General features: G+C 36.2%; 1 protein-coding gene across 1 annotated transcript; it reads left to right on the forward strand.

Annotated features, from left to right (window-relative positions):
• The first annotated feature begins 5,481 nt into the window (after positions 1-5,481).
• Positions 5,482-39,058, forward strand: LOC149196773 (uncharacterized). Its single transcript, XM_089403787.1, has 6 exons — positions 5,482-5,879; positions 5,976-6,556; positions 8,851-9,037; positions 9,118-9,182; positions 38,215-38,425; positions 38,507-39,058. Exons 1-6 carry the CDS (start codon positions 5,766-5,768, stop codon positions 38,867-38,869), a joined length of 1,521 nt encoding a protein of 506 aa, XP_089259913.1. The 5' UTR covers positions 5,482-5,765; the 3' UTR covers positions 38,870-39,058.
• Positions 39,059-72,089: the final 33,031 nt, after the last annotated feature.

Below are 72,089 nucleotides of genomic sequence, written 5' to 3' on the forward strand. Positions count from 1 at the left end.
CCCCGAAGTCTAAAACGAGGCATCAAAGGTGATATAGTTACCAATTGCATTCCCAATTTGCTTGAAGATATCCTCCGTCCATAAGTGAAAGGGAAGGCCCGGGAGACGTACCCAAATAGGTCTCGCATCCACCCTTTCAAGCTCAGAGTCGAAAATTGGCGTCCACCTCCTAAGAAGAACAGGGGCTTGGTCGATGTGCTAAACAGTTGACAGTACCCAGTTACTGTGAGCCAAGCAACTGAATCGCAACCAAACCAACCTTTAACAAAAGTTTGAACCCTAGGGGGGTCCTTTAGATTATGGCCCCAAACCTCCACCGTCCATTTCTGAAGCCGCTCCACACTAAAGTGTCTGCCGCAAACCCGACCAACAAGAACTTTCTCTGCAGATTCCATTGACTCCAATAACTATGTGTCCTCTGTGAGTTTGAGGAATACCTCGCAATTTCGGATCTTTAGGCACCATTTTCTCTTAGACCCCCTGCTGAAGCTGGTGGCCGAGCCTTCAGGTACCTCGAATATATGTGCAGCTACCGGGTAAGTTGATACCCTAGTTGCAACTGTTGGAATGGAGGCGAAAAATCCTAGAATGGAGCCAATGCCTGTGAAATTATCTTGCGGAGGAGCGATCGAGGAAAATAGGGTAGATGAGACAGACGCCTGAGAAATAGATGCCAAATGGTGGTAGGTCGAGGGTTTTCAGATTCCAAACGATGAGGGATTCGAACCAGAAACCACCCCTAGGGTTTGTTCACCCTGGATATTTAGAGGCTCAACAAATGCCAGGGTATTCGATGAAAGCGGCTGAGTGATGTAGTCAAGATTTGCTGGGGCATCTTCAGGCAGCAAGATAGACATAATGCGAGAGCTAGTAATGGAGGGTAGGCCATCTATTTCTTCAGAGAGCTCATTGTCGAAGGTGTAAAATCCCTCTAGAGTGGTCCTGGGTTTCGTCCAAGTGGGCACTCCCTCCAAAGGGTCTGCATAATAGTCTAGGCAGTCTTCCATAACTGTCGAAACCGCCAACTGACAGCTACCTGTAGGTTCGATGAAAAACAGGGAAACGAGAAGTCGGTGGGAAGGTCCAAACCGCCCAAGTAAATCGCCTAACCGGTAACAACTAAGGTAAAGGTAAATGGGAAGTGGCAGGGAGGGTAACAGCTATGGCGCTAGTCGGTGGATGTAGACTGTAAACCCTGTACTTTGCGAACAAAGGTTATGAAGGAATCCTAACCCCAACCCCATCTCTGCCCCCTTTTCTAACAATATTCACCTACATAACAATCTTTTTTATATTATTTTTATATTCATGAATTATAATTTTTTCACAATATATTTATTATTATATTAAAAAACATATTTTAATCAATCTAATTATAGACAATTGTATATATTAATAAAAATAAAAAACACACACATATAGATATATGTATTATAATATAAACAATATTAATTAATCATATTTCTTAATTTTTGGTGATGGCATTCAACAATATAATATTTTATTAGTTGTTTTATTTTTGTGATTTGTCTTTGTTATTTTTTTTGTTTCCTTAAGCTATATTTAAGCTAAGCTTCAGGTACTACTATGTAGCCCTTGTTGATTAATAGTGTTTTTCAATATTATTTAGAATAAGAAAGTGGATTTATTTTATTTTATTTGTATTTTAATTAATTCACCACGTCAAGGCTATAATGTTAATTAATTGGTAATTTTCACCTCAAAAATAAAATAAACCTATACAAATTTTAAAAACACTTAATTACCAAGAATTTAAAAACAAAAAATAGAAAGACATTGTTAAGTTTTAGCATTTTATGTAGTCATAATATTTAGATTTTACAAGTCGGTGTTGTTGTATCACCACATTTACATTTCAACATGTTTTTTTGTGTATTTTGTAGTCATGATATTTTTTCTTTAATGTAATGATTAAAAGTGTGAATTTTAACCAAAAAAAGATGGTGATGCTACGTTACCACTTTTGCACTTCAACATGATTTTTCATGTCTTTTGTAATCATGATATTTGAATTTTAATGGCATGAATAAAAAAATGTTGAAATTTTCACCCATAAATTAAAAAAGGTGATGCTACATCACCACTTTTCAAAATCAACATGAAAATAATGATTTAATGTGACCTCCAAAAAATGAGAACTTGGTAAACTTCTCATTAAGTTGTTAACATTGTTATGACTTTAGGCTGATCTTTTCATCCACTTTGATATCATCTTAATTTTTATTGCAATATCCTTTTTCCATCTTTAGTTTGGGCTCATTTTCATATTTATCTCCTTTAACTACAAAACATGACATGTGAGCTAGCATTTGTTCATTATTCCATTATAGTAACCATGATAATAATATTTTGGTTAAGCCTCAACATGTTAATGGTTTATGAGATGCATTGAAATACCTCCAAGCCATAATAGTGTCTAGATCTAATAGTTCAATTTAATTATGACCATATTCTGCTCTCCCATAGCTAAATCTCGTGGATAATTTTCTAGAATGAGAAAGTGGGTTATTTTATTTTGTTTTATTTTAATTGATTCCCCCAGCCCTCCGGGCTATGAAAATGAAGTGTTATGTGTGAGGGGATTCAATATTCAAATCCCCTTGATTCACCTATGCTTGTGGAATGAGAATACATAGGCACCTAGAGGTTCCCAACTAACCTAGTAGTTGATTCCTCTATATACCAAAAAAAAAGATTCTCCTTGAGAAATAAAATATTTACTATTTTTTTCTTAATTTTTCTCAATATAAATTATTAAAATAAATAAATAAAATTATGTAATACCACTTTTAGATTCACATTCGATTTTATGTTTTCTTATTTTTAATGGTACCAATGGTCAAGGCTATAATGTTAATTAATTGGTAATTTTCACCTAGAAATAAAATAAAGCTATACAAAATTAAAAAACACTTAATTACCAAGAATTTAGAAAGAAAAAAATAGAAAGACATAGTTGACTTTTGGCATTTTTTGTAGTCAATATTTAGATTTTAATGTCATGGTTGAAAAATGTTTGAATTTTAACCCTAAAAAAAGGGGTGATGTTGCACCACTACTTTTACAGTTGAACATGATTTTTCATGTATTTTGTAGTCATGATATCTTGTCATTAATATCATTATTAAAAAATCTGAATTCTAACCCTGAAAAGAAATTCTGATGCTACATTACCACTTTTTCTCATCATCGTGATTTTTCATGTCTTTTGTAATCATGATATTTTAAATTTAATGCCATGAATAAAACATATTGAAATTTTCAACAATAAATAAAACAGAGTGATTCTACATCATCACTTTTCAAAATCAACATTAAAATCATGATTTGATGCGACCTCCAAAAAAATGAAACTTGCTAAAATTCTCATTAAGTTGGTAACATTGTTATGACTTTAGGTTGATCTTTTCATCCACTTTGATACATGCTTAATTTTTATTGCAATATCATTTTTCCATCTTTAATTTTGGATCATTTTCATATTTATCTCCTTTAACTTCAAAACATGACATGTGAGCTAGCCTTTGTTCATTATTCCATTGCAGTAGCCATGAAAGACCTCATTGCGGTAACATGAGATGCATTGAAAGACCTCCAAGCCATAATAGTGTCTAGATTTAATATAGTAATTTAACACATGTCTCACCATATTCTTAATCCTCTGCCATACCTAAAACTTGAGGCTAGTTTTTGTTCCCTTTTCTCCAATATTGGGGTCCTCTATAATCAATTGTTCACCTCATAGTAACTTCATTAGTTTTGAAACAATTCAACTCAAAATGATGTATTCCAACCTTTATGCAAGACAACTCTGATATTGATATGCATTTCACTGAACAATCCAATGGATATTCAAGTAACTTTTAAATTATTATTTAATACAATTAATAATTTAATACAATTTAGTAAGCAGGATTATTTTATCTATTTGCAAGATAAGTAATAACAAAAATGAAAAACACATTCAGCCACACACATTTAACGAGAAATCCATTTCAAGAAAAATGTAGAAATGGAATGGATTTAATTGTATTTTATTGGATCTTTTAAAAAAATAGATTTACATATTATAATAAATTGAATGACAAAATAATATTTTGTAAGGGATGCAGACAATTATAACATTTTGTTCCTATATCTCAATTTGAAATCTTCACCCCATAATGAGAATTAGCTATCAAACTTAGAGTTAGTTCCATTCCAATGATGGACTATTTATAAGTTCATTCATAGTTATTCAAAGTTCCCACTATGAACCTTTAAATTCCAATTAGCTTTCTTTATTTTTCCTATTTGATTCACAACAATAATTGTTTGTATACCTATTTTATGGTACTTTTCAAATGAAGCATCTTATAAATGAATTACAATGTCCATTCCCATAATGTGAAAGCAAGGATATTCAATTACTCAAATCACATCATTCTTAATATGGAGATCCAGATTTTCCACTTGAATGATCAAGCTTGTGTGGCTTCATCCATATCTTTTCAACCTCATTCGTTTCAACCTCATTCATTTAAACATTTGTGATCAACCATTAATAGTTTTCAGTTAAACCACAATGACTTGCTTGATTCCAAACACCACAATATCCATATTCTAGGACATCATGAGCCCATTTTGATTAATATTTATGATATTCCTTCATGCCATACCTTACACAACTTGTCTTGATTACTACCATCATGACCTAACCTTACACTACTTACCCTGATGTTGACCCATCAAATGACAATTTACGACTTTCCCACCATCTTAATGATTAGATCATCCTATTTAAACTAATAACTTAACCTTATATCAAGGACAATATCAACCTTGACTCAAAATACTACAATCACTTTATTTGGAATATTGTAACTGGTTTTCAATTGCAAAACTATAATTGTTGAATGGTGTTAAACTTCCTTACTCCACATCTATCAACTTGTAAGTAGAGTTGTCAATCTACCAACAAAAAGCCTCAGTTAAATAAAATTAAAATAAAATATGATCTTATATTTTGATTCATCCTTTTGGAAAAAACACACTTCCTTCAAAACTTAAAAATACTTATATTTAATAATGACATTCCTCATGACTTATTAGGATAAACAAATACATAAATTTTTAACCTTTAAAATTGAAATAAAATCTGGCTATTGAAATGACCCTGGCTCTCTGAACTTTTATAAATATAATGGGATTAGAATCCTTAATAAATTATCCACTGACATTAATATCTGGGTATTGAAATGAGAACTTTTATAAATACAATGCAATTAAAATCCTTTCCCTTCATAATAACAAAACCAACTATTAAAATAACCTTTTGACCCACTATTAAAATAACCTTTTGACTATCTCCACTTTTATTTTATATAGTAACTTTTTCACTATGCCTACTTTTATTTTATATATAATGCGATTAGAATCCTTTCCATTGACAATAACGTTAAAGACCGACCCTGTGATTATCGCAGCTTTATGATTGAGAGTTTCCTCTGCTTTAGGTGTGACATAATACAGAATTAAATTATGTGTTTGACATCCGCTCACCATTTGGATGGTAGAACAACCGAAAAACTGGGGCCGTTGCATTATTTGTGGTCAATCTATCACATTTGTACTTGAAGTATGCCCTCTTTCCTACGGATCGATTTCTCCCAGGGAAGGAGAGTCCGCTCGCCTGGTCTGTCCTTGCATGTGCAACTAATGATGTTGTGAGCGAAAGGATTCCTGGGCGAAACGATCCAACAAAAATGGCAGAAAGCATCCGAGATAAAATGAGAGGCAGATTAATTACGGTTGGATTTAGATCCGCACTGCTGTTTTTGCTGATTGTAGCCCTGCCCATGTTCCTTCTCAAGCGATGGGTATGATTAACTTCGATCTGAGATTTTTCACTTTATCAGAAGACTTTTCTATATGAAAATTCTATTATAACCATGAATTGAACTTTGATCTAACAGTCCGATAACCTATGGGAAGAACGAGCGATGGTGGAAAATAATATGTTCCGGCGATTTCCGAGCCAAAACGAGACAATGAATGGCCCCATCTGGCAGAGAATAGCGAAGACCCATGAATTGCTGAAGTGTTCGCCCAGCGCCATGTGTTCGCCGTCGTGGCTTCAAGTTCTGAGGAACCCCAGTTATGTCCATGAGGCCACCTCGTGCCCCTTTTATTTCAAGTGGATTCGCCGGGACATGAAGCCCTGGGCGAAGACTGGAATTACGTCGGATATGGTGGAAGCTGCAAAGAAATTTGCACATTTCAGGCTGACTATTGTTAATGGCAGGATGTATGTGGAATCGTATCGAAAGTCTTATCAAACCAGAGATCTGTTTACAATATGGGGAATTGCACAGTTGCTGAAATTCTATCCCCAAATGGTTCCCGACTTGGACTTGATGTTCAATTGTCGAGACAGGCCCACTTTCCGACGAGCCGATTATAAAAATCCGGCCAATCCTCCTTCCCCGCTGTTTCGTTTTTGCGGGACCGAAGATTCTTTTGATATTGCGTTTCCAGATTGGTCTTACTGGGGATGGTAAGTTTGAAAACCCAGTTGAGTTTTAGCACAGTACTGTATATAGAGTCATGGCTGTGTGGCCAGCCGGATGTAAATTTGATGGTCTTATCTTATCCTTCACATATTCCTTTTTCAATGAATCTTATCATTTAAATAATGTTTTTTTGACGGTTTGAAAAAAAATTGTGAGGTTTTATTTATTTATTTATTGATTGATGTGCGTTATAAATTTTTTGGGAAGTGTCAAATAGCTCAGGGTCTGGGGCTTGATTGGGCTCTCCATGGTCTGTGGCTCTCCAAGTTAGATCTGGGGCTCTCCATCATTAGAACGTGCAAGAAGAGATTTGTACAAGTCTGTGGTTTTTCTCACAGGTCTGTCAATTCATTCTGCAGTTAGATCTGTGGCTTGATTGGGCCTTCTGTGGTTAGATCTGCGGGGTATGATTTAATAGGTCTGCCGATTCCTCTGCGGGTCTTAAGTTTTATATTTCTCTAGGTCTGCGGCTCTATTGAGAAATAGAGCGGCTTTCCAAGTTGTAGATTTGCCAATTCTGTAGTTTTTTTTCGGCAATCTTCTATACTTAGTAGAAGAGCATTCTTGAGCCATTGCGAAAATAACTGCTGGCTCAGTTCCGTCCGCCTCTAGGGGGCAAGCTCCTGCCCATATCGTCAGTGAAGCCCCAGCTCCCACTGTCCAGGTGGTCCAGGCTTCACTCGATTAGGCTTTGAAGTTCTCTGAAAGTGCCATAATCTACCGATTCAATGGTTTTTGGCCGCGGCTGACAGCGCTCCACAGTTGGATTTTGGAGGTATGGAAGCCTCTAATTCCTGATGCAATTAATATCTACCCTTGTGCTAGGGGTTTCTTTATAGTAGATTTTGAAAACCCTGAAATCAAACAACGTATTCTAGATTCCGACCCTTGGTTTTTGGGAAAATCAGGCCTATTCATGAGGCCATCGAACCCATCATTCGATCCCTCAATAATAGTAATAACCTCAGCACTAGTTTGAGTGAGATTGCCAAACCTACCCTTGCATCTCTGAAATTTCTCTTTGCTAAAAGCCATTGGAAATACAATTGGGAAATTTTACTGCAGGTGCCCAGAAATAGAGAATATGCCCGAACCACCTATGCAGGCATCTGTGTGGAAATGGATTTCAGCGTTAGATTCTTAGCTGAAATACACCTAACAAGTAAAGACTATGTGTGGAATCAGAAACTCAATTATGAAAGTGTGCTCTTCAGATGTCGATCCTGCTTTGAGATAGGCCACCTAATCAAAAATTGCCCAAAAGCTTCCTAGAAAAATTCTGCTAGAAAAAATCACCACATATCTACATGGTGGGAAGGAGCACAAAAGGAACACTACACTGTCATCTAAGAAGAATACTCTTGAGAAAACTTTGAATCACGATAAATTGAGCAAGAAAGAAACAATTCTCAAGACAAGCAGGGGGAAAGCCCCGCCCAACAACAAAAGAGTGAACTCGACAACCCCTCAAGTTATGAGGGTTCGAATACCGCACAAAATAAATCTCCATTTAACAGCAAAGCAGATCTCCTAGACCAAACTTCTTCTCCAACTATCTTCAAAAGGACGAACACAATAGATCGCGAAGCTAAGACACCAATGTCTCAGAAGAGATGAAGGAGATGCAAGATAAAGAAAGTTGGAAGACCGTAGAGAAAAAAAGGAAAACTACAACACCAATCTTGCCAAGAAAGAGGAGGAGCCAGATGATTAGGAAATAAGAAAGATTATAGGTCTTATAGACCAATTTGGTCTCAATGGACACGGTAACCACCACCCCCATCATCACTAATGGGTATTTGGAAAAAGTCAATTTATTTATTAGTTAGATGGTATCAAATTGTATATATTTTTTTACATATTATTATTATTTAATAATAAAGTTATGGTCAAAGTCAGACACCAAATTAGTGTATAAGATTTTTTGTTTGTAAGATCACGGATACAATTTCTCTACCTATAATTATTATTATTATTATTATTATTATTATTTAATTTTGGTGTATAAGACATTTTGCTTGTAACACAAAGAATACAATTTCTCTATATATAATAATAATAATAGTAATAATTATTTAATTTGAAGGTCATGGCAAGACAGATATCAAATTGGTGTATAAGACCCTTTGCTTGTGAAACAAAAGATCCACCCCGCATTGGTTTCACTATTAAGTCTATCAAAACATATTTATTTTCTGATACTAGAAATTGTTTTCAATTTCTAGCCTTTTAGAAACTTGTGATGTGGAATTTGAAAGCAATTTTTACTTTCTTGCAGGGCTGAAATACGAACACCAACCTGGGAAACATTAGTGAAAGAGATTGTGAACGGGAGCAGAGAAATAAAGTGGGAGGACAGACATCCAACGGCCTACTGGAAAGGGAATCCCACCGTGGCTGCTGTGAGGGGTGATCTTATGAAGTGCAAGAAGAAACCCAAATGGAACGGTCGTCTTTATGCTCAGGTAGAGCATATAACTGTCTGAAATCCCATCAGGTTCTGTATGGAATTTCAATATGTGATGTCTGTGATTATTGTATGTAGCACTGGGGTAAGGAGATGCGAGAAGGGTTTGCAGCCTCGAGATTGTCAAAGCAGTGTCATCATAGGTAATTATCTGGAAACCAGTGTCATCATAGCTAATTACTTTATCAAAATAAATTTAGTATTAATTGAATTGGACAATTTTTTTTTATTTTATTTGTAAATCAGAAATTTATATATTTTTAATTTAAAAAATGGGAAAATGATTTTCAAATATTTTATGTTTTTTTAAATAAGAGGCAAGATATTTTTATTTTTTCTTAAAAAAATGAGAAAATGATTTTTAAATTTTATTTTTTAAATCAAGAAACAAAATAATTTTAACCTTTTCCATGAGAAAATAATTTATAAATTTTTTCCCCTTGAAGTATTTTATATAAATTTAGTAAATCACTTAGTCAAGTATTTTATATAAATTTAGTAAATCACTTAGTCAAGTAGGTACTGCTATATACCTTTCTCTTGTAATAACGGGAAAAACCTTCTTACCCTTACTTTCTCACAACATTGACCCTAGTAAATGGAGTGCTACCCAACTCATTGATGAAGCAGGGAATACTAAATAGAGTAGGACCTGCCATGAACTTTCTTTTTTCCAACTATTATAAATATATAAATTCTTTTACCTTGAAATATGTTATATAAATTTATATTTATATTTATATTTTTCATATTTTTGATTTCCCAAATTAAAGTTAATTAACTTTCTATAATATTTTGATTTTCTTTTGTATGAAGGTTTATTTTTAATTTTAAATATATTATTATTATTATTATTATTATTATTAATGTTAATGGTTTGTCAAAGCATTTTTCTGCAGTTACCGCTTGAGTTAAAAATAATTTTGTCATTCCGGCTTGAATTACAAATGGTTTTGCTTAGAATTTAAAGGGATATTCCAAAATCTCTCTTTCATCTGTTACAACCAAGCTCTATATAGTCTTGTTTTCTCAAACACAACAATGCACTGAATAGTATATAGGATAAAATATTTAAGCTAGTTTTAATTTTCAAATTATAAAACATAAAATTATTGTGGATATGTTTTATTTTTCTCTATCACTTTTAAAAGATATCCAAGGGCAAATTTCACATCCATGTCAAATAATAAGAATAATTAAAATATTGAAAACAAACTTTTTATTTTGTATATTAAAAATTTAATTATTTTCAAATCCATAATTAACCGTCTTCATTTATCTTATTCTCAATATTATAATTCCTTTTAAACTTTTAATAAATCCTAAATATAAACTACTATCATCCATCTATAAAATAATAATATAAATACAAAATACTCTAGTCAATCCATGAACAATATTATAAAATAGTATACAAAATTTAAAATTTATTATTAAATTTATAATAACACTCCTCACTTTTTATAGGAATTTCTTATTTTCATAAATTTTTTAATTTAGTGCTTATACAATTTAGATATAATGGCTACAAAATTATATGGCTTTTTCTGATTTAGTAAATTTTCCATTTAAACTTTTAATAAATCCTAAATATAAACTACTATCATCAATTTATAAACAATAATATAAAACATAAAATACTCTCATCAATCCATAAAATATGATAAAATAATATACAACATTTTAAATTTATTATTAAATTTATAATGTTTACTAACCACATTTATCACTTTTATATGAATTTCTAATTTCCATAGATTTTGAATTTTATAATTTTCATGGATTTTGAATTTTATAATTTTCATAGATTTTGAATTTAGTGCATATGCAATTTAGATATAATTGACTATAAAATCTTATGGATTTTTTTTTATTTAGTAAATTTAGTTACTGAAAGTGTTTAAAATGAAAATAGAAATTTCAAAAAGTTAGCTATTTTTTTAAATGTATTTCTAATATATATTTTAATGAAATGAATTAATACATTAAAAACTAAAATATATTTTAATGAAATAAGTTAATAAAAAAAATCAATTATTTATTTATTAATTTTTTCCACATTTAATAATAATTACTAAAAATTACAATTTTATTGAATTATAAAATAATTATAATATTTTATTTTTATAATTTTAAATTTATTAAAAAATAATAATTTAGATATTAAAAAATATATATTAATTAAACCATTGTATTGCTATTATACGTATATTTGAATTTGTTCATACTTATAAGTTTTACTATCTCTAAAAAAAAACGTATATTTGAATTTGTTCATACTTATAAGTTTTACTCTCTTAAAAAAAATCTAAAAGCTAGATAAGTGGTAACAGAGCTATTTAAATGGTAACACAAAACCTAATTATAATCTAAATAAGTTTATTTTAACCTAATTATAATCTAAATAAGTTTATTTTTTCTACATATATAATAGGAAGAAGATTTTAATAAAATATCTAAGAGCTAGATAGGTGGTAACATAGCTATATAAGTGGTAACGGAAAGCCTAATTTTAATCTAAATATTTTAGAGTTGATTTTTTCTATATATATAATAAGAAGAAAAATTTAATATATATTTTAATAAAATGAATTAATAATTAATTAATTAAAATATATATTTTAATGAAATAAATTAATAAAAAAATCAATTATCTATTTATTAATTTGTTTTTATGATTATCAAATTTAAAAAGGACACTTGCGCTAATTTTACGTATGACAATAATAAATTGGAGGAAGTGTATTCTTACAAGTACCTAGGAATTGATATCCATCACAAGCTCAACTGGAACCATAGCATTGAGAAAAGGATCAATGGGGGATGGAAAGCTTATTTTGGTCTTGAAAATAATTGTAAAACAACAAACCTTGTAACGTGGGATAAAAAGAAGTTCCTCTTTGAAACTTTAGTCACTCCTGTTATCTTATATGGCTGTGAAGTTTGGGGCTGCAGCATCTCCAGAGAATCATGGAGGAAGATTGAGCAAATCCAGAAGCGCTTTATAACTTATAACCTGAAAATTAAAAGTAATACACCCTATCCTATTCTCCTTATAGAAGCGGGTCTTTCTTCTATTGAGAGCCTAGCTATGCTCAGGTTTCTGATGTACAAGCACAAGCTCAATAACATAGACAATCATAGACTTCCTAAGCTAGCTTTAAATTCCAGCCAAAATCACCTAAGGCTTAACCGAGGATGGCATAAGGACACAAGGGCCTGGTTAAACTATTGGGAGATCAATGAGAATGATGCTTTGCAAAACATAAATAACATTAAAGATATTGTTACTTCTAAGTTCAAAGAAAAATTGTGGTGTGAGAAAGATTTAGCGTCTAAAAGAAAATTAAGTTATTATAAGAAGGTCATCAACCCCACCCTTGAAGATCAAAAGTATCTCTCTATTCTAACTAGCTCAAAAAAGAAAATTAATATAGCAAAGATTAGAACGAATTCTCATGAGCTCCATAGTGAGACTGGCCGCTGGGTAGTTCCTAAAACGCCATGGATGGAAAGGATCTGCCATATTTGTGAGAATAAGAGCATCGAGGATGAAAGCCACTTCCTCTTAGAGTGCCCTGCATACAACCACATTAGATCTCAATTTCACAACCTTTGTTACAATACTGACCTTTCTAGTCTTTTACAATGCCAAAATTATAGTGAACTCGGGAGGCTTCTCTCCAAGCTTTTTGAGCATCGGAATAACATCTTAAATCAAAATAAATAATTTGTCTTTTTAGGTCCGATAGATCATTATTTGGTCTCAGTGGACGTTAACAATCATCATCATCATCATCAATAATTATTAAAAATTACAGTTTTATTGAATTATAAAATAATTATAATGTTTCATTTTTATAATTTTTAATTAATTTAAATGTTAAAAATATATATTAATTAAAGCATTGTATTACTATTATACATATATTTGAATTCGTTCATATTTATAAGTTTTACTAAAAAAAATATATTTTAAAAGTTAAATAAGTGGTAATAGAAAACTTAATTATAATCTAAATATTTTAAGGAGTTGATTTTTTCTAAATATATAATAGGAAGAAGAAAAACCTATCTTTCTTATTTGAAATTTAAAAATAATTACTCTAAATTAATGTAATTTATATATATTTATAAGTAGAACTTCGGGGTGAATCACATAAAGAGAGAAATTTGTCGACGCGTTTCGAACCAACCAGTGTGGCTCATCGTCAAATAGATCCAGCTATGCATGCTAAATAGTCTGAGCAGAGCCTCCAACTGCTATCTTAACCAACGGCTAATTTTGACTTAGGGACTGCAGTCAAAAAGTCAAAATGATAATTAATGGGAGTTATTTAGATTAAATAAAAGAAATAATTATATATATTGATTATGTTATTAGTTTAATAAGAATAGTGACTTATATGGGAATTAGTTAGATTAAGGACCTGACTTATATATATATATATATGGTAGTTAGTTATAATAACTATATATAAATATATATATATATAAAAAATAACAAAAGTTAGTTGAAAAGTAAAATTAAGGGGGAAAGGTCAAAATATAAATAACTAGAAACTTTTTAAAAAATAATTTTATATGGTGATAACTTATTGGTTGGTTAAAATTTTATATAAATTTAAAGGAAATTAGTTAGATAAAGGACCTTACTTTCATAAATATATTTATAAGGTAATTTAAGGTGATAGATGGTTATAGTAATTATATAGTCCTAATATGCTAAAATAAGATGGATAGCTAACTAAAACTAAAACTGAATAAAACTAATTAAGAACGAGAATATATATATATATATATATATATATATATAGTAATTAAATTAATTAATTAATTAATAATAATATATAATAGTTACGATCATATTAATATATAATAGTTACGATCATACTAATATATAATAGTTACGATCATATTTATATAATAGTTATGATCAAATTAATATCTATCAGGAAGAAGAAAAAAGCAAGAGCGCCTAACATAAAAAGAAGGAGAAGGACTGGAAAAGGCCTAAAACAATAAGGACAAACCCTAACGAAAGCAAAGAAGATGAAAAAGGAGGGAGGAAGAGAAAGACTAGGAAGAAAGGGCGGGGATCCAACATCTACTGATCTTCCAGCCATCATCTCTATTGAGATTGATTGGCCTTCTTTCAATCTCAATAGCTTCCCTGAATTTACGATGATGGAACTGAGCAACTTTGGCGACAACCTTGGCCTCCTCTATACACACCTGATGCTTGGTCTTTTCAACATGCTCTGCCAATGCTGAAGACTTGGATCTCCCATGTCTTAGGTCGGCTGCATGTTCGCTGATCCTCTGATGGATGGAGCGCCCTGTTTCCCCAATATAGGGGGTCCCACAAGAACAAGGGATCAAGTAGACACCCTTCATGTCCTTAGGGTTAATGGGATCTTTCACCGATCGGAGGGAATTGCGGATGGTGTTGAGGGGCCTAAAGGTTGAGGGAATCTCATACCTCTTAAGGATCCGAGCAATCTTGTCCGTGGTTCCTTGGACATAGGGAAGATGTACACCTAGACGGCGCTCTTTAGGCTCTTTCTTAATTAATGCATTTTCAGAGGCTTTACGGAAAGCCTTCCGACCTAGGTGCCTACTATATCCATTTTCCACAAAGACATCAAGGAGATGGGATCTCTCCTTATCAAAGCTCTCACTATCAGAAATCCTAAGGGCACGAGTAGCGAGGGTGTTAAGAACACCCATCTTCTGAGCAAGGAAATGATGGGAATCTGCATGAAGATACTGCTCAGTATGTGTTTTCTTTCGGAACACAGAGTGGGAGAGATAGCCATCCTTATTCTTGGATATAAGAATATCCAGGAAAGGGAGGCAACCATTGACCTCTTTTTCCATGGTGAACTTAATGGCAGAGGACTCGCTGTTAAGGTGATTAAAGAAGTGTTCTAGCTCCTCTGGGCCATGGGGCTAGATGACATTAGTGTCATCTACATACCTTTTCCAAAGCTTGGGAAGGAGACGAGCCGAGGCTAAAGCTTTGGCTTCGAAATCTTCCATAAAAAGATTTGCAACAATAGGGGAAAGAGGGGAATCCATGGCAACACCACAAGTCTATTCAAAAAACTCACCCTCGAAACAGAAGAAAGTGGAAGAGAGACAAATCTCCACCAGATGCGTAGTATCGGGATCTGTTAGGCGAAAGATCACCTCCAAGGCCTCCTTTATAGGGATGCAAGTATAAAGGGAGACCACATCAAAGCTGACGAGAATGTCCTCAGGGTTAAGCTTAATATCCTTAAGCTCCTTAACGAAGGATGCAGAGTCTTTCACGAAGGAATCAGTGCGGCCAACCAGGGGCTTAAGTTTGAGGGCAAGGAACTTAGCCAGAAGATAGGTTGGACCACCAATGGTGTTGACGATAGGCCTCAGAGGAGCCCCTTCCTTGTGAATCTTCGGTAACCCATAGATCCTAGGAGCAATGGGATTGCTTTCAATGAGCTTGTGGCACAAGGAACTCACTGAGTTATTCGATTTGATGGTGAGAGCCACTATCCTAGAAATCTTCTTCAGAGGGTTCTTGGGCAGTTTTTTATAACTGCCACTGTTGTGAAGATGATCTAACATCTTCCTACGGTAATCATCCTTGTTAAGGATGACCGTAGCTCCTCCTTTGTCTGCCTTCAAAACTACAATATCTTTGTTCTGATTCAAGGATTTTAGGGCAGAGAATTCCTCATTGCTAAGATTCTTCTGAGGGGGCTTAGCCTTTCTAAGGACGACAGCACAATCCTGCCTAATAGTATCCTTGATCTTATCCGAAAGATCTCTAATCCCATACTCCACGTCGCAAATAATGTCATCCACTAGGATATTTCTAGGGGCAAGGGCAAAGTTTAAACCCTTGCTTAAAAGGCTAAAAATAGAAGGGGAGAAAGAGAAGCTAGATAGGTTAATAACTTTATTATTCCTGGAAGAAGGGGGAAAAGTAATAGGATTCACACCAAAAACCTTATTGTTTTTGATGCCAGAATCATGGTTGTTAATGCTAAGAAATTCCTTGTCATCATGGGGTAAATTATTATTATTATCATATAAATTGATATTATTATAGTTATTATTATTAGAACAAAAATTATCTACAATGCTATTATTATTATTCTTATTATATAAATTATTAATCTTATTATTATTATAAGAATTATTAATATCATTACTATGGTTATTAATACTATTATAATTGTTATTATTACTCATGGAACAATTATTATCCATACCATCATTACTATTCTCTTGGGTAATATTACATTTATATAAATGATTATTAATAATATTATAACTATTATTATTAACCTTATGCGAATTATTATTATTGATAATACAATCAATTTTATTATTATAATGGCTATTATAAAAAGTCAAGGGGCTCAGACCGTTCACGCTAGACCAATCTTTGCTGACTGACTGCCATTGGCACGCAGATAATTGAGGTAGATCAGGCTCAAAAGAAGCCGAGATCGAACCTCCTACCCGGTCAGAAACAACACAAGTCCGGTCCTGAAGTAAACAATGAACCTGCGAACCATCATCCTTCTGATCCACCGCGCCATTAGTCAGGTCAAACGAGTCAAGCAGATCACACTGATGTAAAATAGAACTATTTCCCTGATCAACAGCATCACTACATCGGTTGCTCGAGCAGCTGCGCGTAGGATGAACCGGGGAAAAACGTGCAGAGTTCTGTAATATATCTTGACCGCGTGAGGGAGTGACAGAACCATGACTCCGGTCCGAAGTCTCACCACTGTGTCTAAGTTCAATAGGAGAGCCTGACGGAGCCACGAACTCAGGAACCAAAGCGCCGACTAACATGTTAGATGTCAACGAAACCTGAGCAGTCGAACGATGAAGCTCAAACGTGTCAGATCTCTGGATGACAGGCTGATCAGCAGAATCAAGGGGATAAGCCACGAGAGAACCACCAGAAACTTCTGCACAAACCAGAACCACTAGAAACTTCGTCCTTAGAAAGGCTAAGCCCCCTCGGAAGAATCTTAGCAATGAGGAATTCGCTGCCCTAAAATCCTTGAATCAGAACAAAGATATTGTAGTTCTGAAGGCAGATTAAGGAGGAGCTACGGTCATCCTTAACAAGGATGATTACCGTAGGAAGATGTTAGATCATCTTCACAATAGTGGTAGTTATAAAAAACTGCCCAAGAACCCTCTGAAGAATATTTCTAGGACAGTGGCTCTCGCCATCAAATCGAATAACTCGGTGAGTTCCTTGTGCCACAAGCTCATTGAAAGCAATCCCATTGCTCCTATGATCTATGGGTTACCGAAGATTCAAAAGGAAGGGGCTCCTCTGAGGCCTATCATCAACACCATTGGTGGTCCAACCTATCTTCTGGCTAAGTTCCTTGCCCTCAAACTTAAGCCCCTAGTTGGCTGCACTGATTCCTTCGTGAAAGACTCTGCATCGTTCGTTAAGGAGCTTAAGGATATTAAGCTTAACCCTGAGGACATTCTTGTCAGCTTTGATGTGGTCTCCCTTTATACTTGCATCCCTATAAAGGAGGCCTTGGAGGTGATCTTTCGCCTAACAGATCTCGATACTGCGCATCTAGTGGAGATCTGTCTCACTTCCACTTTCTTCTATTTCAAGGGTGAGTTCTTTGAACAGACTTGTGGTGTTGCCATGGGTTCCCCTCTTTCCCCTATTGTTGCAAATCCTTTTATGGAAGATTTCGAAGCCGAAGCTTTAGCCTCAGCTCGTCTTCTTCCCAAGCTTTGGAAAAGGTATGTAGATGACACTAATGTCATCTGGCCCCATGGCCCAGAGGAGCTGGAACACTTCTTTAATCACCTCAACAGCCAGTCCTCTGCCATTAAGTTCACCATGGAAAAAGAGGTCAATGGTTGCCTCCCTTTCCTGGATATTTTTATATCCAAGAATAAGGATGGCTATCTCTCCCAGTCTGTGTTCCGAAAGAAAATGCATACTGAGAAGTATCTCCATGCAGATTCCCATCATTTGCCTGCTCAGAAGATGGGTGTTCTTAACACCCTCGCTACTCGTGCCCTTAGGATTTCTGATAGTGAGAGCTTTGATAAGGAGAGATCCCATCTCCTTGATGTCTTTGTGGAAAATGGATATAGTAGGCACCTAGGTCGGAAGGCTTTCCGTAAAGCCTCTGAAAATGCGTTAATTAAGAAAGAGCCTAAAGAGCACCGTCTAGGTGTACATCTTCCCAATGTCCAAGTTCCATCATCGTAAATTCAGGGAAGCTATTGAGATTGAAAGAAGGCCAATCAATCTCAATAGAGATGACGGCTGGAAGATCAGTAGATATTGGATCCCCACCCTTTCTTCCTAGTATTTCTCTTCCTCCCTCCTTTTTCATCTTCTTTGCTTTCATTAGGGTTTGTCCTTATTGTTTTAGGCCTTTTCCGGTCCTTCTCCTTCTTTTTATGTTAGGCGCTCTTGCTTTTTTCTTCTTCCTGATAGATATTAATTTGATCATAACTATTATATAAATATGATCGTAACTATTATATATTATTATTAATTAATTAATTAATTTTTTTTATTATATATATATATATATATATATATATATATATATATATATATATATTTTTTTTTTTTTTTTTCTCGTTCTTAATTAGTTTTATTCAGTTTTAGTTTTAGTTAGCTATCCATCTTATTTTAGCATATTAGGACTATATAATTACTATAACCATCTATCACCTTAAATTACCTTATAAATATATTTATGAAAGTAAGGTCCTTTATCTAACTAATTTCCTTTAAATTTATATAAAATTTTAACCAACCAATAAGTTATCACCATATAAAATTATTTTTTAAAAAATTTCTAGTTATTTATATTTTGATTCGAAACGCATCGACAAATATCTCTTAGACTATTTAGCATGCATAGCTGGATCTGTTTCTTCAACTTGTCCTGACGATGAGCCACACTGGTTGATTCGAAACGCATCGACAAATATCTCTCTTTATGTGATTTACGCCGAAATTCTACTTATAAATAATATAGATCACAGAAGCCTCATTTCAACAAAATATATATATATATATATATATATATATATATATATTTAATGAGTTAATAATATTGAAATAAGTTAAACTAAAATTAAAATTAAATCTTCTAAACTAACATTTCCCTCTATTCAAATCAATAATGGGTTTAAAAGAAAACAAACCATTGCAATGACATCACACTTAAAAAAATCTATGAATCTGTTTTAGAAAAAACAACAAAAACAGACTCATCTAATCTTAAAATTTAAACCGGCCCAAACCTAGATTCCATGGGATTCTAGTTCCTGAGAATATAGTACACCCATTATTACAAAGCAAATTACCCATTTCATAGGCCTGTGTCTGTCCACGAGCTATCGTTGTGACCGTTGTGGCACTCACTTTACTTGATATTTGGAGTCTAACCAAAATCCGCCGAACGGATGTTAACTTGGCCTAAATGTCCGGCAACTTGTAACAATTATAGTTTTGACCATTCGTTTTGAAGGTATTGCATTGAAAGAGAAGTTATCGGACAGAATATGGCAAAAATTAGTAATCTGATATTAAGATTGATATTTAGAGGCTGACAAAAATCCGCTCAGCTGGCATTGTGACCGTTGTGGCACTCACTTCACTTGAGATTTGGAATCTGGCCGGAATCTGCTAAGCTGATTCGCTATTTGGAGTCTAACCAAAATCCGCCGAAGGGATGTTAACTTGGCCTAAATGTTCGGCAACTTGTAACAATTATAGTTTTGATCATTCATTTTGAAGATATTGCATTGAAAGAGAAGTTATTGGATAGATTATGGCAAAAATTAGCAAGCTGATATTAAGTTTGATATTTAGAGGCTGACAAAAATCTGTTCAGCTGACATTGTGACCGTTGTGGCACTCACTTCGCTTGACATTTGGAATCTGGCCGGAATCTGCTAAGCTGATTCGCTATTTGGAGTCTAACCAAAATCCGCCGAACGGATCTTAACTTGGCCTAAATGTTTGGCAACTTGTAACAATTATAGTTTTGATCATTCATTTTGAAGATGTTGCATTGAAAGAGAAGTTACTGGACAGATTATGGCAAAAATTAGTAAGCTGATATTAAGTTTGATATTTAGAGGCTGACAAAAATCCGCTCAGCTGACATTAACATTTAATTCATCTAGTAAGAAATATACGGTTGACAATGAGTCTTCTAGATCTAGTAAGAAATATACGGTTGACAATGAGTCTTCTAGATCTAGCATAGAGATTACGGTAAGAACTATACTTTTGAATGTAGAATTAATATATATATATATACTTTTGAATGTAGAATATATATATATATATATATATATATATTTTATATATATATATTTTTTTGTTTCATATAGTATTAAGGATTTTTAATATTTTTTGTCGTATATGGTATTGAGTAGTTTTGAGGATGTGGTTTAATGGTTAGGTGGAGAGGTTTGGTCTTATAGGTCATGTAATTCAATCTTACATGCAGGACTATGTATGCATAAGAGATGCTCTAGGCACAATTTCTTTAACTGAACAAATACCAGCATAGATCTATCTTAAGTAGGGATCTAACATGAGCCCAAATAGATCAAATTTCTTCAAGTGAAAAATTCTTAAGAGTGTGTAAAATACATTGTTTTTTTTTATTATTTAAATTGTATTTTTGAATGCTAAGAGTATATTTAGGACCAAATAAACATTTTAACCATAAAATCTTAAACTAGTTAAGATAGATCTTCAAATAGCTTATTTAAATCTCTTTGAAAAGTATAATATTTAAACACACATTTTTTTTTACTTTTAATTACTTTACATTATATTTATTTTTTTAATTATAGCCGACATTATTTTTCTATTTAGAACATAATTTTTTTTTGAGGGTGCACTAGTGACATGGTTACATATCCCCTCATACTGGATTTTGTAAAATGAGCCTGCTAAAAAATACAATATTATGTTTAAAAATTTACAAGGAGCAGAGGAGAGGTGTCTCCCACAGCTCAAATCTCCAGTTCTCGCAAGAAAATCGAAAAGGGGCTTAATTAACACAGAAATTTAACCGACAAAAAACAGAGTAAAGTAAATTACTTACATATGGAGGCTAGGTTTCCTTCATCCTTCACAAGTAAAATAAAAGTTTATTGTGATTTACACTTCACCAAGGGTTGTGAAGTAACACTCACAGTGATTGTTGTTTTCACTCGCCCACCAATATTTTCTCCACTATTTTCTCTCTTTTTCCTCTAAGTTACACCCTCTCAACTCCTCAACTATGCAAAAAAACCTTTTACATCCATATTTTTCAAAAACATACATTTTTGACACATTAGTGCATCACTGAACAAAACATTAAGACACAGGATGAGTGTTTGTTCATATCTATCTATGTTGCAGAGTATATATTTCACTTGCGCAGTAAACATTTTATCATACTTAATTACCAACCCTACATTAAATTCACATTTGTTCTTAAATGCTTGACCTGTGTTGTCGAATGGTCTCATGTGTTCTCAAATGGGGAACTCCTACTCCTACTAAGAAATTCTCTCCTTAAACAAATCTGTAACCTTCAAAAATCCATCTGACAAGTATGACTATTGTAAGTGTGTTTAACACAGTGGTTGGGATTAATTTTCCAACACTCCCCCTTAATCACAACTGCTTCCATTTTGAATTCCCAAACAATCTCTGAGATGAACAAAATTTTCGTGCCTTGTGAAAATATCAACAAACTGTTCTTGTGACCTGCAGTGCTGCAACACAATTTCACTATTGTTAATTAACTCTCTAATAAAATGATATTTAGCATCAATGTTCTTGGTCCTCTTGTGAAAAATAGAGTTCTTTGATAGTGAAATTGTGGAAGTGTTGTCATAGAAGATAGTTGTTGTCCCCTCTTGGTCATGGCATAGATCCTTCAACATCTTTCTCATCCAAACTGCCTGAAACGCTGTTGTTGTTGTTGTGACATATTGTTGACAATAACATTGTTGGCTGCTTCTTGGAGGCCCATGAAATGGCTCCAAAACCCAAATGAAAAATGTATCCTGATGTGCTCTTTCTGTCATCGACACTTCCTAACCAATCACTATCAGTGTAACCAACCAACCTAAAATCATTTGTTTCGGTGTACAAAATACCATACTCTTTTGTCCCATTGACATACCTTAGAATCATTTTTGTTGCTTGCCAATGCATCTCCCTAGGTGTCTCCATGAACCTCGCCACAAAACTCACTGCTTACATTATATTTGGCCTAGTGGTGGTCAAATACATCAAGATGCCCACATACTTTTGTATAATGTCAGATTGAAATTATTGTTGCAATCTTCTTTGCTCAACTTCAACCCCATGACACTTGGAGTTGGTGCGAGCTTGTTGTTCTGCATATTAAACCTCCCCAAAATGTTTGCTACATACTTTGCCTGAGAAATAAAAATGTAATTTTCTATTTGCTTCACTTCTATGCCCAAAAAATATCTTAACAACCCCAAGTGAGTCATTTCAAATTCTCTTTTCATGACTTCTTTGAAATCAACAATGAGGAAATCATCACTGCCTATAAAAATTAAATCATCTACATATAATACAACAATAATAATCTTACCATCATTCTCTTTGATGTAGAGAATAGGCTCTCCATCACATTTGTCGAAGCCATTGTCCAACAAGTAAGAATCTATCCTACTATACCATGCACGTGGTGCTTTCTTCAGCCCATAAAGAGGTTTTCTCAACCTATACACCTTGTTTTCTAGGCCTTATACCTCATAAATAGGTGGTTGCGCAACATATACTTCCTCTTTCAACACTCCATTCAAGAATGTTGATTTTATGTCCATTTGATACACTTTTGATTTATGTTGCGTGACAATCGACACCACTGTACACACTGTCTGCATCCTCGTGACTCATGTAAATGTCTATGCATAGTCTTTTCTATGTTGTTTCTTGTATCCTTTGACAACTAACCTCGCTTTATGCCTTTCAATATTCCCCTTAGAATTGCTCTTGGTCTTATAGACCCACTTCACTCCAATGACTTATTTTCCTTGTGGAAGGTTCACTAACTCCCACGTGTCATTCTTTTCTACTGCTTTTATTTCTTCCTCCATTGCCACAACCCATTTTTCTTCTTTGAATGCATCTTCAAAATGGATTGGGTCATCTACATGACAAAATAATGCAAATAAGGAATTCATACTAGTGCTACTATCAACTTCATCTTGTTAATAAATTTCATTTAAATTTCAGAATTTTGGTCTTCTTATGCTTGTAGAAGATGGGCTTGACATGTCACTTACAATTGCACTTGAAGTAGATGACGTTGTGGGTCTTTGTGGCGTGCTTGGACAAACACTTGATTGACTGTGCGATGTTGTCATATTATTTGTTGATGGTGTTACTTGATGTCTATTTTGTTGTGCTTGAATGGTGTTGAAGAAAGTGTAACTAGGTTCAGTCTTCATAAATTTACTTTTGGTATTTGTATTTATTCAAGAAAAGAAATATTATTTTTGTTATATTTATCAACGAGTTCTTTCTCATTGAAATAGGTCTAACACATGTTAAAGTGCTATAGGTGATTCAAAGAGTCAAAAGAAAATGTTGAATACCTTAAGGGCATGTTACACCATGTACATATTTGTATAAGAGTCAAAGAATATCTCTCCAAGCAAAGTTAAGTCCTCTCCATATAACGACATCACCGAATAAGCAATTCTGATGAAAAAGAAGTGAAGTCAGCCTAAAGGAGGGACAATCCTCCATATATATGATCTAGGTGGATATTGATGACCATCCACCTATTCCACTTGGACCCTCACCTTGTTTCTTTTAGTTTTTCAATTTCCTTAATTGTAGCACTATTCAAAATTTTTGGTAGCCTTTCGGGTCTTAAACTTCTGGAGTCGTTTTGAGGCCTTCAACGTCGATATTTATTTATTTATTTTTATTTTTTTTTATATATATATATATATATATATATTTTTTTTTAAGACAAAATTCGTTTGGTGATTACACATGTAATCACATCAACAGTGGTAGTCCTTGGAGAGATCTTTCCAACGAGGTATCATACATGTAAAACGGAGATAATATGACCAAGTTACAACCCGGAGAAATTGGCTGCCCAACTAACCAAAATCGGGGCCCATAAACTCTTGTCATTACATCTCCTCGGGTTAGGGTTTTGGTTGTTTAGGGTTTTCTCTAATTGTTAAATAATAAAGATGCCTTTGAGCCTCATTGTAACTCAGTGCAAAGGCATGTATCGGCCACATCTCTTCTCAGAGATAAGCTATCATCTCCCGAGCTATCTTATTTCCATTCTGTTTGTTAGCATAGTTCAATATTTTTCTATTAATGAAATGAAGTGTTTTTCTGCTGCAACTCTATGTTTATGAGTGTATATGTTAGTTGTTGCACTCCTGTTTAAGTTCAGATTAGTGGTATCAGAGCAATCTTCTCTTTCTCTGTTTTTCTTTGCATGTCCCCAACGAGGTCAGTGGATAAGGAGTTAAGGCTTGATCTGGATGAAAAATTACAGGATCAGCCTCGCAAAACTCGGTGACCTCCCATGGTAGAAGAAAAGAAAGATGAGGGGGCAGGAGATCCTTTCAAAATGTTGCTCGAAGAAGCCCTCGAGTGACAAAGGGACGCAATGATGGATAACTTTGCCCAGGTCCTTTGATAGCTACCCACAGGCGATGCATCTTCATCCAGCAGCCACTTTGGAGGCGTCACTCCTTTTAAGGTTCAAGTTAACTTTGATATTCCCATATTAGAAGGCCTCATAGATGCAAATGCCGTAGATAAATGGTTAAATCTATTAGAAGGATATTTTTCAGTTCATGAATTTTCCAATCGGGAAAAGATTACGTTTTCACTTCTCAAAGCCGTCCCACATGTCAAGGACTGGTGGGAAACCTACTATGAACAAAAGGACGAGAGCGAACCCTCACTGTTTTCAGCTGCACCCACTTGGAATTGTTTCTGAGACGCCATTAAGGAACAATACTACCCTGTTGAGAGCTATGCAGATAAACACATAAAGTGGACAATGCTACAACAAGGGAGGGATCAAAATGTGTTGCAGTTCACAAATACTTTCCATACCCTTTGCATGAAGCTGGGTATTAAGGATACTAAGCGACATTTGGTGCTTAAGTATTGCGCCTGTCTACACAAGTACATCCAAGACGAGATGGAGTTCGTAGGAATTTCCTCACTTGGCACAATGTATTGGGATGCTGTAAAGATTAAGCAGAAGTTTAAATAGAAGAAGTGAGACTTTGGATCTATGAATCCAAAGCAAGGAAAGGGTTCCCCCAAACCACAAAACAAGGGACCAAGTCAAGGCAAAGCTACCCAGGACAACCTGCCGAAGCCACAAGCAAGGAACAAACCACGAAGATGAAGAAGGATACAAAAAAATGGTGTGAGTTCCATAAGAACTCCACTCACAATACAAGTGAGTGTCAAGCCAAGCACTCACTAGTGGCTGAGCTAAAGGCTTCCGAATTAGACGCAGGTTTTGACTCTGAATCAGAACCTGATAAGGGTACTGACAAAGGGAAGCAAATCATTGATGCGGAGCCCAGTGCCACCGTGGCCACCACAAAGATCCAAAAAATTGAGCTTGAAGCTTCATAGGAGAGGGAACGCCTCTTCCACTCATAGATGTGGATGAAGGGTTCTATGCTTCAGATCATTATTGATAGTAGGAGCTAAAACAACCTCATTTCAATAGAAGTCGTGAAGTTGTTGGGCCTAAAGACTACAACACATCTATAGTCGTAGACCATCGGGTGGCTTCACCAAGGATGATATCTTCGCGTTAGCCAGCATTGTCGCCTTCCCTATAACATGAAGCCCTTCACAGATGAGGTATTGTGTGACGTTGCTCCTCTTAAAGTTTCTGATGTATTGTTAGGACAACCATACTTGTGGAAGAGACATGCTGTATATGAGTATAGAGCTCACTCTGTGATTATTACTTTTGCTAATAAGTTGTATAGGACACCGGAGGTAGCAATGCCTACTGCCATCTCTTTTATCATTGTAAAGCAATGTAGTAAGATCATTTTCGAGACTAGGAAATTCATTTTCCTTATGATTCGCCCCCAAGGCAAGAAGAAGGTTGTGGCCACAGCTTCTAGGCAGGGCTCCTCTCCACAACATCAACATATGGACAAGGTCATGGAGGAGTACAAGGACATTTTTGCCTAACCCTCAAGGGTACCTCTACACTGTCAGGTCAAGCACTCCATCGATCTGACCTTGGGCACGACACTACCCAATGGATTGATCTATCGACACTCTATTCTAGAGAATGATGAGATCAAGAGGTAGATTCAAGAAATACTATAGAAAGGGCACATCAGGCCAAGCTCATCACCCTGCTGGAGCCCGCTTTTATTGGTACAAAAAAAGGATGGGACCTGGAGGCTCTATATTGACTATCGGGTGTTGAACAAGATCACTGTCTAGAATAGGTACCCAATCCCATAGATTGATGACCTTCTGGACCATCTCAAGGGGACCAAATATTTCAACAAGATTGAATTGAAATCAGGTTATCACTAGGTGCCTATCGAACCCTCCAATGTGTGGAAGACTGCTTCAAATCCAAGGAGGGCCTTTTTGAATGGTTGGTCATGCCATTCGGATTGACGAACGCCCCTGCAACCTTCATGAGACTGATGGATGACATCTTTCTGCCCTTCACCAATGCATTCGTGGTGGTGTATTTAGATGACATATTGATCTTCAACCAGAGTTGGGAAGAGCACCTCCACCATATTCAACAAGTCATACAAACCATTCAACAACACAAGCTATGTGCTAACTTGGAGAAATGTACCTTTGGCTTGACCCAGGTTCAATATCTGGGGTACATCATTGATGATCAAGGTGTACATGTGGACCCATCCAAGATACAAGTCATTCAGGATTGGCCAGCTCCAACCACTCTAATAGATCTCCGCAACTTTTTGGGTCATGCCAATTTCTACCGTAGGTTCGTGTTGGGGTTCTCTCATATCGCTTGGCCTTTAAGTCAAGTCACCAAGGGCGAAGTGAAATCAAAATTCTTTTGGTCGGAAACCCAGCAGTGGGAATTCTCCGAGTTGAAGAATCGCCTCTATTCTGCACCAGTACTCACATTACTATACCTGTAACAACCATTTGAAATTGAGACAGATGCCTCCGACTATGGTATTGGTGCAGTTCTTACTCAACATGGGCATACAGTGGCTTACCACAATGAGACACTTTTAGACAAAGTACAAAAGTACCCCACTTACGAAAAAGAAATGTATTCCATTGTGCAGGTCTGTCGTTAATGAAAGCATTACATTGTGGGACAAGAAATAATCATCCACATAGACCACCGACCTCTAAAGTTCATACAAACACAAGGGAAGTTGCAGAACGATCATCATCAGAAATGGTCCACCTATCTGTAATAGTTCCATTTGAACATTAAGTATAAGAAGGGCAACACCAATAATGTCACTGCTTGCCTCAGCTGACCACTGGTCATGGTGCTAATCACTGTGCTCGACTCCTGTGGGCATGAGACTTTGGGGTGGCCATATCTTTAAAAAAGTGATTTAGAATTTAGCAGCATATACTAGAAACTCCTCAAAGAGAAGAAAGTTTCAAATTTTAACCTTTAGGATGCACTATTATGCCACTTGGGACACATACGTGTTCCTTCAAGTGAGCATGCCAATATGATTTGGGAGGCACACTACAATTGGATTGGTGGACATTTCAAAGTAGAGAAAACCATGGCGGTATTACAGAAGCATTTTTATTGGCTAAAACTTCATCATGATGTTGGGAAGTAAATTAGATCCTGCATCGCTTGCGCCATTGCCAAACCAACCATCAAGAAGCAAGCCCTTTATACTCTTCTACCTACTCCTAGTTAGCCTTGGGAATCTGTCTCCATGGAGAAGCAAGGCCTGTATACTCTTCTACCTACTAAGCACAACAACAATTGTGTTTTTGTGGTCGTCGATAGATTATCTAAGATGGCAATCATGGCAACCTTCAAGAAGAGTATCACAACAGAGGCCACTGCTAAGCTCTTCTTTGAGTGAGTGTGGGTACACTTTGGGATCCCACAGTCCATTATCTCAAATCGAGACAACAGATTCTTGAGTTCATTTTGGTCAGGTCTCTGGTCGATGCTAGATACAAAAATCACTAAGTCCACAACTTTCCATCCCCAAACTGAGGACCAAACACAGGTTGTCAACATGATGATTGTACACATTCTGCTCATGTACAACTCAAAGCATCCATACACATGGGATGAAAGTCTCCCCTATGTCCAACACAACTACAACAACGCTCTCCACAGCTCAGTGGGCCACAGCCCCTTCCAGGTAGAGTTTGGATTTCAACCATTATGCCTCATTGAGGTGGCCATACCATTTGCGGCCACTTAGGTAGATTTGGCTCACGTGCAATCCGAAGCTGAAAGGGCTAACAACTTCATTGAGTGCATTCGACACATTTGCCAACAGGTCCTTGATATATTGGATAGATCCAATGATAAGTAAAAGCACTGCCATGATCAACATCAAGTGCAGAACAAATTCCAGGTGGGCAACAAAGTTTGGCTACATTTGCAGAAGGATCGCCTTGCTGAACCCCACTGCAAGATTTGTACGCTCCAATATGGTCCATACACCATCATTAAGGCCATTGGGGACAATTCCTTCGATCTTAGCATCCCATTGTTCCTTCTTTTGCACCCAATGTTCAATGTAGATCACTTTTGGCCATACTTTCCACCATTGTTGGACACATCTGACATTGTAGAACAACTCACACCAACAGAGCTCAACCTAGACTGCATGGAACATACCACAACTGATCAAATCATGGTCACACAGATTAAGAACACTTGAAAAATGAGGATAAACTATATCAAGTTGTCAAAGTAGGCCAACTCCTTCACCAAGGCAAATGGCTCACCAGGGAACAAGTTTAGTAGAATTTTCCTCATTTCATGCAGGAACTCAACGCAATGGGGACTATTGCTTTGTAAGGGGGGAGGACTAATCCAAGTGGATATTGGTGGCCACTTGCCTATTCCACTTGGACCCTCACCATTGTTTCTTTCAGTTTTTTGGTTTTCTTAATTGTAGCACAATTTACTATTTTTGGCAGTTTTTCGGGTCCTAAACTTCCAGAGCCATTTTGAGGCCCTAAATGACTTTTTTTTTGTGGTCAAAATTCCTCCAAAAGTTATGCATGTAATCATGTTGACAGTTGTAGTCCTCAGGGATATCTTTCCAAAGAGGTATCATACGCATCAAACGAAGATAATATGACCAAGTTACGACCTTGGGAAGTTGGCTTCCCAACTAACCCCAACAGGGCCCATAAACTCTTAGTGTTACATCCCCTCGAGTTAAGGTTTTGGTTGTTTATGGTTTTCTCTTCTTGTTCAATAGTAAAAAGGCCCTTGAGTCTCATTGTAACTCAATGCAGAGGCATGTAGCTGCCACATCTCTTCTCAGAGATAAACTACCATCACCCAAGCTATCTTATTTCCATTATGTTTGTAAGCATAGTTTAATATTTTTCTATTAATGAAATGAAGTGTTTTTATGCTGCATCTCTGTGTTTATGAGTATATCTGTAAGTTGTTGCGCTCCTATTTAAGTTCGGATCAATATAGAAGTTTTCCAGTCCTCCAATGAAAAGCACTGATACCTTTGAAGTTAGCGAGCAAGAGAAGCCAAGAAAAGATGGAAGAAGTCGAGAAAATGAGCCTCTAGTGTAGTGAAGAAAGAAGAGACAAAATTGAGTGATAAAGGGTCTTTCTAAGTGTGAATTACAGTCACACATGTGAGAAAATGAAGGGTAATTTGCGGTCATTAAAATAGCCACATCACAATTACATATCTCTCTTGTTTGGGCTAGAAAATTAGGACTATAAGGCCTCCTACTCAAGCAAATAAGAGACACTTACAAGTGAAAGAGAAAGGAGTTAAAACATAAGAGAATCCTCCCACACTTGCGAGAAACTAGGGCTAAAATGTTGTCACATCAAGTCTACAACTACTGATTAAGAAGAAGCTCAACTGGAAAAGAGAAGGAAGGTGTCTTCATAGGTGAAGGATCTCACTAGTTATCAAATATTAGTATCTCTTCTAGAGCTCACATAAACAAGGTCTATCACTTGTTGTCGAAGGAAGGAGGAGGATGAAGTGTCAAGGAATGAAGTGCCAGAAGAAGAAGAACGAAGTGATGGAATACAAAGTGTAGGAAGGAGGAAGGATTTGGCTTGTGCTTGGAGGATATTATTGTCAGTGGTCTAGGGTTTGGCATTTATCAATAAGAAGCTTCAATAAGAGAAATTTATTAAAGGGTTTTCCTCTCTAAGAGAGAGAGGTTTTACCCTGGCAGAGAGTCAACATATTGTGTTCTTGTTCTTATGTTTTTGGTAGCAGTTTGATGAAGTAAACACACATTCATTAATAAGAAGAGAAGAATATTAATCTAACAAGATAAATTGGTAAAAGAGCTTCACAAATTGTTATCAAGCCTAGAAGAATCCTACTATATCTAATTTCCCTAGATTCTTCAACATGGTTTCAGAGCTTAGGTGACACATCAAGAAAAAGGAATCTCAAGAACACTGATCAGGAAAGGACTACAAGAAGACTATAAAGCAAAAGGAGAAGCCTTTTGTGTAAAGGAACCTATAAGAAGAGAAAATCAAGGAGGGACCTACATCAAGCCACACCAAATTGAAAAGGAAAAGCATTACAAGCCAAGTCATCAAGCAATCAATCAACTACATTTGAAGAAAGCAACTTGAAGAACATCAAGATCCAAGGAAGGCAAGCCATCAAGTCTTCAAGAATAAAGAAAGCCCACTACATCTCAAACTCTATCGAGTAAGAGTATGCCCCCTTCTAATTATACATCAATGTCTTTTTGCAAGGAAATAAATAAATTGGTTGGGACCACTAACTTCCTTGCATGGAAGAAGAGGACTGATCTATTTCTCAAGGAGAATGAACTTCTAGAACACATCAAAGGTAATATGACTATCCCTGCTAAGGAACAAACTCAAGCGTTAGCCAAGTACAATAAGGATGAGACAAGAACTCAAAGGTTTCTAATAGAATCTATCAAATACTCTCTCATTCCTTATGTCTCCAAACTTGAAAAATCAAAAGAAATCTAAGACAAGCTAATAGAGCTATTTCGGTAAGCACAATTGGAGAAGTGATATCTCTTCGAAATGATTTTTACAAGATGAAGATATCAAAGGAAGGAATAGCTCCATATTTCATGAAGATCTATGAGATGAGGGATGAGGGATGAACTTCAAGACCTGGGAGAAGTCATGTGTGACAGAGAAATGACAATTGTAGTACTCAATGCTCTACCTGAGGATTTGGGCAACTTCACATCAAGCATATATGCCAAGAAGGAAGCTATCCCACTAAGTGAATTATGGTCCCTATGTAAGATAGAGGAAGCTAGACTCAAAGCAAAAGAGGATGTAGGATCAAAGGAGCAATCATTTACAACCATGGCCAAGAAAATGGGAAAATTTGGAAAATTTGGCCCACGAAGAATAAACAATAGAGATATGTACAAAATCAGATGCTTTGGATGCCAAGAATATGGACACTACAAAGTAATTGTCCAAAACTTAAGAAGGAAAACAACAAAAAAATAAAAAGGGAAGAAGCTCACATGACTCAAGAGGTGAAAGAAGAAGACAATAAGTAAAAGAAGGAAGATCCTCTGGATCTCTACTATGATTAAGTCTACTTCTTTACTTAAATTCTTCTTTCAAAGTTTTGAGTAGTATAGAAGCATGTAGGAATAGAATAAAATGCATGGCTAGTAACATCTTCTAGAATGTAGAAGTATGATGTACATAGAGTTCAAAATACTCATGTAGAAGGAGCATTTAGAAATAGAACAAAATGCATGGTTAGAAATATCTTCTAGAATATATGAGAATAGTGTACATATAGCTCAAGTTATTCATCAAGAAGGAGCATACCTATTATAATACCTAATCCATGATAAAACAATAAGTGATCATGATTGTAAATCCTAGAAGGCCACCATCATCGAAAGAAATATACATTTGCAGGATGAGGATCTACAAGATCCTATGACAAGAATCTTCAAAAGAATGTTAATAAATAAGAGCAGATGTGACAACAAGAATTTCATTCATGGAATACAAGGAAGAATGATGTGCAGGGAAGAATGGATGAAGCAAAGAAGGGCTACATCAATCAAGAAGGACCATCAAATGAAGTCGAGATGATCAAAGAAGAATCAAGATGAGGAATGTATGCACTAAAAGGTAAATTCATGTCATTTTATACATTATTAAAGTCATGGGAATAGATCTAAGACATGATCAAGCACAAAAAGATCTCCTTCACCGAAGACATACTCAAGAGCATGTACAAGTCAACAAGAGAAGTGCTTACATAAGGAGCATAAGGTTTTTGACTACTCTATAAAGAAACTGAAGAAGAAAATACTCTCCTAAGGAGTACACGATTTCTAACTAAAAGACATGTGAAGAAGAAATGCTGACTAGTTCAAGTAAGAAGGAAAAGAAGGAAGTGAATCTCTCATGGGGAAGTATAAGGATGTTATCTAAAAAACTAAAGAAGAAGAAAATGAAGAAAGAGATCAAGCATGTGAAGAACACCATGGTCATAAGAAATCACTATCTGACAAGATCCATTAAAGACATGTCCCGAAAGAAACCATGAAAACTCTAACAAAGAAAGAAAAACATCAAAGGACCCTTGACACCTATGAAGGCCTTGGAGATAATAAGGTGTAGATAGCTGATTCAACTCCATGAAGATGTCATGATGAAGAGGCCATCTAGCAAAAGCACTATCTAATGTTGAAGCAAGTCAGGATGAAGTCATTAGTCTCGAAAACATTGTGCTCTGATCTTATGAGAGAAAGAGTTGTTAGTCAAGGCCTTGCTATGAAAAATGTTGGTTACTATGATGCTATAACAAATGCATTGCCAAAATGGTTTCTCTTATGTGAATTATTCAAGATGAAAAATAGCCAAACACCCTGTAATGATTTATGAATACCTCCCTAATTAAGAGGGAGTGTGGAAGAAAGTGTAACTAGGTTCAGTCTTCATAAATGTACTTTTGATATTTGTATTCATTCATTCAAGAAATATTATTTTTGTTATATTTATCAATGAGTTTCTTGCTCGTTGAAATAGGTCTAACACATGTTAAAGTGTTATAGGTGAGTCAAAGAGTCAAAATAAAATGTTGAAGACTTGAAGGGCATGTTACACCATGTATAAGAATCAAAGAATATCTCTCCAAGAAAAGTCAAAGTCCTCTCCATATAATGACATCATGAAAGAAGAAATTCTGATGCAAAAGAAGTGAGGTTAGCCCAATTTCCTCAAGTGGGCCTCAAGTCAGCCTAAAGGAGGGAAATTCCTCTGTATATAGAGGTTGTCCACTCCTCTAAAGACAATAACTCATACCTTTGAAATTAGCAAAAAGAGAAGTCGAGAAAAGGTGGAAGAATTCGAGAAGAGGAGCCTCTAGTGTAGCTAAGAAAGGAGAGACAAAACAAAGTTATAAAGGGTTGTTCTAAGTGTGAATTACAGTCACATGTGTGATAAAATGAAGGGTAATATGTGGTCATTACAACAACCACATCATAGTTACATATCTCTCTTGTTTGCGATAGAAACTTAGACCTACAATGCTTCCTACTCAAGCGAAGAAAAGAATCTCACAAGCAAAGGATAAAGGAGTCAAAACATAAGGGAAACATCCCACACATGCGAGAAACTAGGGCTGTAGTGCCATCACATCAAGTCTGCAACTATTCATCAAGAAGAAGCTCGATTCCTACAAGAGAAGGAAGGTGTCTTCATAGGTGAAGTATATCACTAAGTATCAAGGATAAGTATCTCTTCTAGATCTCACATAAATAAGTTTTATCACCAATTGTCGAAGGAAGAAAGAGGACGAAGTGCCAAGGAATGAAGTGCTGGAAAAGAAATGCAGGAAAGCGGAAGGATTTGACTTGTGCTTGGAGGATATTCTTGTCAAGGGTCTAGGTTTTTTCATTGATCAATAAGAAGATTCAATAAGAGAAATTTATGAAATTGTTTTCCTCTCTAAGAGAGAGAGGTTTTTCCCTTACAGAGAGCCAACATCTTGTGTTCTTGTTCTTATGTTTTTGGTAGCAGTTTGATGAAGTAAACACACATGCATTAGTAAGAAGAGAAGAATATTAAGCTAACAAGATAAATTGATAAAAGAGATTCACAAATTATTATCAAGTCTAGAAGAATCCTACTATATCTAATTTCCCTAGATTCTTCAACAAATAGGAGTAGAGGGAGTCACTATTGAGGAATTACTTGATCTAGTGAATTCCTCTTTGTCTTCATGTGGTATACATGTTTTCACATTGATTGTCTTCTCTAAACTTCCATTCCATTCTTCCTCTTCTATGAACTGCACATCTCTGTTGATTATGACCTTCTTGGTTGATGGATTCTAGAGCTTGTATTCCTTCGATTTATAACTATATCAAACAAATACGTATTTTCCCCCCTTGCTGTCTAACTTCTTCCTCAACTCATCCGGAACATGTGCATATGCCACACATCCAAAAACTCTCGTGTGAGTGACACCATGCTTTCTTCCACTCCATGCCTCTTTAGGAACTACAGTCCTGACACTTTTGGTTGGACACCTATTCATGATATATGCTGCACACGCGACAACTTCAACCCAATAATCATTTGGAAAATGTTTTTCCTTCAACATACTCCTTGCTATTTCCATAATGGTCCTATTCTTCCTTTCCGCGACACCATTTTGCTAAGGTGTATACCTTGTTGTAAATTTCTTGTGAATTCCATGCTCTCTGTAAAAATGAAGGAATTCATTTAAGATGTATTCTCCACATTTATCAGTCCTCAAAACTTTGATGTAGTGTCCACATTGCTTCTCAAAAAGAGATTTGTATTGGCGATAGTGTTCAAACACTTCACTTTTCTGTTTTAGAAAGTAGACTCATGTCTTCCTTGTGTAGTCATTTATGAAGGTTAAGAAATAGTAACTACTACCGATTGATGGTGTCTGCATTGGTCCACACAAATCTAAATGGAACATCTCCAAATGTGCCTTTGCCCTTATTGACTTTCTTGCTGGAAATGTCTCTCTATGTTGTTTGCCCAAGATGAATATTTCACATAGGTTTTCTGGTTTTTCTATGAGTGGAAATCCCTTCACCATGCATTTCCTATGCAACAAATTCAAACCTCCAAAGTTGAGATGAACAAATCTCAAATGCCATGACTAATTTTCATCTTTGACCTCTGCTTGAAACATTACTTGTGTGAGAGCTGCAACTTTTCTTTCATCCTCTTCTGAGTTCATTGATATTTATGCTTGTGCACCTTCTTCCTTCAAGTCCGATTTTATCTTTAGGGGAAACATACTATTGCTTCTCATCTGAAATTTTGCAATTAGCTACTTGCTTGGAGGCTTATCCAAATTTGTGCACTCATCAATTTTGAAAAAGACATTGTAGCTCATTTGCATGCACTATCCAATTCTTACGAGGTTGTGCTTCAAACCAGAGACAAAATAAACATTTGAAATATACTTCTTCTCCCCCTTCTTTGTTAGAATATTGACTCTACCTCTTCCCATGACAAAGATTTTTCTATTAGTCCCTAATGTCATTTCAGATTTCACACTTTAATCTAGATTGGAAAACATTTCTATGTTCCATGTCATGTGGTTGCTACAACCAAACTCTAGAAACAATACATCACTTTGTTTTTCTTGTGCTATGTTACAAACTAAAATCATGCCATCATGGTTATGATTTTCCTTGTGAAATTTACACTTGGTTTGTTACTTATGTCATAGTGCTTCTTTCTACATTCACTTGCATAATGACCATATTTCTTGCAGTAATGACATTGAACTTGAGATTTATCATACCTCTGACCTTGTGCTTGATTCTAGCTTGGGCCTTGACTTGAATTTTGATTTCTACCCCTTCCACTTGAGCTTGAAGGGTTGCCTCTTCCAGCTCTATGTGGGTTCTTCCTCTTCCTCTAGAATTTGATCTTCCTTTGTCTCTACCTTGACCAAAAGAGACTTGTGTCTTGAAGGCATGCTCCAATGAGGAGCTTGTTGCTCTATTCTGTTTATCTTCAAGAGAAACCAGTGATGCATGAAGCTCATCCACTGAAAACTGTGAGAGATACTTTGTCTCTTCTATGGCCACAATAATGGCATCAAATCTTGCTGGCAGGCTTCTTAAAACTTTCTCAACTATTCTCCTTTCCTCAAGTGTCTCACCATGAGACCTGATTTGAGTAACTAGTCCAATTACATGTATAAAAAATGAGTCTACATTTTTAGACTCTTTCATACAAATTGTCTCAAAGTCTCTCCTTAGCTTTTGTAGCTTTCATGTCTTCACTTTTGCCATGCCTTGGTAGGTTGTCTAAAGGGTGTCCCATGCTTGCTTGGACTTTGTTGTTGCTGCAATCCTTGGAAAAATACTTTCATGAACTGCTTGAAAGATGTAGAAGAGGGTTCTTTCATCCTCCTTCTTATTTCCACTCAACAAATCCCTTTCTGGCATTGTATGCTCTTGCATCTACTGGTTATTGAAAACCATTCTCCACTAAATCCCAAATGTCTTGAGAAGAAAATAGAGCTTTCATTGTTATAGTCCAGTAGTCATAATTTTTTCCATTAAACTGACGTATGTGAGGATTATTCAAGCTTGTGCTTGATGCTTCCATTTCTGAGTGTAATTTTTTTTTCAAAAATATGCCTTCAAAAAAATTCTTTTCACTTCTAGTATAAACACTTGTTTTTACACTAGCAAAGTTCATGTTTAAAATTTTACATGGGTAGAGGAGAGGAGTCTCCCACAACAAGCAACCAAATCACGACTAAACATGGGCTTAATTAACACATAAAAAACATACATATGGAGTTTAGGGCTCTTTCAGAAGTAAAATAAAAGTTTACTGTGATTTACATTTCACCAGGGGTTGCGGAGTAACACTCACTAAAACACAATAACTGTGGTTTTCACTCGCCCATCAAAATTTGCTCCACCATTTTCTCTCTTTTGCTCGAGTTACACCCTCTCAATTCTTCGACTATACAAAAAGACTTTTACATTCATATTTTTCAAAAACATAAATTTTTAACATATTAATGCATGAATGAACAAAACATTAAAACACAAGATAGACCATTTTTCATATCTATGTTCACATTCGTTCTTAAATGCTTGATGTGAATTGCGGAATAGTCAGATGTGTCGCCCAATGGGTAACTTGTACTCCTACGTAGAACTTCTGTCCTTCAGCCTGCAAACAAATCCACAGCGCACAAAAATCCATGTGTCTAACCCAGTGATTGAGATTAATTTTCCAACCTATTAAATTTTTTTATTTTTTATTGTCATTTCAGTTTGCCCTCTACACCTCGTCTTCGCTTAACATTACAAATTCTCACTGTCTTAGCTCAGCTTTACAAATTCTCAAAATTACACAAATATTTTGATAGCTATTTTGATTGCCATTTAATTTATACACTAGTCGTAGAGCTATTGCTTTACTTGACAAAAGAGCGTGACAGAGGAGAATTGCTGCATTGGATCCGTCAGACTTTCTCTATATTCAGAATTAATCTCTTACATAATTTTGGCAGATCTTAAAGGCGCTTCAAAACCCCACTAGATTTGCAGAGCTATCGGGTAAAAGGCATTTTCAGGCACGGTTATCTTGGAAGGTTGTCTACTAGAGGATGGCGCCTTGACAGCCTTTGTCTCCGGCCCAGTATTAGTATTAGGATTATTAGTAAACAAATTCATTTGTCTATTTTGGATATGAATTGAGACCTCTATTGGGCATAAAATGAAAAAGCCTATTCCACGATATATACCATATTCCGAAGGTTAGAAAAACCATAAAATTTTATTAAAGTTTTGTGATTGCAATATAAATGCAAAGTGGCGAAAACTAAAGTGACTCTTTTCATGTTTGAACACTAATTTGTGTGTGACAGATTCAAGATATACATCGAAGGGGAGGCTTGGTCAGTTAGTCTCAAGAACATTTTGGCATGTGATTCGCCAACTCTGTTGGTAACACCACAATACTATGAATTCTTTCTGAGAGGCCTCATTCCACAGCACCATTACTGGCCTATAAGAGCCGATAAAAAGTGTGACTCCATCCAGTTTGCTGTTAACTGGGGAAACAATCATCCTAACGAGGTAAGTTATATACTGAATCCCTGCTATTCAAACAAGGTAATGTCTACTTCAAAAAGCAAACCTAATTTTGGTTTTGTGCAGGCAAAGAACATTGGAAGGGCAGCCAGAGAATTTATTCTGAACGACTTAAACATGTCCAATGTATACAGCTACATGTTCCATGTTCTAAACGAGTATTCGAAGCTTTTGAAATACAAGCCATCTGTTCCGGAAAAGGCTGCGGAGTACTGTTCGGACACAATTGTTTGCTTTGCCAAGAATGAAGCGGAGAAAGAGAACATGAGGGATTCAATGATCGCTTCTCCTAGTTCTTTCCCGCCATGCAAACTGGGAGACGAAGAGCAAGATGAGAGAGATATTAAAGAATTCCTGAAAAGGAAAGCCAAGGCCATGAATGATGTTAAGAAGTTGGAAGACAAATGGGCGAGAAGCCTCCGACCCTAGTAAGCTTCCGTGTTTATTCTGTAATAACACCTTCCGCTAGAAATAGACTTCTATCAGCATTACTGATAGAGTTCTAAGCGGCATTGGGTACAATCTCTAACAAATTTGTATATTAAATTAAAATAAAAAAAATAGTGGTCAATGAAAAGGTAATTCATTAGTTTACATGCAATAAATAAATTAGAGGTAGTAGGTCAATCCTCCTTTTTTTCTATGTAAAGACATAGGTCAAGGCCCAAGATTTAATGTAAAGATATACGTTAAGGCCCCAAACTTAGTGTAAAGATACAATTTAAGGCTTAAGGCTTAAGATGTGATGGCATTTCACAGGTGTGAAACTCTTCATTTTTATGGACCACCCATGAATAATTGCAAGAGACATGTACTTTTTTGAATTACAATAATGAGATAATTTTATTAGTGAATAGTAACCTCCCATTATTAATTTGACAACTAAATTATGATATGTTTTCTTATTATTTTAAGGAAGAAAATTAAACTAAAATTAAAAGAAACAAAAATACCTCAATTAAATATAACCCAAAATACTTATTAAAAGTAAAGAATAAATTTTTAGTAATTAAAAATGTGTGTTGATTTTCGCATCTTACTAACACATATTTTATGTCCTAAGTACTAATTAATCCCTTGTGGTTAAGAGTGAGGTGTTAGAAGTTTAAATAATTAAATAGAAACACATATTTTATGTCATAAGTACTAATAAATCCCTTGTGGTTAAGAGGAGTTGTTAAAAGTTTAGATAATTGAGCCACATTTATTACAATAAAGTTAAAAGATACACCTTTTTAACTCACTTTATACTTCTTTAATACAATATTTATATAAATAACAAACCAGTCCCCTTTGACATAAGAGGTACCACAATTTTAATGTAATATTTATTTAATGAAGAAACCAATCTCCTTCAATATGAGCAATTAACACAACATAAAAGAACTCACAACATGTAAAGGAACACAAGAAACTATGGACGTGTGATGGTTAGGATTGTATAATTCTTTATAAATTTATTATTGCAAATTCAAACACTTTTATAAAATGTGTGTTTTTATTAAAAAAATTATAACGTATAGGGGGCTATTTAAATTTAATGTTTTAAATAAAATATAATAAAATCTTGAGTAAAGATGCACATGGAAGCTTCTATGATAATATATACAATTATGTACAATATAAGTAATATATAATAAAATATAATGGTTCATCGAGGCATGTCATGTTATTTTTCTTGTTCAGAGAAAATTGTTTCTATTGTTTTATGTAATGGGGGATATTGTTTAATTGTTCACTCAAAAATCTATTTAACTTTGGTTTACAATGAACTTTTATGAACAATTTTATAGTTAATGGTGGGATTATTCTTATTATTCATGTGCATAATTCGAGTACACTATATTCATCTAAAAGAGGTTAAAATTTAGGATATTGTCTATAAAACGAAAAACAACAATTTCATTAACCTCCTACAAATGAGCCTCAATTAAATGATATTCAAATAAAATATGATCCTATATTTTGAATTCTCGTTTTCCAAAAAAAAACACTTTTCTTAAAAACTTAAAAAATAATAATGTTTAATAATAACATTCCTAGTAACCTATTAATATAAACAAATACATAAAATTTTCATCTTAAAATTTAAATATACTATAGACTAACATTAAAATTTGGGTATTGAAATGACCCAATTGCTCTCTCTAATTTTGTAAATATAATGTGATTAGAATCCTTTACATACAAAATAACATTAAAAACCAACTATTGAAGTAACCCTTTTGACTATCTCAACATTTAAATTATATATAATGTGATTAGAATCCTTTACATTCACAATAACATTGAAAACCACTATTATTGAAAATCAACTATTAAAGTAACCTTTTGACTATTCCAACTTTTATTTTATATATAATATGATTAGAATTCTTTACCTCCTCAATAACATTAAAAAACACTATTTAAATGACCCTTTGACTATCGCAACTTTTATATAAAAGATGATTTAGAGTTTCCTTTGCTTTAGGTGTGACATAATGCAAAATTAAATATTTTTTTGACATCCACTCACTAATTGGGTGGTATCGCGGTAGAACAACTCAAAAATTGGCCATTGCATTCATTGTGGTGTTCAAACCATCTCATTTGTAGTTGAAGTATGCTGCCCTCTTTCCTACGGATCGATGAGTCCACTTGACTAGTTTGTCCTTGCATGTGCAACTAATGATGTTGTGAGCGAAAGGATTCCTCGGTGAAACGATCCAACAAAAATGGAAGAAAGGATCGAATATAAAATGTGAGGCAAATCAATTACTGTTGTCTTTGCTGATTGTAGCCTTGCCCATCTTCCTTCTCAAGCGATGGGTATGATTAACTTCAACCTAAGATTTTTCACTTTATTAGAAGATTTTTCTATATGAAAATTGAAATTTCATCTAATAATCTGATAATCTATGGGAAGAACGAGCGATGGTAGACACCAATATGTTCCGACCACTTTCGAATCAAAATGAGACAATGAATGTCCCCATCTGGCAGAGAATAGCAAAGACCCATGGATTGCTGAAGTGTTCGCCCAACGACATGTGTTCGTCACCGTGGCTTCAAGTTCTGAGGAACCCAATTTATGTCCATGAGGCCACCTTGTGCCCCTTTTATTTCAAGTGGATATGCTGAGACATGAAGCCATGGGCGAAGAAGGCTAGAATTACGTTGGACATGGTGGAAGAGGCAAAGAAACAGGCCTTTCTCAGGCTGGAAATTGTTAAAGGCAGGATGTATGTGGAATCATATCGAAAGTCTTATCAGACCAGAGATCTATTTACAATATGGGGAATTGCACGGTTGTTGAAATTCTATCCCCAAATGGTGTCCTACTTTTACTTGATGTTCAATTGTGAAGACAGACCCACTTTCCTACGAGACGATTATAGAAATTCAGCCAAGCCTCTTCCACCACTGTTTCATTATTGTGGGACCGAAGATTCTTCTGATATTGCGTTTCCAAATGGTCATATTAGGGATTGTAAGTTTGAATACCTAGTTGAGTTTTAGGACAGTCCTAATGGGTATTTGGAAAAAAGGTTTGGAAAAAGTCATTTTATTTATTAGTTAGATGATGCATAATTGTTTATATTCTACATCATATATTAATAATTATCCAATTTAAGGTCACTATCACGCTAGACACCAAATTGGTGTATGAGTGTAACATACCCTTAAGTTTTTTTTAATTATGTTATTACCATAGTAATCGTCCTTATGCCATACCTTTACCTTTAAGAAATTGCTTACACTTGTGATCTCAATTAATCATTTAAGTTTTCTCTTTTGTAAGGTTTATAGAACCTCCTTTTCTGATATATTCATCTCTTTTTGTCACATACCCCCTGGGCCTAATTTGACAATTACCTACTAGGATCTCATTCCTTAACTTTACTTCGATTAAAGTTAGATTCAATAGTCATCACAAGTATAATTATTCCATCACTACATGAACAAATATTTTATTCATGCATCTATACTCATATTCTTCAAAATTCAACAACATCAAAGTAATGAACCATACCCCCTAGGCACAATACTACAGGCAACTTTTGTGCTTTACTGGATCCATGATGTAGGCTTTTACATTCAATTACAAGACTTACGTTTCAAATCAACTCTTCAGCATAAATTACAACTTGGAGAAAATAATCGATCATGGTATGCAACCAATAAAATTCTTGTTGGTTTTCAAGCCTCTGTGGAAGTTTTTTGTAGTTTCATGTTCCGGATTATCCACAGTTTCTAGTTCAGTCTGTCGACGTTTCAAACCCCAACGGGGGTCCATCATCAAGACAATTCAGAAAGATAGAAATGAAATGAATGAAAGATCACTCAAATTCTTTGATGACTCAACACAAAAATTAATGGAATGTTATGATGAATTTACTGTAGTGAGCATGGCCATGAATCATGATCATAGTCCTACTCGCATATTCAAAGTATTACTGACATATATTTTATGCAACATGAATAAGTGGTTAAACGGGCCTCAGTGGATGCAACTCCCATGATTCCTATTGCATAACATGGATAACTTGAACCATAGGTTATACCATTTCAAGCCTTAAAACATAATTATTGCACATACATCGTTGTCTCATGCATAAATATTCACCACCTTAAAATCAAACATATCCTATAATTTTAGAGAGGTACTAAATTTAATTGTGATCCAATTTAGATTCAATAGTTATCTCATGCATCTGTATATAATTATCTCATATATAAAGTTAGCATAGGCAAATTTTCTCAGGCATAGTGGTCACATGCAGACTCTACCATTTGTAACGTGTGTCATATAACTCCTTGACCCTAGTATTAATAACTACCTGCTATACTCCCATGACTAAGTCTACACTTGGATGCAATAGGCGTCACATGCATAAGAATTCAATCATTCTCATAAATCAAGATAACACATAAAACTGTACACCTGTGTTGAGAAATTCAACACCATAAAAGGTAAGGAGTAAACATAGAGTACATCCCATGTAAGTGGTTCAGACAAGAGCAATTGGAAAGAAGGTGACTTGGAGAATCGAGCACCACCAAACAACCTAGAATTGCCTTCTACCAATTTACCCTCAAGCCGAGAGTTCTTGCGATGGATCCACTGCTCCTATTGATCTCTTCAATGGGTATCTAACACCCTCTTTCATGAAATCAGTTCCATTAGTGGCCTCTCACTTTTATGGATCCTTTTTATCCATTTGCCTAGGTTTTTCCCAGAAAAGCTAGCCTTTATCGCCTGTGAGACTTTTCCTCATAAATGATTTCCTTTCTCTTCTGCAAGGCTTTTATGTTTTTCTTAACATAGCATATTTCTTTAGCTAAGTAGCTTAATGGATATTTATCTCCAACCCATTAATCTTATCTAGAATTGGATCTAGAAGTCTTGCCATGAAAGAATTATCCCTTCCCATTCACCAATGGGATTTGGAAAGAATCTCATCTCTTGGTGTCTCTCTTTTCTAAGTGATTAAATTATTTTATTTATTTCATAATAAAGTATTTACTTTTCTTGTTACAAATCAGACCTAGTTTTTCTTAGCTTAGGTTGGCAAGGTTTTACATAAAATGGAGGGGTGTTACATATTCCCCCCCTTAAATTTACGCCATCATTAGTGTATTACTACATCTTACAATATTATTTCCTCATTCATAGGTAGTTGTCTCCAAATTTACAGGCTCCCATGGCCTTGCCATTTGATGTAGATCTTCCGATATATATTTGTTACAAAGGAGCACATCTCCTTCCATCGCTACCTATAACATTTGTTTCAATCAATTTTGTGAAAGATTTTAGATGCAGAAACTCAACTTTGTTTACCACAGTTAATACCATAACTTGATATACAATACTACTCTTTGAGTAACTACGGGTTATGTTGCCCATTATTTAAATATGATTCCTCATGTTCCTTGTATTTTAAGAAATGCATGTTCTTCCCCTGCATTCTTCCAAAGCCTTTGTGTTCTTGCCAAACACTTTCTTCCTACAAATTCCCTACATTAGTCACAACAAGTCAACTAGCACATTTGACTAATCACATGTATAAAATATCATATCAGGTTAGCTCAACATAACAATCAAAATCATACCCCATATGTAACCATATGTCATATGTATACTAAGGCTGAAGCAAAACATAGCTACTTATCCGATATTTGAAGTCTAATAACAACTTTAACTTTCTCTTTAACCAAGAAACTGATCGTTTGCTACTTAAAAGTACTCCACACTTAACTAATCATGTCATATGACTCACTGTTCCTTTTTTTACATTTCTTCCAACATCTTGTTGGCCATGAATAATTCAGTGTAGGTCTAAACCCATTGAATAAATAGTATGAAAATATGTACATTTCCCAGACATGAATTATAAATGAAAGTTACAATGTTTTCAATTCCACCCGTTCCAAGTTTTTAGGCACTATGTGTACCAGGGTGTGATCCTAGGGTATTTACATGTTAACACCTCATTTAACATCCCATGAACACAAAGAGAATATAACTCATTTATCAATTATCAAATTTATTAACATGAATTCCTACGTCGTTTATGCAATACTTGTTATGTTGTCCTATTCAGAACCAGACAACACTATTAATGCAATCAAACAGGTAGACTTCTTCAAGATTTTTGGATAGGAAATAGTGTTACAATATGCATTTCATATTATATGGTTGTCCATTTACTAGATACCCAATATATTTGGTGCACAACAATCCTGATTACCAGTGCCACTTTTGCCATCATCTTCTTAATTTAGCAACAAGTTGTTGCATGATTTGTTATCCTCTTTCTTCCTCATTTAGAACATTTTATATGTTTGATTTCACTTGATGCATTCATTTACTACGAACGCAAAATCCCTTGATTATCATAAGTTGTATTAATGCGAAAACTTTTTGGTTTACCAAAGATTGGTTTATTAATTCGGACTAGTTGTGTTACGAATCTATTGTACAATTCCTATTAGCCATTAGGCTACTCAGAATTGCTCTAATGCATCAAGAACCACCATATATAACCTACAAGTATACTTTATTTATATAAAGTAGGAACACACTGATCATTTTTACCTTATCACTTTGTAAGATCTTCAATCATTCTACTGGAAGCATCTTTTTGAAAGGTTCTTATTTGTGACATATTAACAGAACCCCATCTATATCTGGATGGATATGTACATTAAGGTTGTAGAATTGGGGTTGCACACTTTAAGTTGAATTTTTTTACATATTAGAATTTGAGTGAGCCCATGCTCTTAATCTTAATACTGTCTTTCTACTATTAGCCAAGAAGCACCAGGAGTTGCTTTTACACTCCCATTATGTATTTACACTAGAGGTACTTTTGGTGTTAGTCCCATTGACTTTCTTATGAAGGTCATACAATTATTAATGTATGATGTCTTCCTGCATACAGTAAGTTGTATTGCATGTGTGCCTACTCTTCAAACTTTGACCCTAGCTTAGTCTAGATTTGAACATAAAATTTGCGCTTCTTATTAGTTACAATTATTTAGGTATAGTTTTACTCAAGAACCTGTAGGTCCAAACTAGGCATATGTTACTGAATATAATAACCTGGTAAGGTTAAGTTCCCTTCAATAGAATTTTCCCCAATGACAAAATTACATTCCAAAATGGATTGCATCATTACATATAGATGCACTAATCAAAATATTAAATTGAAAGACAATTTGTACAAATACATAGTCTTATACAACGACCTGTCCTTCATGAGCTTAACAATTTTTCATGGGAACCTTTACAAAACGATATCCTTATTTAAAACCTTAGAATTTATTCTAGGATGGAACCCACTTAATTTAACTATCAACTTATGTTAATGTTGATAGTATGTCACAGACCTCTTACTTGATGATTTATATAATTTTTATTTATATACTCTTATTTTTTTTATTTTTCCTCATGTTGTCCATGATCTATGGAAAGAAATCACTTGACATTTTATCTCATAAATGTTCAATATCTCTATACGCATAAATTTATTCCATTAAGTTATTTCCTTGTCTGGACTATCTTTACCGACATTAATTTACATTTTATTAAGCTATGTCCTTGCATAGAAATCATACAACTCATAATATATTCATTATTCCTCCTACAGCTGGTTATATGCTTTACTCCTCTTATGTGGAGACATTTAGTATTTGAATCTTCTCATTCCTCAATGATATATATATTCTTCTTACAGACGCATTACATGTTATGAAAATTTAATATCTCATTAATACGATGGTTATAACATCCCACTTCCGATGCAATAACCATACTTTATAATTATTACCAAATTGTTTATTTCTCTTGCTCTACTATCCATATTTATAACTATGCAAATATCAATTTTAAATCCTGGTATAAAGCCTTTGTGCACACATAATAGCATTCAACAATAGCTTAAGTTTTGAAAACGTTCACACATATAATAAGTGGAATTTTAAATCTTCACATCATTCGAAAGTAAGCACAATAAAAAGTAACCAATTGAGGTTTGACATTTTCTATTTATTAAAATTAATCAACATGTTAATTTGTGGTTATATTTTTGTATTACTCTTTACTCCACCACAATTCATCGAGAGTACATGATATGCTTAACAAGTTGAAGGTTGGTTGAACCTTCAAACAAAGTCAATTCAATTTGCAATTGGAATACACTTGCAGGACAATAGTATTTTGAGTCTTGATGGTTAAGAATAGCCTCATTATGTAAGAAACATTTCTTTGGCTGTCTAATGAATCCATATGTAATATATCAAGCTTGTTCAAACGAATTCTATTTGATATGATCATCACCTGCCATAGCTGAAGACCTTTGGTTTTGTCAATTTCATAGAAGTGGAACTTTTATCTAGCATCAATTATAACACCTACCACCATATTATCAATCCCAAATTTATTTTGTCCAATTTACGTGAGACGTGTGCACAATGAAAATTTGGGTTCACTTTAAAATCACATTTCTTGCCAACCAACTAACATATGGCTTAATAGCTAATGTATGTGGTCAACAACAAAGGGTGCAAGGAGGAATAACCACATTGAGTACATGGTAATTGAATCGACACCATAACGTAGCCATGGGAATCAAATCCTTGGCCTGCTACTAGTGAAGCATAATCTAAATGAGGATAACAAGGAACATGAACAATCTGCAACACGCTGAAAATACTTGTCTGCCACAGGCATTAAAGAATGACTCTTCTTCAATTAAATAGAGGTATATGCCCCTCCTGCACCTAATCTATGATACCAATACATATGGAACTGATCATTATTTTTCTGCTAAATTCTAACAATCCAAAAAGCTATTTGAAAACACACTGGGATTTTGTTGGTCTGATTTAGGGAAACATATATAATAGGTAAAAATTTCCATTGAAGCTTTCCTGGTTTGCCACAAAATCTTTCCGGGATTCCATGAGTGCATAGAATTAACTGCAACATTTAGCTAAGGACGTGAAACTTTTACTAAAACCCTAAACCAAAATAGTTATGGCATATTTCTGCCGAATTCTACAAATTATTATCTAAACCCGAGACCTAGAAACAAACTCACGATATCGCTTCTAAAACACGTGCCCTAAATTTCTAATGGCCACTCTTCGTAACAAGTTATTCCATGTCAAACTTTAGTTATTTTATTCCACGCTCCTGCTATTGAATTCCTTGAGATGTTTTATAGAGACTCTATTTTAGTAGTTTCAGTTGCACATCGTCAAAGATAGAAATCTTCCAAGGGAAAATAAAAGTGATTTAAATAAAAGAGAAAAGACGAGAGACGAAAATAAGCTTAAGTGATTGGAACACCTAATCTCTGACAGTACTCGGGTGATTTCTAATAATGAAGATCCTCACAAAATTATTTCAAGGCTTGAGCAGATTAGCATCTTCAATGGCCAATTTTTCCCAAATATGCATCTGCGTCAGCAGGTTCCAAATTCCGAAGGTGTAATCTGGGTGCATATGAGGATCTATTGGATAAAGGTTTTGGGATTTTGACTAAACCCTCGACGCTTCTTCTTCTTCACCTTGCATTTCACAGGGTGGCCCAGGTCAACCCTCTATGAGTGTAGATATCGATACTTCTTTTTAAATTAAAAAAAGGAGCGAGAAGTACTTTCCCGCTGAGGGGAATAAAGATAGGCTTTATTCTGGTAACTCTGCCAAGAGAGAAACCTTTGAAACACTCAAGCAGTCACCAAGTACATTATCAAATTAAGAAAATCTAGATAAACCTTATCTAAGAAGGACATGGTTATGGGATGATAATAAGGATAACCTTATCCATGGTAGAATTTTAAGGCGTAACAATCCATATGATCATTATCCACATAGGTTGTCATTACATATCAGAAAGGAAACCTCAGTCGATCATTATCCACATAGGTCGTCATTACATATCAGAAAGGAAACCTCAGCCGCCACTCAAATTAGTAGGGTGCACCTTGTATTCTAGCACTTACTACCACAACGTAACGTGCCTTAAAGCCCAAAAGCGTGGTATTCTGGAAAAGTTACAGCGTTAAAGCACCGCTCGTATTTAATTCTCTTGATCCAAGGAATCAAATTAATGCATTCAACTAGGATTCTTTTCTTACGTAAAAAAGAACTTTTGAATTCTATATCTATAAAAAGATACGGAAAGCTTCCCTCATATAATTTTTTTGGATTAGTACAATCATGACAACACCTTATAACTATAATAGCTCCTCTAATCACCTCACTGACCATCGACTAATCAATCAAAAAATAGTAATCAAAGTCTATTAATATAATAAATGGATTCCTTATGGAAAGTGGGTGTGTAATGCAATTCACGGGGCATTACAAACTAGTTGACGTGTGATGCATAACATTATTCTTATTGTATAAAACATTACGCACATCACATGTATGCTTAGACAAATTGTTTCATGTGTGGCACATTTCTTCAAAACTTGTGCCTACGCTGGTGTCAAGTATGGTTGGGAATACATTGTCAGAGACGATGACCAACGTTACTTTTTATTTTGGAGTAGAAAAAATAACAGGTTTTTTCTTTTTTTCAAACCTGTGTCAATAGTATATTTTTTTGGTCTTTTAATGCCTTTTTATGATCACAACGTATCATAGTATTACCCCCGAGCATGATCTCCTATGCGAACATTCATGCAGGGACTAATAACAACTTCGTTTTCCACCACATAGACTTATAGACCTTGTACTATGATTAACAATAGAGGATAGCGCTTTTCTCCTTCCCTCCATGGACATCATAATTTTCACTGTTTAAATCAACATTAGAAAATAATACTTATTAAATTTTGATTTGGTTATTAGGACTTTCTTTTTAATTGTAATTTGTAAAACTTAAATTTACACATTCATAATCCATTTAACTTTTTTTTTTAAATAATTACCAATCTTAACAATAAGGGAGTTTCCTAAAGAGGCTAATCCCATGCCTTCCACCCGAGATTCTATATGAGTTGAAGCTCAACTACCTCCATATAGGAGTTTACACCTCAGAGCCATAAATCATTGTATTTGACATGGATGGAAAAGCACTTGGAATTTTTCTATTGGAAATTATTGACTAACGACCATTTTGAACACTTGATGAAGGCACTTTTGATTGCGTATTGTTGCAGAAAAATGCTAGGTCGAATATGTAGGAGACAATCACATCATCCATAAGAATATTTGTTACAACATGAAATATTGCAACCTTAGTCACGATATATAGTTGTCATAGATACATCGAACTACTTTTCAAAATCCATAACTTTTACAACCCTAGTTCAAAGTTACCTTCAATTTCAAAATAAAACCTCCTCCAATAGTTCATTTTTAGATTTAGCTTCAAAGCTTATGAATTCTAATGCCTCAAGGCACTACTCTAGAACTCATTATAGAAGAACCTAACAACTCATTTATATCATATAGAGGTGGATTGGCCCATAGCCCGAAATGTTTGAACTTAGAGCTCTGATACCATTTGTCACATACCTCCTTGGCCTAATTTGACAATTACCTACTAGGCTCCCATTCCTTAACTTTACTTTGATCAAATTTAGATTCAATATTTGTCACAAGTATAATTATTCCATCATTCCATGAACAAATATTATTCATGCAACTATACTCCTATTCTTCAAAATTTGACAACATCAAAGTAATGAACCATACCACCCAAGCACAATATTACAAAATCCTCTTATGCTTTACTGGATCCATGATGTGGGCTTTGAAATTCAATTAGAAGAATTAAATTTCAAATCAAAACTTAAGCATAAATTACAACTTGGAGAAAAGAATCAATCATGGCATGCAACCAATAAGGTTCTTTTATGACTCAACACAAACATTAATGGAAAGTTATCATGAATTTATTGTAGTCCTACTGGCATGGTCAAAGTATTATTGACATATATTTTATGCAATATGAATAAATGGTTAAACGAGCCTTAGTGGATGCAACTCCCATGATGCCTAATGCATAACATGGATAACCTGAACCATAGGTTATACCATTTCAAGCCTTAAAACACTATTATTGCGCATACATCGTTTTCTCATGCATAAATATTCACCACCTTAAAATCAGAGATATCCTATAAGTTTAGACAGGTACTAAATTTAATTGTGATTCAATGTAGATTCAATAGTTATCCCATACATCTGTATATAATTATTTCATAGATAAAGTCAGTATAGGTAATTCTCTTTAGGCATAGTGGTCACATCTAGATTCTACCATTTGTAACATGTGTTGTATAACTCTTTGAGCCAAGTATTAATAACTACCTGCTATGCTCCCATCACTAAATCTACACATGGATGCAATAGGGGTCACATGCATAAGAATTCAATCATCCTCATAAATCAAGATAAAAATACAACTATACACCTATGCTGAGAAATTAAAAAAAAAAAAATCTAAGGAGTAAACATACAATACATCCCATGTAAGTGGTTCATACAAGGGCAATTAGAAACAAGGTCACTTGGAGAATCGAGCACTGCCACCCAACCTAGAAATATCTTTTACCAGTTCACCCCTGAGCCGAGAGTTCTTGCCATGGATCCACTACCCCTATTGATCTCTTCAATGGGTATTTAATACCCTCTTTCATGATATGGTTTCCGTTAGCGGCATCCTGCTTTTATGGATATTTTTTATCCATTTGCCTAGGCTTTTCTTGGAAAATCCTACCTTTACCTCCCGCGAGGATTTTCCTCATAAAAGCTTGCCTTTCTCTCCCACAAGGCTTTTATGTTTTTCTTAACTTAGAATCTTTTTTTAGCTAGGTATCTTAATGGATATATATCTCCAATCCATTAAGCTTATTTTCTTGTTACACATCAGGCCTAACTTTTCTTAACTTAGGTTAGCAAGGTTTTACATATAATGGAGGGGTGTTACACTTGTAAAATGTCTAGTTCACATTTATTTTAGGCGTAGGGTCTATGACTATAGTCCCACTTATAATAATTATTAATAACACTAAATCTTGTACAAAGGTTCTGAATAATCTTGAATCCCTTATGTATAGAGCTATCAGGGTTCCTATAGACTAATGTGATTCTCAATCAAGGGTTCCACAAGTGGATCTAGAATCAATGGCTCATAAAAGATGCAATAGTTAGAGGAATTACCGTCCTCCCCATCGATGCTACTCTAGAACTAGTGTGTGTTTTCCAATATGGAGGTTTAGCTCTGCAATTCGAGTTAGGATCTTGGTACTGAAGGGACTTCCCCACTCTGGAGATAACCATGGAGGTTGTAATTTCACCAAAATACTCTGCTGTAAGTTTCCCTATTCTTAGATATTGTTCAACCCTCCAAATTTTCCTTTCACACTTATTGATGGGTGTTAATGTATTTACAAGTAGGTTGTAGGTATTTTCATTGCTCAGACTTATTAGATATTTTCATTTGAGATTCTTCTAATTTTCTTGCTAAAACCCCAGGTGATTTCCTTCCACTCGGGACAAACATTTCTATGTTTTCTTTTGTTAAAGTCTGTGGTCGGGTTGAGGGTGCTCGCTCCTTGTCCATGCTGGAGATGTTGATGCAATCTCCACACAGGTAACCCTGCAACCTTACTCAGGTTTGACAATATATTTGTTTTTCTCATTTCCTATATATTTTTTGGAAATACTTCTAAGCAGAAGGTTGTGCAGGTGTGCAACCTCGTTAAGACAACAATGGGATCCTTACAGGTGATTTGAATGTCATTGTTGTCTTTTTTTTTTTTTTTTTAAATTAGAACCTTACTTGGGCAACAAATCTAAATATTCTCTTTTGATTCCGCAAACATATTTGGAGGGAAAATTGGAGTTTATTTTCTTCCTCGCACCACGAGTGAGTTTCTACTCAACTTACGGTTCAACTCTAAGATTTTCAGGTGTAATAATCTTTCCTTGATTGGAGTTTCTCTTATTGGAAACTCCCAACATCCAACTAGCTTGAGCTTATCTTTATCACTATCGTTGGCTACATTTACCCATTTTTTGCATGGAAAATTACATTTCGAGGAACTTGGAACTCCACATATCCTCTTTTGTAGTAGAAGATAAAATAAAATTGTTAACCCACAACCACATTTTGATTGAATGTATTGAATGAAATTCTATTTCTATTTCTTTACAATGTTCATCCTTTAATAACAATGGCATTATGGTCTGGAGGTCTTATACATGTTTCTTGTGTCCTACTGATATCTGAAATAATGCAGCATTATATTTTAAAGTTAACATTAGTCAGATTCCTCTGTTCTTGCTCATTGTGCTAATATATGTTATGCCATAAACATCCGGTTTATTTACTTTCTCTACTGCTCATGTTAACACCAGATGTTTTGTATTCCACACGTATTTACTATTGATTCTTATAAATGTTATGTAAAGTAGTGGGATTGTTTCAATGGGTTGCTAATTATCTAGCTTGACCCTAGGAACTAACCCCACCCCTTAACAAGTTCAAATTGATAACTTCTGTAATAATTTATAGTGAGATATTTTAGATTTCAATATATATATGTTGATTAGAAATTTAATAGGTTCATGCCACTTTATCTATATTTTTGGAAACAAGGACCACTCCCTCTTATTTATTTGACATAATACTTGCTGAACTTATTTCTATTATCGTTTAGAGTTTTTAGGCAGATAAATTCCTCTTGTTGACAAGAGAAATCTCCCTAGATCCTAAAACGAAACTAGAAACTAACAGACAATCAAGCTATTTCCTTCCCTGAATCTATATTTCCTTGAATCATAAACTAAGAAGGTGAGTGTCATGCGGAAAGAGTCAATTTTGCGGACAAAACCGACCTCCCTAGAAAACAAGGCTTTTCTAGTGACAAACAAAACAATCAAGCACTATCTTTCCATAAATATGCATTTAAAATAAAAGCAACCAGGTGTTTAAGGCTTACCTTTAGTCCAACGCTTGTTTGTAGCAGCGAAGCCTCTTCGATCTAGATGAGCTCCTTCTCCTTGAAACCTGCATTCACTAACAAGCAAAAGATTACATAGCACCTGAATAACTCATATAACAAAACATATTCATCATAAAGACCAAGGAGTTTATGAAACAAATTATATATAACAACTTGTTGAGAAAAATAAACTTAATTGTATTAATTGGAAACAAAAGAAACCATTACAACCAGTGCCTTGGTGTTGTGCAGGTCCCTCCCAGGGTCCAGCAAGAGTTCTCCTTTACTTTGATCAGCTCACCCACTTCCAAATGAAGCTAAGAAAGGATTGGAATCTCTCCTCTCAAGCTCTAAAAGGGAGTCCTAATTTCAGCAGCATCTACCCTTAGGAATGTTCAGCTTTCAACCTCCCCTCCCTCTGGCCCAATGCCTGTATTTATAATGCTTTAGAGGAAGTTAATCAGGTCCACCATCAAGGGGATAAGCCCCTCTTTCAATGGGATAGCTCCCCTCTTGATGGGATAAGTTCCTCTTTCATTGGGATGCACGAACCATCTAGAGGCGCTCAATCCACGTCAAACCATCTTCTAGAATGCTCTAGAATCGACCACAAGTAAGCTTTTTGAAGTAAAACTTGCGCCTTTTGACCTTTACAGGAGTACGCACCCACCCCTTTACAGACAGAGCGTACAAGTACACAGGTATTATGAACAAGAGGTGCGTACACGCAGGTAAGGGTAAGAGAAACTGCGTAACCAGAGTTATATTGACTTTTAAAGACTTTCTCTCTTTTTTGGAGTTTAACATGAGGAGCAGAGGTATAAAGCTTGCCAAGGAGGACAGTATGACTATTGATGGAGCCATACTGACTGCAAATAGTCATGGTGACAAATTTTAGTGTAACAGATTGCCCCCTAAAGTGCGAAGCCTGTAGTAGATTAGGGTTTCATATCATCTAGGAAGGGTGAAGCACTTTATCATTTCAAGGATTATCTTGTGGAGAGCCCAGTTGGAACCTGCAAATATTCAACACAAAATACATATATGAGATCATATCATCGCTGAGGTAGGCATTCCCATACTCAGATCAAAAACTTTAACTAACAAACTAACTACTGCTCTGATATAGGAATGATTTCGCAGTACATCATAATCATAGACTCATGTAGACACAGTATGGACGCAACCATCTGTTTATAATTAGTCTACTATATAATGAATACAAAACACCTTGCAGCCTGGATGGCAGAAATTAGATCCAGGGTCTTCATTTCTACTTCCCAAAATAGTACGATTCTATCCATACGAATAAATGAGTTGATGTCGAACATGGTAGAAACCACTTGATTACCAGTCAATGATGTAAACTGTTAACAAGTGTGAGAGAGACCACCAGTGATGTCAATGGTTCTCAAAGTACCCAGTACAATCCATGAGATGTGAATGAATGTGTTGATGTCGAACATGTCACGGAATCCTTCGATCGAAAGTCAATGATGTAAACTGTCGTCAAAGGCAAGAAACCTGCCATTGATGCATGCAGATTTCAAGGTACTGACGATTCCTAGATCATCTTTCTAGATAATGTGCTGATGTCGATAGAAAGCGATCCGTTGTAGGCAAGCCCACAACACGAAATCATAGATCAAGTTGAAGAAATGTAGCTGTAAGGACTGACTCAGGGATGGTCAAGATGGATGACAGGTATTTTGCAGATGAATGTTTTATTTGCAGTGACCTCTTGAACACATAACGACACAACAGATGGCTTGGTGACAATTGACCCAAAGTTAATACCTGGAACCCGGCTGAAGACTTTCAATGTGGTTTGATCAACTGTGAGGCAAAGGATTTCCCAACCCAGGTGAATGAAAAGTGTCGTGTTCAAGAGCGGTGATAAGGTTTCTCTGAGACAAAGGATAACAAATAGGCTCATTTTTCTCTCTTTTCCCCCACCATTTCTGGCAAGTACCTCTTTATTTTTTTACAAGCTTGAGGAGGATAACATTTGCTTGATTATAAGCTCATCCTTCGGATGAGTCCAACTTAGTTTAGATTCAAACCCTAAGAAGGAGTGGTCCATTCCTATTTGTAATCGAACAGGTCCTTTACTGTGAAATTTTAACGAGTCCAGTATAGGAGAAACTCGGAGTTTTTCAATTTTAGAGAGTCTGAAAAACTTAAGAAGACTCCAGGGTTGACCTTTTTCGTAAATTTGTGTCTCCCAAGCCCGAAAAAGTATAAAATAATACTTGAGAGAACCGCTTGATCTTTACGACCAAGGAGTACTTTCATGATTAGTGTCTCTGATATGAAAAGTAAAAAGCGATCAAGGACACGTCATTTTATTTCCAGTATTGAATTTGAAACGAAAAAAATCCGGCAATCTTTTCATGTTTTTACGGTCAGAAAAGGGCTGTAAGAGGACCGTCTTTTAATTCCGTTTTAACGAGTGTAAAAGAAACGCTCGGCAATCTTTTCATGTTTTAGGAGTCAGAAAATGGCTTAAAGATGACTCTGATGTTTTTGTTTGTAAAAAATGACAATTTTCCCTGAAAATCCTTTATCCTGCACAAAAACCAACACATTACTCATACCTGCTGAAGATAGATAAAAATACTTTGAAAAATACCTTTTCATGGTGAAAAATAAACAAATTTACCATTTATTTACCCAAAAAACCTATAAAAAGGGCTTTTACCAATTCATTTTTACCATTTTACTGTTGAGGAGAGAAAAAGGGCTTTTGGCAAGAAACTTCCCGTGGACATTGCGGAGAATCCGACCGTCAAAACCGAGCGCCGTCTCTTCCAGGTATTCTACAACATCCTCCTCTTCATTTTCATCCATTTAGAATTCTTTTTAGGCCCTTAATTTCATTTTTTGGAGGCTTTGGGGTTTCAAGAACCGCCTCTCGGGGTACGCAGGTGCCACACTAGGGACCCGCGTACCCCGACATTTTCTCAGTTGGGAAAATGTCGGGCATACGCACCTTGCCTTAAGGGAACCTGCATACCCATGCTCTGTTCCTAAAGGCGGGGTGCGTACCCCGCAAAACGAGTTTTCAAACCCCAATTTCTCCAAAATGGACCAAATTTTTTGATTTCATGGAATCTAATGGATGTTTTCTGGTGTGTAGATTGCTCACCATGCTTGATTGGCGCGAGAGAGAGCACGAAGATGTTGATTTGGCCGCCATTAATCATCAACCGTCAATTGATGCTTTGAAGGCATGCGACCTTTATAAATACTGGGCCATACCTGGCATGAGGGCCCAAGTGAGATTTCTAGAGTGGCTGGTAGAAAGGTGGAACGTTCAGGACCAGTGTTTTTATATTGGAGGGCACCAGCTCGAGATGGAGCCCGCAGATATTTACTTTCTCACTGGTTTGCCCAAGAGAGGCGAACACTTGACTCTGTTCGGGACTAGGCCAGGTGGGCAGTCCATCGCTAGTCTCCGACTAGAGTGGTGTAACACTCAGACTCAGGAGAAGGGGATAGAGATCAAAACTATATCTCGTCCTGAACTTATGGTGATTGCCTTTACAGTTACCAGACTTTGCGGGGCTGTTGCTTTACACATTGCCACTGGATCCCAGATGCGGATGGCGATTGATTGCTATCGAGGTACCATTTTCAACTGGTGTGATGCTGTGTTGGCCAATGTAAAAGGCCAACTGACTAGAGCCAAAAACGGACAGCTGAAGACTTTTGGTTATGGGCCTTTAGTTGTGAGTTTTGGCTTAGAGAGGGTTCCGATGCTGATCCCACAGCAGCTCACTGTTGGTGTTGGGCTTCCTCGAGAGCCCAAATTGATGCGATGGGTTGCGGTTATGGCCCGTCATCCTGATGAGGGAACGAAGGTTGTTCGATTTACTCCGGAGTACTTTCACTGGTTAGAGGACCAGGTCTTTTCTATACAGGATTTTCCTTATGCCGGAGTTGATTTTCGTGGAGATCTGGACATGGTTCTTCCATCGGGAGAACAATGGGATGATACAGGTAACTTCATTTTCCACAAGTTTTTTAAACTATCTATTTTTTTTGTTTGTTTTATATCGTCTCAAAACTGATAGTAATAATTTTCAAAATGCAGATGTAGGCCCACGTCGTCCAGTCAATCTCCGGCCTTTCGAGAGGAGACTACTAGTTGCAGCAGCACCGGCCCCACACGACGAGGCCACAGAGACTTTAGCTGAGTTGGAACATGACCTAGAGCGTCTTATAGCAGATATACCGGAGACTACCATAGATGATATTCATATCAGGCTTCAGCGCTATGTAGTCGGGGTCCCAGGACCTTTTAGGAGGTTCTTGTGTAGGGTGGCCCGTGCAGTGGTGTCATATAGAGATCATCACCAATGATTGGATGGTCGTTTTTGTAGACACATGTGACATTTTGGTTTTTTGTACTTATCATTTTTGCCGATCATAAGGTGTTTTTCAACCTATGATCGAAGACGATGTATTTTTTGACACACTCCTATCTATATATATCATTATTACCAGCTTATCTTGTAAATCATGTTATGAAATGGTTTTAAATTTACATGTATGATTATTGCAAATGTCTATTTAACATTCGAGAAGCAACTGCATCTGTTAATGTATTTAAAGACCTTGGAATATGTTGATATTCAATGTAATCAAACTCACGTTCCAAGAGATGCACTCACAAAAATAACCTTAATAACACTGGATTTCTAATGGCATACACTCTATTAAGCTGTAATACAACGAGTTCAGAATCTAACCTCACTATCAAACTCCGAATCCCAAATGAAATAGATTCAGACAATAACTCAATCACTGCACTGTATTCTGCAATGTTGTTTGTTGTTTGACCGAGGCTTACCCCATGCATAGATACTAACTCGTCAGAGGGCGAATAGATAACCCAAGCTGCGGAAGAGATATTCTGTGTACTACGACAAGCACCATCAGCGAAACCAATGTATGTTTGGAGAGGCATCGACATCTGCATCATCAAGAGTAAAACCAAGATAAGCCAGAATAACGACGAAAACACACTTTCTAAGCTAAGCACACTGTCTAAACTAACAAACACACCAGCTAGAAAGAAAAACTAACCTAACTAAAAATCTCCATACCCACTCTTTTAAGCATAATACCTCTTTAGGTAAAGTCCATTTCTGGGTTTACCCAAAGAGTCCCCGTCAAAGTCTACCAGCTCATAGGCCCCTTTTGCTAGCTTTCGCTTGACAATATAGGGCCCATGCCACATAGGAACGAATTTTCCAGCACCTAATTTATCATTAGCTTGATCATATAATAACACTAGGTCTCCTTCTGAAAAATTTTGAGGGGTCACATTTCGATCATACTGAGCTTTCATACGTTTTGCGTGAGTCTCGATCGCTAATGCAGCATCATGTCGATTCTCATCTAATTGAGCTAAGTATAATAAACGCTTCTCCTCTTCAGAAGTAGCTGGAAGTAACTCGATGGCCATTTGCAGTGACGGGATTTCGCATTCAATGGGTAGCACAGCTTCCAAACCATAAACTAGTTGGAAAGGAGTGAACCCTGTTGATGTTTTCACTGAGGTTCGGTACGCCCAAAGCGCTGAAAATAACATGTTGTGCCAATTCGACCGATGAATACCAATGATTCGTCGGATCATGATAACTAAAACTTTGTTGATGGACTCAACCAGACCATTCGCTTGTGGATAATAAGGAGTTGAACTATCGTGACGCAAACCAAGCTGGCCTATAAGTTCTGTCATCATAACGTTTCGAAAATGGCGCCCATGGTCAGTAATTATCGCTTTTGGGACACCAAACCTAGCAATTATATGATTGAATATGAAAATTGCAGTTGTCTTGCCGTCTGCCTCAAATGTAGGCATCGACTCGGCCCACTTAGTAAAATAATCTATCGCAAGGATGATATACGCATGCCCCCTGACCGAGTGATGGTTACATGTAATGAAATCGATACCCCATTTGGCAAAAGGACCAACGACAATTATAGGGTGGAGAGGAGCAGGTGGAGCACGCATCTTTCGATCAAACACTTGACAGTTGTGGCATTTTCGGACCGCAATAATACAATCTTTAAACAAGGACGGCTAGAAGTAGCCAGCGTACAATATCTTTTGGGCTGTGGCATACCCAGACATATGACCGCCACACGCTCTAGAGTGACAGTCATTTAGAACCCTTTCAGCCTCTTCGTGAGTTAAGCAACGTCGAAAAATAGAGTCCGCCCCACGGCGATAAAGAGTATCTCCAATAATTTTAATCGAATTTTCCGACGTGCCGTCTTTGAAGCTTCGGGCCGAAAGGATTGGGTCTAGAGATAGACGATGATATCCCCATACCACGGATCTAAAGTGCTGATTAGAAACAAAGATTCGTCCGCAATGGGCTCCTCTGCCACAGTTTCCGTGTTAGCACGCAGGAAGTCACACATTAACTCTTCACAAACTAAAGATTTCTTAGACTTAGATTTCTCAAACTCCAAGTCGAACTCCTGCAGGATAACAATCCATTTAGAGTGCTTTCCCCCTAGCAATTGTTTAGTCAAAATGTAAATCATAGGGTTGCAATCCAAAATTACTGTAGTTTTACAGAGTAAAATGTAGTGACGAAAACGTTGGATAGCTTGAACGGCTGCCAGTGCCAATTTCTCCACATGTGAGTATTTTAGCTCAGTTGGGTTTAACGTCTGACTAAGGTAATATATCACATGTTTCGTTTTGAATTCGTCTTCCTGAACTAAGACCATCCCAATGGTGGAATGAGCGGCGGCGAGGTACAAAAAGTAATCCTGGTTGTAGTTGGGAGGATGCAACAACGGTGCATGGGTCAACGCGTGTTTGAGTGCATCAAAAGATTTATGAGCTATCTCATCCCAAGAGAATTGAGCGTTTTGTTTTAACAACCGTGTAAAACCCTTTGTAACCTCAGCGTAGTTAGGAATGAATCGTCGTAAAAAGTTTGCTTTCCCCTGCAAACTTTGGAGTTGGCGAAGACTCAAAGGAGGAGGCAATTTGATGATAGCTTCTACCTTCGAGGGATCGACGCGAATGCTAGCTTTCGAAACTACAAATCCTAGCAATCGTCCCACTTCTATACAGAAGACACATTTGTGTGGGTTCAACCGAATATGATAATGCCTACACCTCATGAAGATTGCTCGTAAATGGACAAGGTGGTCAGCTCGATGTAATGAATGAGCAGGCAAATCATCGAGATACGGTTGCACGATGTGTTTGATGTCATGAAACGCATAAGACATCGCTCTTTGAAAAGTTGCTCCGGCGTTCTTAAGTCCAAAAGGTAATTTTCAATAAGAAAATGTCCCCCATGGACAAATGAAAGCCGTTTTTGGTTGATCGGCAGGTAGAATATTGATTTGATTGTAACCGGAAAAACCATCCATAAAGGAAAATATTTCATTGCCGGCACAATCATCAATGATTTGATCGATATAGGGTGTTGGGTAGTTGTCCTTTGGACAAGCTCGATTAATGTCCCTATAATCGATGCATATTCTTATTGTTCCCTGTTTTTTGTTAACTGGAACAATATTCGATACCCAATCCGTTAACGGGATCGGATAAATGAAACCTGCTTTCAAAAGTTTTTCAACTTCTGCTTTAATTGCAGCAGCTTTTCATGGGTGAATCTGACGCAAACGTTGCCGGACAGGTTTAGCATCCGGGTAAGTCTTTATCTCATGAACAATAATCGTAGAATCAATTCCTGGCATTTCCTCATAGGACCAGGCAAACACGTCACGGAATTCTTGAAATAGGGCCTTGTATGTCTGAATTTCGTCATCTATACATGAAGCACCTATATGAATGTTTTCAACAATTCCGGGATTAACTGAAATGTCAATGGGAATAGTTCGAGAGATGTTTCCCAAATTCAGCTCTGAATCAGGATGTTTCATGGGATTCTGAGCTTCCTTGACATATTCAGCTGTAAAAACTGATGAGAAATCATTTTCAAAACGATCATCCTCGGGTAAAAACGAAGATCTATGATGGAGATCCTCCCATGGTAAATCGTCTACACATAGGACTTCACGAAGTTGCTCATCAAATGACACAACTTTGGGAAACACTATTAACTCCGAGGTTGATGTGAAAAGTGATTCCTCACAGACCACATTCATTTGGTCGATTTTGGTCGAAAACAGGTCGGTAAAAGACTGCACGGCTTCATAGGCAATCTCATATGGACTCAACGGCATAGAATTACCAAATGAGTCTATTTCAGATTCAGAAGGAACGATCCAAGGATCGTCATAAAAAATAGTGTCTGACGTAATCATATGAATGGTTGCAAACGAAGATGATGCGTTGAGTGGAGGAAAAGGAAAAGTTCCCAGTAAACCGGCATCTTTAACCAGTCCTACTCCAACATCCTTATATGGGATAGTCGTTTTACCGACATGTTGAATACTCTCTGAAGAGGTTGGGTCGGATGAAAAGTAAGCCAGTTGGTCTATTGTTACGATCTTTTCATTATGTGGGAACTTTATTACTCGAAAGACCGATGAAACGACCGCTGTCATAGCGTAAGTCCAACTTCGACCCAAGAGAAGGTTGTAGTCTAGAGGGGCATCAACCACCTCCACATCTAGACTAATGGTTTTTCCTTCAACCCCTATAGGAAAATCCTGTAGAATGCCAAAAGGATGAAACCCACGGCCATCAAAGGCCTTAATAATTGTCGGGGATTGATTTAGTGAAGGAGAACCAAGCGATCTCCAACACTGTATCGACATAATACACGTTGAAGCTCCCTCATCAATTACAGTCCGATGAATAGGCCTGTTTTTGACTATCACTGGGATCTAGAAAGCCATTTGATGAGGCAAACACGGTGTACTATTTTCTAGATCAAAGATTATTAGGTTCGAGTCCTGAACATCAACAGCTCCTATAGTCGACAAAAGTAATTTTCGCTGTGCTGGGCATGACTGCAGTACTTCCAAAGCCGACATTGCTGAGGGTGAAACAGCTAAGTCCTCAACAATGTTATAATTCTGGGCCGCTCTCGCATGTGGATTGAAAGCAGACCTTTGAAGTACACCCTTGGCAGATGGCTTTATTACTAAGTCTGGATTAGGTTTCTCGATCTATAGTGGATCGGAACCCGGAGCTGAGGTTGATGGATTAGAATGAGAAGGTTCTGCTTCTTTGCCATCAACAGGACTTTTACTACCATAATCTTGCGATCGAGTCGCAATCCTTACATGGGACATAATCAAAATGGGTTCTTCATTGGCACTCGAGGAAGAACCTATCATTTTGCTATCTTTTGGAAATGGATCCTTCAAGACAGCAGGGATTTGGGAACCTTTGACGATCTTCGCAACCTCTGCTCGAAGAGGGCAGTCTCTGGTAAAGTGTTCTTCTTCACAAATAAGACATGGATAACGAGGCTTGCGCTTTTCATCATTGGATTCCGCCTTTTCAGTTTTCTCCTTTGGAGTTTTGTCTGCTTTATTCTTCTTCTTGCCTTTCTTCTTCCCACCGGATTTTGATTTAGCCGTAGATGACTCTACAGCGTGAATATCGGCGGAGAGTTCAGCAGAAGAATCTCATGTTGGGGAGTCTGGTAAGGTTATAATAGGAGAAGAATTCTTTGAGGATTTCTTCTTACTTTTAGTATTCACCGTACCAATCATGCCATCAATAGCATGAGACCCTGACGGAGCAGCAACGATTTGATTTGACTTAGGAAGATCTGGGATCTTTTCGTGTAACGTACCTGACTGAGTATAAACTAAGTCAAGGTACTGCGCTTGAGCAATCACTTGCTCCTCAGTAACTACTCCGGCCTTAGCTACGTCTTCAGTAATCTTTGGTAACAATGATTTAACAAACCATTCAGCTAAGATCTGGTCCGGGATAAAAACTTTCACTAACCGCCTTCGACGTCTCCATTCATGAATATGATCGGAAATATAAGTGGACGTTGATTGCTTTAATGAAGTTAGTAACTTCGTGCCATTATCATATCTGACCGGTAACTGAAAATGAGTTAAAAACGAGGTAGCTAACTGACTAAAATTATAAAAAGAGGCCCATGGTAACTCAATGTACCACTTGGCCGCGAGACCAATGAGAGTGCGTTGGAAAAGACGTAAGCGGATTGAATCATCCAAGATGGAATTAGAGGCACACCAGAGGTGGTAAGTCATCACATGATTCGACGGGTCGTCTCCAGACTTACCCTCGAACTTAGGAATGTCACTGGGCAACTTATTCGGCATTGGCGGCCAAAACGGAAGATAATTGATTGGATCCTTCGTTAGGCGCGACAAGTCTGGTAAATCCAAAGTTGCAATAAACGGTAGTTGTCGATTAGGATCCCTAAAACTCTGGGTCACTATACCAGCCCCAGGAGGAGGATATCCAGGATAACTAGGAATAGGAATCGCGTTTGGGATATTGTATCCTCCTGGAAAACCAAGATTAACCGAACCGTATTGGGGTTGTTGAGGTTGTTGATAAGTATACCCAGGATACGATTGATATTGGTAAACTGGCTACTGGATAGCAGGACCGAATTGGTACTTCCCCTGGTACGGTTGATAAGTGAATTGTGGTTGACTTGTGACAACCGTACTTAAACCAGGTTGTCCTACAGGCATCTGAACCATAGTTTGAATCGTGGATCCAGACGATGGTAAAGATGTCTGAGGAGTAGATACAGGGACAGTAGAAACCGGAGCTGTCGATACTCCAGAAGTAAGTGGGGTAGATGGAACAGATGTTGCGGCAGTTACAACAGTCGTTTGAGATGGAGTACGAGGCGAAATAGGCCCAGACTGAGAAACTTCCGAAGGTACAGAAGTTTGAATATTAGACTGGACTGGTTGCTGGGGTGAACCAGAAACTAAGGGTTGTCCAGTTTGAGATGACAACTGTACGTTTGGCTGCAACACCTGTTGAATTTGCGATGGATCCCACACTATGTTCATTCTGGGGTATTGACCCATAACAGGTTGAGGATATTGAGATCCATAACCGGGTTGAGGGTAGGATTGATAATTGAAAGGTACATTTCCTTGAACATAAGATTGACCTTAGGGTGGTTGGAAACCTTGGTTCGAGTACTGACCTTGGGGTAGATACCCTTGAGGCATGTACTGATACTGGGGTTGACCTTGAGGTATAAATTGATACTGGGGTTGACCTTGGGGTACATATTGAGTCTGGGGTTGACCTTGAGGAATGTAATGTACCGTAGGCACGTACTGTCCTTGAGGTTGCCCCCCAGATGCAAATTGTGTACCTTGAGGTTGCCCCCCAGGCGTTAATTGAGGCTGCCCCCCAGGCGGTAACTGGCCACCTTGAGGTTGAGAAGCGGGAATAGAACCTGACATCATAAGAATGTCTTCTACGCTCAATGGCTTTGCACCATTGCTTCCAGTGAATAACCTTTGTTCAATGGGTTGAGGAGATGCTCCTGAAAAAGTACCAGACAGAGACTGATACCCAGTAGGAACAGAAGGACCGCCTTACAAAAATGATTCAGGCGATTGAGTAAACATGGACGACTGACCTGACATATTTACGGGAGTATAAATACCCCTAGGTGGATAAGAAACACGAGGTGGTGAAAAACTTGACACTGAGTTGTCCAAATAATTAGTTAAAGAAAGATACCAAGTAGTACTTCTAGGTGGACTGTAAAAAATGGATTCACGCTCCCTTAGATCAATAGTAGGTTGATTCTCAGGGATAGGGACGCTTATTTCTTCTTCCGGAGCAAGTTCTTCAATAGCTATCAAACCAGAAGGAAGATTTTCGGTGATGACTCTTTCTACCCTAGGTGAATTAGGAGCACTAGAAGTTGGAGAGACTAACCCCGATGTTGGAGTAACAGGTTCAGATATCTCGGGTTCTTCGCCTATATCACTAGTAGATGAAAAGCTACCAGCAAGTTCGGAAACCGAAACAGCTTCAGGATTATAACCTGTTTCTAGAGTTTGGTAATCAGGATGAACAACCAACGAAGACTCTCCTTCTTCAGGTGACCCTACTTTACTGCCACTAGGAGTTACAAGGACTTTCAATCCTTCGTAATGGCCCGGGACTTCTTCAGGAGGTTGGCCCCGAAGTCTACGGGACTTCCTCAACAAATCAGCCACGGTTACAACCTCAGGAGACTGGCCCCGAAGTCTACGAGACTGTCTTGGTAATTCAGCCACAGCTAAAAACTTTTAACTACTGCACACGCAAACAAAGTAAAATCTCAAAGCAAACCACCTAAAGTCTCTAAAGAACCAAACAAATTCGAATCACACGCCTAAAAAATCTAGGGCGTCAAACCACACACAAACAGTAACCTTCCGGACCGAAAACACTAGTTGGTGATGAAATCCATCATCGCAGAATTCAGTACAGAAGTGGCGGGTGGAACGGTTACCCCGGCAACCTGCTTAATGAATAGACTGGACCAAGTTCCTCCACTTTAACCGTCTCGAGTGAAGTGAACCCCCCAGAAAATCCAAGTGAGTCTAGCCGACGTCTGCTCCAGGTACAGTGGGATCTTCCCTCCATCGTCACCTTAGGAAGAATCCTAAAGATAATAGTCACTAAGGTCACCAACAACAAAAAATATACCTGGGGGAACAGTCTACGATCCGATAGCACGCAAGGGCAGAGTAACAAGCTCAATCCCCTTGACGGCTCCTTGACAATAATCCAAGGTTTACCGACAAGTGACCCCAGGCTCCTCGACAATGGTTAATCCGAGGTTTACTATTTGTAGTATGTGCATATCTGGCATCATTCCCAATGAAGGAGGATTGATTCCCTCACTGGTTCGGACATGATCTCGTGCTTCTCCTTTAAGAGGAGCTTTCCCAGAGCATAAATGTAACAGTTGGATTTATCCTACCACAAGATAAGCTACTTGTTTGGTTTTACTGTCTTGGAGAGTTAATTACTCTCCTACTCCAAGACACTAGCCTAATCTATATTGGTGGATCAGAGCCCTAGTAAATAAAAAGTTACTAAGTTAATTTTACTTTAAGCATTAATTTTTATGGCTTTTCTTTAGGACAAAAGGTAGCAGAGATGAAACTGATGGTGTGTAGACTCGACTCAAATCCACTAAAAAGATGCACCTAGGATGAAACAAAACAACCTTTCCTTTTCAATGAATTCCCTAGCTAAGAGAGTTGGAGAATGCAAAATTTATAAAGACAACTTTCTTGGCAATGAAAATCAAAGAAAAACTCTCTTTATCTTTTCCAAAGCACACAACACATGACCACTAATTATTTCACGAAAACTTCCTTTCTCTTTTCAAAGACTTCAAACGCTACTAAAACAAACTTTCCTCAAAAGAGATTTTATATTTTTTGCTATTTAACAAAGCATGTAAACCTATTTAACAAAAATCAATTTTAAGATCTATGTAAATCAAAGCAATTTTAAGATCTATGAAAATCTAAGAGAAATTTATCAAAAACAAATCTAAGAGAAATTTACCTAAAAGAAAATCTAATGAGGTAAAAGCCTACAAAATATAATTCCAGGATGTTTTACTCAGTTACAATTCAACTAAGGACTAATTCATGCAGAATCATAAACTAGTCAAAAAAAAAAAAAACAAAAAGTTCTTGTTCTTTTTCTTAAGAATGAAATTCACAGCTTAATAGACAAGCCTTCTAGAAATTCCGCAAAGAGACAACACAACGGTAGGTTTCTCACAAAGGTGGATTTTACGAAAGGTCCGACTCCTAAGAAGACTTAAAAGACCAGGGATATCCAAGGTTTTTACAACTTCTAAAGCCAGAGTCACTACAAGACCAATACAAAAATCAAACCTAGGGCCAGAATTTCTATGAACTTCACTAAAACCCTTGATGCTAATGAAACAAGCTTAGATGAAAACTTTTGACAGGTAACCAGTGGATCTGGGCAGTAATTAACAAGCTATAAACAAAATCTAAAAGGTAAAAAGGAAAAAATGGAAATTTTCTAAGCTTTTGACAGGGTACGCAGGCAACCTGTTTGCACAGGTGCGGCCACGCTCTGTGTACAAAGCAAAAGTGCGTACAGGTACACACTGTGCTTAACGCAGAGGGTGCGTACTACTCTCAAAATCAAGAAAAATAAAAACTAACTCAACCCTAAGCTATTCCACCCAAATTCACAGTCAATCAGTCAAAAACTAGAAAGAAATCAGATTTTCTCAAATCAAAGTATAAATCAAAAGAGAAATCAATCAAATCCATGGATTCCCCAGCATATTCGCCATTTTGTCATGCGGAAAGAGTCAATTTTGCGGACAAAACCGACCTCCCTAGAAAACAAGGCTTTTCTAGTGACAAACAAAACAATCAAGCACTATCTTTCCCTAAATATGCATTTAAAATAAAAGCAACCAGGTGTTTAAGGCTTACCTTTAGTCCAACGCTTGTTTGTAGCAGCGAAGCCTCTTCGATCCAGATGAGCTCCTTCTCCTTGAAACCTGCATTCACTAACAAGCAAACGATTACATAGCACCTGAATAACATATAATAAAACATATTCATCATAAAGACCAAGGAGTTTATGAAACAAATTATATATAACAACTTGTTGAGAAAAATGAACTTAATTGTATTAATTGGAAACAAAAGAAACCATTACAACCAGTGCCTTGGTGTTGTGCAGGTCCCTCCCAAGGTCCAGAAAGAGTTCTCCTTTACTTTGATCAGCTCACCCACTTCCAAATGAAGCTAAGAAAGGATTGGAATCTCTCCTCTCAAGCTCTAAAAGGGAGTCTAATTTCAGCAGCATCTACCCTTAGGAATGTTCAGCTTTCAACCTCCCCTCCCTCTGGCCCAATGCTTGTATTTATAATGCTTTGGAGGAAGTTAATCAGGTCCACCATCAAGGGGATAAGCCCCTCTTTCAATGGGATAGCTCCCCTCTTGATGAGATAAGTTCCTCTTTCATTGGGATGCATGAACCATCTGGAGGCGCTCAATCCACGTCAAACCATCTTCTAGAATGCTCTAGAATCGACCACAAGTAAGTTTTTTGAAGTAAAACTTGCGCCTTTTGACCTTTACAGGAGTACGCACCCACCCCTTTACAGACAGAGCGTACAAGTACGCAGGTATTATGAACAAGAGGTGCGTACACGCAGGTAAGGGTAAGAGAAACTGCGTAACCAGAGTTATATTGACTTTTAAAGACTTTCTCTCTTTTTTGGAGTTTGACATGAGGAGCAGAGGTATAAGACTTGCCAAGGAGGACAATATGACTATTGATGGAGCCATACTGACTGCAAATAGTCATGGTGACAAACTTTAGTGTAACAGTGAGAAATGGAAATTCATACCTTATTACAACATGCTTTATGAATATCCCCTTTTGTGCTTCAGTGCATATCCTCCATGCTTGAATCTAGACCTGCATAATGCAGCATAAATGAGTCAATAATTCAAACTAGTCATCAAGGAGACTAATAACAAACATCATTTTAATGAACATAATAAACAATTGCAAACTATTTATCATCCACAAAAGACAAAATTAATGGGAGAAAGTGCTCATTTGTATTAATCAGAAGATAAGAGGAGACTTACAACCTTCACCTTGATGTCGTGAGGTCCCTCCCAAATTCCTAAAATCTCCTCCTTAGATAACAAGCTCTCCAATCTCAAACTAACAACATAAGTTTGTATTCTCTGAATTCCGACCTTCTCCATTCCTCAACCCTCTATCCCTTTTATAGATCAAAGAGGGGGAACTTTTAGATCCCTAAGAAGATGATGAACCTCCTTTAATGAAGGATTAGCTTACAATGAGAAAAGGGATGGAGATGCGTCTTATGAGGGTTATAGTTCGAATAATCATCACTTGGAAGCATTCAGTTGGGAAATATTCGACTAACTGTGTTTTTAGAATGTACTTTTTATTTTTACTTTCTAGAATTCCCGTACATGGGTTTATAGTTATAGATAGAGCACAGCTCTACGTTGTTCTCAAAGTCAATTTCAGCGCATGTGCGGGAAGCGCTAGATAAATCGGCGTAGGTGGAACTTAGCAAGGTGTGAGAGCTATTTGACCCAAATTTCTCATGTACTTTAACATATTTTGAGTTGTTTGACTTCTAAGGGAGTTGGTTTCAACATGTTCATGGATGGTAAAAATATCCTTAAATTGATCAAGTGTCATGGCAACAAATTGACATGTAACAAATTTCCCCCTAAAGTACGAAGTCTAAAAAATAAGTTTAAAAGATTGAAGTGCTTTATACTTTGAAGGATTGGATCAGAGGAAATGGTAGGAAACCTACAAGGAACATTCAAGGGAACATAATGTAAAATATATGTCAAAAATCATCTTTGAGGTAGGCATTCCATTACTCAGAGTAAAGTGAAGTCAATGAATAAGCATGGAAAAACTAAGATTATATAGATGGTAGACACAACATGGACACAACCATCTATCTACATAATCATGAATATAAAATTTCCTCACAACCTAGATTGATGAAACTAGATCCAGGGTCTTGATCTCCATCTGTCGATTCATAGTACGATTCTAACCATGCGAGTGAATGTTTTGAAGTTGAACATGGAAGAAACCACTTGATTACTGGTTCATGATGTGAACCTTTAAGAAGCGCAAGGGAAACCACCAAAAATGAAAATGGTTCTCAAGGTACTCCCAGTATAATCTATGAAGTGTGAATATGTGATTTAAAGTCAAACACTCATAGAATCGTTCCATCGAAGGCCAATGATGAGAACGTGTCATCGAAAGCGAAAAACCTGCCATTAAGGCATGTAGGCTTCAAGGTACTGAAAGTTTCTAAATCAACTTCCTAGATAATGAGCTGAAGTCGATAGGAAGCGATTCGTCGTAGGAAAGCCTACAACATGAAACATGATATCAAGTTTTTAAACTAATTGCGAGGACTAACTCAAGGATGGTCGATGCGAATGAAGGCAAAGATTTTGCAAAAGTATTTGAACCAATGTTGAACTTCTCTTGAACACAAAATGACACCATAATGATTTGGAAACATTTTACTCAACGATAATACCCAAAACCATGAAGTCTTTCAATGAGGTTTGATTAACTATAAGGAATATGAATTTCCCAACCTCGACATGAATGTGATGGAGCTTCATGTTAAAGAGTGACATGCTACCTTTTAACTGATGATGTAAAATTGACACTTTCCCCAACTACCCCCACCATTACTGGCAAGTACCTCTTTTTTTTTTACAAGATTTAGGAGGATAACATATGCTTGGAATGTAAGCTCATCCTTCGGATGAGTCCATCAGAGTATTTTTAACGAACCCTCAGAAGGAATGGTTCGGTATCGTCATGCTTAACGAGTCCTATACTGTTTAATTTTTTTACGAGTCCATTAAAGGTGTAACTTGATGTCATTTTATTTTAAGAGTTTTAAAAAAGACATAAAATGAAAACTAATTCATCTCTTTAATCGTAAAATTTTAACGAGCCCAGATAAAGTAAAGCTCAGTGTTTTTCATTTTTAGAGAGTTAGAAGAAAAACATAAGTAGACTCCATTAGGTTCTTTTTCGCCAGTTTAGTATCTGATGTTCGAAAAAGGATAAAATAATACAAGAGAGAACTCTATTGACCAGGTTTGATCAATGTATACCTTTTTTGTAAATAGTCTTGGCTTAGTTCGAAAAAGGGGTGAGCTTATATTGAGTGGAAGGTTGTTCATTTAATTTTAGGAGTTGAAACAAGCAAGTACTCAACAATATTTTCATTTTGAAAAGGTCTGAAAAGGGCTTAAAAGAAGACTCCATGATTTCTCACTTTTCGCAATTTTTAAAGAGCATAAAGGGATAAAAGTCTTCTAAAATGTAAAAAATGATTCATCCTTACTCTGTAAATGATCTTGCACATTTAAACTTAATAACCCGTCATAACTGCTCCAAAAGGTGTTTTCCCTCTGAAAAAGATTCAAAATATAAAAATTAATATTTTTTAAGCTAAAAAACTTATAAAAGTGGGAAAAAGTAATTTATTTCTACCATTTCCGTTTTCACCCGTTCAGAGCAAAGAGAGGGGTTTTTACTGTGAAAATTCTAGGACTGATTCTGAGCCAACCGTTGAAAAAAATCACGTGTTGTTTCCCCCAGGTAGAAGATCTCTACATAACTTATCTTTCTATCTATTTATTTTTTTGGGACAAATATTTTTCA

The sequence above is a fragment of the Pinus tabuliformis genome, chromosome 2_2 (genome assembly GCF_031772625.1).
Source record: "Pinus tabuliformis cultivar Carrire ecotype Pingquan chromosome 2_2, CPIR1, whole genome shotgun sequence".
Classification (NCBI taxonomy): Eukaryota; Viridiplantae; Streptophyta; class Pinopsida; order Pinales; family Pinaceae; genus Pinus; species Pinus tabuliformis.

Coding starts and splice junctions, on each gene's coding strand:
- LOC149196773 (XM_089403787.1), top strand. CDS start 5,766: ATGGCAGAAAGCATCCGAGATAAAATGAGAGGCAGATTAATTACGGTT. Junction 6,557..8,850: donor GATTGGTCTTACTGGGGATG/GTAAGTTTGAAA, acceptor ACTTTCTTGCAG/GGCTGAAATACGAACACCAA. Junction 38,426..38,506: donor GAAACAATCATCCTAACGAG/GTAAGTTATATA, acceptor GGTTTTGTGCAG/GCAAAGAACATTGGAAGGGC.